This window comes from Humulus lupulus, chromosome 1 (assembly GCF_963169125.1).
Source record: "Humulus lupulus chromosome 1, drHumLupu1.1, whole genome shotgun sequence".
Classification (NCBI taxonomy): domain Eukaryota; kingdom Viridiplantae; phylum Streptophyta; class Magnoliopsida; order Rosales; family Cannabaceae; genus Humulus; species Humulus lupulus.
This window is the reverse complement of record NC_084793.1, coordinates 78471505-78543593: the sequence shown is the minus strand read 5'-3', so window position 1 is coordinate 78543593 and position 72089 is coordinate 78471505. Positions and strand designations below refer to the sequence as shown.

At 39.4% G+C, this 72089-nt stretch overlaps 4 protein-coding genes and 1 long non-coding RNA gene across 5 annotated transcripts; 3 read left to right on the top strand and 2 right to left on the bottom strand.

Annotated features, from left to right (window-relative positions):
* Window positions 1-18180: 18180 nt before the first annotated feature.
* LOC133817064 (uncharacterized) lies at window positions 18181-19026 on the top strand. Its single transcript, XM_062249448.1, has 2 exons — window positions 18181-18340; window positions 18416-19026. Exons 1-2 carry the CDS (start codon window positions 18181-18183, stop codon window positions 19024-19026), a joined length of 771 nt encoding a protein of 256 aa, XP_062105432.1.
* A 2619-nt stretch (window positions 19027-21645) lies between these two features.
* Window positions 21646-22377, top strand: LOC133817047 (uncharacterized). Its single transcript, XM_062249436.1, has one exon. It carries the CDS (start codon window positions 21646-21648, stop codon window positions 22375-22377), a length of 732 nt encoding a protein of 243 aa, XP_062105420.1.
* A 1400-nt stretch (window positions 22378-23777) lies between these two features.
* LOC133811286 (uncharacterized) lies at window positions 23778-26181 on the bottom strand. The gene is made up of 3 exons (XR_009882919.1): window positions 26020-26181; window positions 25788-25822; window positions 23778-24205 (listed from the first exon to the last, which is right to left on the bottom strand). It is a non-coding gene; the product is annotated as an uncharacterized LOC133811286 (long non-coding RNA).
* A 24063-nt stretch (window positions 26182-50244) lies between these two features.
* On the top strand, window positions 50245-57614 carry LOC133811136 (glutathione S-transferase-like). Its single transcript, XM_062246152.1, has 4 exons — window positions 50245-50349; window positions 55401-55449; window positions 55562-55696; window positions 57267-57614. Exons 1-4 carry the CDS (start codon window positions 50245-50247, stop codon window positions 57476-57478), a joined length of 501 nt encoding a protein of 166 aa, XP_062102136.1. The 3' UTR covers window positions 57479-57614.
* Window positions 57615-60498: 2884 nt separating this feature from the next.
* LOC133817038 (uncharacterized) lies at window positions 60499-62146 on the bottom strand. The gene is made up of 3 exons (XM_062249425.1): window positions 62080-62146; window positions 60832-61926; window positions 60499-60533 (listed from the first exon to the last, which is right to left on the bottom strand). The coding sequence occupies exons 1-3, from the start codon at window positions 62144-62146 to the stop codon at window positions 60499-60501; spliced, it is 1197 nt and encodes a 398-aa protein (XP_062105409.1).
* Window positions 62147-72089: the final 9943 nt, after the last annotated feature.

The window sequence follows — 72089 nt, the reverse complement described above, 5'->3', positions numbered from 1 at the left end:
ACGGTTCAGTTTCTTGATAATACTCTGCGACAGAAAGGATACAAGAGTTAGAGAAACTGATGGAAGGACTCTTTTATTCTGCTGCGTATACTGTAAGTATTCTTATCTATGTTTCTCTTTGAATTCAATTTTAGAAATATGTTCTAGGCTATCTCATATGAAATTTTTTAATATTAGATATACATGAAAATAAATAAAGATCATGTATAAGTTTTCCCAACAGAAAGATCATTTGAAATTTTGTCGATTCCACAATGACATCGGTCACAACACTGATGATTCCAGGGACTTGAAAGATGAGATCGAGACACTCATCAGAGCAGGACCTTTGGCTCAGTATGCCCGGAATCGAATAACTCTCGGTTAGCTTGCTAGGCAAAACATTCCATCAGCTCTGGAGGCCCCAGTGAATCAAACAGGAGCTCAGGTAAATCAAGATATCTCTCCTCTGATAACAGGTGGAGAGATAACAACCATCTCTGGAGGCCCTCATTTGGCAGGCATGAGCAGAGGTACCCAGAAGAGGTATATCAATGAGCTGAGATCTCACAACGAAGTTGAGTTTGTCTCGGAGCAGCATTTATCTAAGCAACAACGATTGGAGAAACAACCAATCAGATTTACTGAAGAAGATGCTAGCCATGTCCAATTCCCGCATAACGATCCTCTAGTCATAATCGTCTAGCTCGCCAACCGGAGAGTTAGGACACTAGTGGATAATGGAAGTTCCATGAACTTACTATTCAGGTCCACACTAGAAAAAATGGTATTATTTGTAACCGAGCTGAAGGCAACCTTCATGATGTTGTATGGGGTTTCCGGTTAGGAATCGGCAGCTATCGGAACAATCAAGTTAGTGATAACCTTGGGTGAAGGACTACGAATTTTTTCCAAGCTTCTCGAGTTTGTGGTCGTCAATTGTCTGACCGCGTACAATGCAATTTTGGGCCGACCTACGTTGATGGCAGTCGAAGTCATAACATCTGTCTGCCACCTTGTGATCAAGTTCCCTTCATCTGCGGGAATATGCATTGTCTGAGGCGATCAGCTTGCTACCAGGGAGTGCTACAACATTTCCATGAAGGGAAAATCACTACCTGGGCAGAAAACGATGGCCATACAGGACGAAGGCGAGGACTCCCAGGAAGTAAGGGCTGCTCCTAGAACGGAAGAACCTCAGCAAGCCAATGGCAGGGGTATTACCCCAAGCGATGATATTGATGCGTAAGTAGGCAAAGATAGATCTGAGCTTTGAACTATTGAAGAGCTCGAAGAAGTAAACATCGATCCCAGAGATGCTTCGAGAGTCGTTAAGCTCGAGAGAAATCTTGATGATGAGAGGAAGGCGGAGCTGATAAATTTTTTACAAGGAAATCTAGATGTTTTCGCCTGGTCTCATGAAGACATGGTAGGGATAAGCCCAAGTGTGAACATGCATACCATGAACTTGGATAAAAGCGTGCCTGCAAAATCCCAAAAATAGAGGCGTCTGGGTACAACCAGAGCTGAGGCCCTGGAAGAAGAAGTGTTCGGCTATTAAAATGCGAGTTTATTCGCGAGGCTAAATATCTGATCTGGGTCGCAAATCCTGTCCTGGTCCCAAAGGCGATTGGAAAGTGGCAGACATGCATCGATTTCTCCGACCTAAACAAAGCTTGTCCCAAGGATTGCTTCCCATTGCCAAGGATTGATCAGTTGATGGATGCCACTGCAAGGCACGAGCTCATGTCCTTCATGGATGCATATTTTGGATATAACCAGATCACGATGAACCCCGCGGACCAAGAGCATACTAGCTTTATGACTCCAACGAATGTTTACTATTATAAAGTTATGCCCTTCGGGCTGAAGAACGTTGGGGCTACCTACCAGCGATTGGTCAACAAAATGTTCGTTGATCAGATCGGGAAAAACATGGAAGTGTATTTCGATGATATGCTGGTCAAATCTAAGACTGTCGATAACCATGTTCCCGATCTGAAGGAATGTTTTGAGATCTTAAGGAGATATAATATGAGGTTGAATCCCCAAAAGTTTACTTTCGGAGTGGCATCAGGAAAGTTTCTTGGATTCATAGTCAACAAAAGGGGGATAAAGGCGAACCCAGACAAAATCAGATCGTTATTAGAAATGCCTTTGCCCAGGTCACGAAAAGATGTCCAGAGTCTGTCTGGAAGAGTGGCAACCCTTAAATGGTTCATTTCTAAGTCCACCGACAAGTGCCTGCCATTCTATAACCTGCTCTGAGGAAATAAGAAGTTTGAATGGACTAATGAGTGCGAACAAGTATTTCTCGATCTAAACACATTTCCACCAGTATTGTCTAAACCAGCGGCGGGGGAGCCTCTTTTCCTTTATTTGGCTGTTACAGAAAATGCAGCCAGCGACATGTTGGTTCGGGAAGAAGAACGGGTTCAAAACTAGTATATTATATAAGCAAAAGACTTCTCAGAGCTGAATCACAGTATCCCTTAATGGAAAAGATGGAGTTCTGGCTTATTCTACCCTTCGGGGAGCTTAGACTGTACTTCCAATCCCATTCAATCCACGTCATGACCGACCAACCTTTAAGGCAGGTATTGCAGAAACTTGAAGCTTTCGGCCATCTCTTAAAATGGGCAATCGACCTCAGGCAGTTCGAAATACTGTATGTACCACAGACTACGATCAAAAGCCAAGCCATGGCTGATCTCATGGTTGAATGCACCGGGTTTTAGGAAGAGCTTTTGAGAGAACTAGTACAAGTGTTGTGGAGAATATTCGTGGGCAGTTCATCTAACGAGAATGGATCCAGAGCTGGGATCATATTGATCTCTCTAGAAGGGCATCAATTCCACTCCGCGCTACGGTTCAGGTTCGAGGAATCCAACAACAAAGCCGAATACGAAGCTTTGTTGGCCGGACTTAGAGTGGCAAAGGAGTTGAAGGCCAGGGTCGTCCAGTGCTATAGCGTTTCCCAGCTCGTGGTAAATTAAGTGTCAGGAGAATACCAAGCGCAGGGGAGAAAGATGGTGGCTTACCTAGCCAAGGTGAAGCAAGAGCTATCAGAATTTGAATATGGCCTCGTCGAGCAGATCCCTTGCGAGTAGAACGCCAACGCTGATGCTTTGACGAGACTCGCTACCTCCAAAGAAGTTGAGACTTTGAGCATAGCACCGATGGAATTCTTGGAGAGCCCAAGCGTGGCAGGAAGCACGATGGAGGTCGAGATGATCGACACCAGGGCGACATGGATGACCCCCATAATAGATTTTCTTACAACAGGGAATTTGCCTAATGAACGAAAAGACACGAGAAGGATACTCTATCAAGCTCCAAGGTATGTAATCATGGATGGAGCATTGTACCGATGTGGCCATTCCTTGACTCTTCTACGATGTGTTCTGCCAGAGGAGGTCAAAATTATTTTACAGGAGGTGCATGATGGCTTCTATGGGGATCATGCTGGGGGCAAAACCTGGCCTTAAAAATATTAAGGCAGGGATATTATTGGCCCACTTTAGCAAAGGATTCCATCTCCTATGTCTGAAAGTGCGACAAATGCCAGTGATTCACCACGGTGTCCCGAGCTCCACCTGTCGAGCTAAAAATTATCTCATCCCCATGACCATTCACGGTATGGGGAATTGATTTAATAAGAGCTTTACCTACAGAAAAAGGAGGAGTTAACTATGCGGTGGTGGCCATTGATTATTTCAGAAAGTGGGCGGAGGCTGAGCCCATGGCAACAATCACCTCAAAAAGAGTCCTCCACTTTGTAGTCAAGAGTATTGTGTGCCGATTAGGACTGCCATAGAAGATTGTATCAGATAATGGAACTCAGTTTGATAGTGATCTCTTCACCGAGTTTTGTGAGGGGCACGACATAATTAAAAGTTTATCTTCGATTGCCTACCCACAAGCCAATGGGCAGGTCGAGGTCGTGAATAAGACCCTCAAAGCAAGCCTTAAGAAAAGGTTAGATGAGGCCAAGGGAGTCTAGCCTGAGCAGCTCCTGCAGGTACTATGGGCATACCAAACCTCCCACCTAACCTCCATGGGACACACCCCTTTTTTCCTGACCTTTGGGAGTAAGGTCGTCCTTCCTGTCGAGACCAAAGTAACCACGCACAAACTCCAAACATTCAACCAGGAGAAACAGGAGGATTCGCAGTTACAGCTCGCGCATTACCAGCAAAAAATCACTCGGTATTTTAATTCCAAGGTCAAAAGACGTAGTTTTAGTTTGGGAGACCTAGTCCTCCGAAGGGTCTTCTTAGCAAACAAGGACCCCAAAGACGGTGCCCTAGGTCCGAGTTGGGAAGGGCCCAATCAAATAGTGGAGATCATGTGTGAAGGAACTTTCAAATTAGCTCGACTTAGTGAAGAAACAGTCCCACGGACCTGGAACTCTATGCACTTGAAGAAATATTATCAATGATGATACCATCCATCTATGTAAGGCTTATTTATAAAAGCCATTTGATTAGGAAATAAAGGGATCATTATGTATTTCTTGTCTTTTATATGGTTCATTCAGATATTAGTTCGTGTGATAGTATTTATCCGAGCACCTAAGAAAGTTCACTTTCTGGTTACTTGGGGGGCATATAATCTGAGGTGGATCAGAGCATCTAGATCATTAAAAGTCTTGGACTTAACCAGGTACAAAAAAAATCCTGGATACAACCAGGTCAAAATCTTAGAAGTTTGGAAAATTGATATTTGACGGTTTTTTTAAGAGCTCGAGATGTCAATAGACCTAGCACGAACTAAGTTTAAATTACTTAAAATCTTGGGTACAACCAGGTCCAAAACTTAGAAGTTAACAAAATTGAAAATTCGATAGCTTCCCTAGAAGCTCGAGATATCAATAAATCTAAACATGGACTAATTTTTTAAAATTTTAAAACCCCGGACACAACCGGGCCGAAGGCCTGATTCCTAACATGTATGATACAAATCAAGCAAAATAAGTTTGGACATAACCGAGCTTAAAATGTCTATCCCGAGCTAAAAATCGATTCCTAAAATCTCAAATGTATGAGTCTGAGAAGACATAAACATAAACACAGTTAAGGAAAAGATAAATATATGAAGGAGATAGGCATAAAAACTTAATACAAGTTTGTCTCGAAGAAAAATAACCTCGCACCAAGCCAAATGGCAAATGTTTACAAAAAAATAATATATATATATATAAAAAAGGGAAAAAGAAAATCAAGACCCTCTAGGACTCTCTGAGGATGTAACCTCCTCGTTCTCCTGCTCGCCAACGGTGGAAGCATCCCCGGTCTCGTACTACTTTTGTAGAATCTAAGCTTTGAACTTCTCAAGGTAGGGATCCCACACTTCAGAGGCTAGGAAGGAGAAGTTGCCATCCTAGTTGAAGGCCCAGCAGTGGTACAACATGCTTTTCTTGGAGGATAGCGAGGTCGCCTTCTCCTCCTTAGTAGCAGTCTCGACCTCCAATTGCTTGGCTTTGGCCTCCACGAGCTCGACTTGAAGACCAGCCTGCTCGCACTCTTAAGACGCTGCAAGGGCAGCCTTGGCATCTAGCTCACCTTGTTGAGCAGTTGCGAGGGCCGCTTGGGCAGTAGTCAGGGCGGTCTGAGTAGCCTGGAGCTCGGCCCGAAGGTTTTCATTCCTGGCCTTGGCCCGAGCTATGCTGCAGTGCTGAGCCAAGATCGCCTACAAAAAGTATGGAAACAAGTTAGGCGCATATTGGGATAAAATCAAAAGAGTGTATGTTTAACTAAGGAAAGTTGGCTTACTATAAGATTCATCCCCAGTGTGGATTCCAGGACGTTCTTCGGGCTCCTCTCCTCGATTACCCTCAGGTCCTTCGGATTGGCCTTGTAAAAATGCTCCACCTTATGGTTCGCTACCTCGTAGAGAGTCCCCCGAAAGGTGTCCGGGATCTTCTCCAGTTCCTGGGCATTGACTGGGATGCGTACGGTGGGGGCGGGGACAATAGGCGATGGGGGATCAGCTTGTGTTGCCTGATCTCGAGCAGAGGCGGATGGAAACTGAGGAGGAGGCAGAGGCGGGCCCTTTTTTTTCCTGAGCAGCAGCAGCTCGAGCTGTCAAGGTCTGGCATTTCCCCTTAGCCGAGGATTTGGAGGTCGTCCGTGCCGTAGGAGGAACCTTCTTTGCTATATACCGGGGCTTCTTTACGACTGGCCTCGAGCTGGATTTTCCCTCCTGGAAAGAATGAGAAGGACATTAATATACATATAAGGTCATCAGTTTACATAAAACATGTATATGATATAACAAAAAGTCCTACCCTCCGAGCTAGAGGAGGAGTCTATTGCCACGACCTCTGGCCTTGGAACCGCTAGAGGAGAGGGGGAGCCTAAGTCTACAACTTCTTGAATTAGGGGAGGTTCAGGCTCAGGTTCTATTTTGGGGATGGACTCCTCTACGTATTGCATTAAGTCCAGGGGCAAGGATACCCTGGAGCAGAGAGGGCCACAACCTGAGATTGGTTCCATACTCTTCAAAAAAGACTGACCTAAAGGATAGGGTGTTATCTAAAACTACTGTTCCTTTAGGATGTCCCATGTCATGGCGTAACACTAAGTGATCCACGCAATTGGTGCAGGGTTATGTTATGGTCAGGATCATTGGGGTGGCGATGGACGAGCTGGTTTGGATTAAACCTAACTAAGCTAAGGTCGGCGATAGCCCTATCTAAGTCCCTATAGGGGTATGGGTTACCTTGGCCGGAGGGCCCGGCTACTGCTCCCGATGAAGCTCGCTCTACATCAGGGTCCTGAGCAGCCTCGGGAGCTCGCCTCTTTCGCATGAGAGGTACCTCATCTTCTTCTTGCTCCTCACCTTCATCAGCCTCAGCATCCCCTTCAGGGATAGGCAGGAGCTTGCGGACTATCGGGAAGTTAGCTCATGTTCTTCTCAAGGCCCGAGTCTGGCCTTCAGTAATTAACTTACATGCCAACATCGTGTCATCGGAGACGAGCTGGCGGTAATCCTTCTCGCTAGGCGAAAGCCTCGATAGAGTATCATATTGACCCCCGAGGGTCACAAATTTGTCCGTCCTTGCAAATATGGCTGCACGAAAATACTACTTAGTTAGTATACACATGAGAAATAATTCCAAATAAAAAGAGAATAATTTCATGAGCTAAGAAAGGAAAAGAGACTTACGAGGACGATTCAAGTATCGATGTTCGCAGTTGCGGAACCCATTCGACATAAAGAATTGATCTTTATAATCATTGGGATGGCTGGGGAGCTCGATAATTGAGGGCGAGTTCAGGAATCGGGTTAAGAAATAAAATCCATCACCTCGCCCTCGTTGTTCCAGGTTGGCCTTGAGGCAGAAAAAGTAAAGAATATCCACCGGAGTGGGGACCTCCCACTCGTGCATCAAGAAAAGATACTTCATCCTCGCCAGTAGTCGATACGAGTTCGGGGGGAGCTGAAATGGCACCAACCATAATTGAGGAAGTCAGCAAAGTATTGGTCGAGGGGAAGGAAGGCCCCTGCCTTTAAGTGCTCATCGCTCCAGGCCACAAAGTCATCCTCGAGTGGCGTGCAGCTCCGTTACCCTTCATATGGAGGTCAAGCAATGAGGACGCCAGACCTGACCTCAATATTATGGGACAACATTATCTTGTTGACCTTCCCTTGGGTCGTGAACTTGGAGACATTTCTCTCTACCTCGAAGAATGCATCAGGTCCGACCACGACCTCCTCCTCCACCACAGGGCCAAACTGAGGGATAGGAGATTCGGAGGCGAGCTCCTTTCCCTTGTTGGCTTGTTGAGACGATGAGCCGACTGCACTCTTCTTGGATACGCCTTTCTTGGGTGCCATTAGGTCACCTAGCGAACAAGAACGATGAGCCACTTAATAGGCGACCTAACATTTTATAAAGATAAAGGCAAGGAATTGTACGTGCTACCTACACTACGCGCCTAGGTTTCCCAGCAGACCCCTGGTATTTAGGGATCCGTGTGTCAGAAAATCCAGCCATTACTGATCGAGGAAGGGTGGGTTACGGAAAAGCTACCAAAGAAAGAATGTTCCCTAAGCAACCCAATTTTTTGAACCCTAACCTTTCATCTTCTATGCACCTAATGGGTATTTTCTAAAAGTTTCCCAATTCTACCCAGAAAATATCTTATGTCATAAGTGTCGCAATATTTGGAGAAGTTCAAAATCTTTTGTATAACCCTAAAGTTGAAATCTATGTGCCAAAAACCAAGAAGGCACCCTAATATCGTCTACGGCGAAGCATAAAGAAATATGGCAAATAAAATGAAAAAATTTATAAAGAAAGAACCCATAAGGAATGTTGTGACTTACAGTAAGATCGTCGATGCAAGAGGTGTGCTTCGTACAAATTTGGAAAACTCACTCCGGGGCAGCTGAACGGCTGGGTCTTCGAAAGATTTTGGGTACAGGGGGTTTTTGAATGTTTTTCTTTTCTTTGAAAAAGAAGGTGTGATAATACATAAGGTAGAAGACAAAGAAGAATTTTTTTGAATGAAAGGTGGTAAGCTGTAGGATTGACCTATCGCTTTTTATACGTAAAAGGCATAAAACAACGTGGACCGTCGGATCAAACCAGTTAAAGATCCGAGGATAGTGTTTTGAAAGACAAAACGGTGGCAAAAATTTGGCCATGCCATTAATGCAGTCCTTGAAAACCGAACAGACGTCAATTGTAGCATTCCACGTGTCCAGTACTCGAGTAATGGGCAAGCCTGGATAATCACGACGGAAGTTTAAAAGTCCCCACCGTGTAAGTCAGAAGATAACGTCAAAGAACACGAGCAGGGACTTGAGGGGCAAATGTACGTCCTATAATTCAGCACGAGTCTTTTACCCAGCTCAGATACAACTGGCTAGCCAAGAACTTTAATAGATGATCCACAAGTCCATATTTCCTCTGTAAAGGCAGCACAACTCCCGAGGTCTATAGCATGAGCTGGTGAATACAAAGCAATAGGCACGAACTGAAAACTTTTATAAAGCATAGCATCCAAGACACGAGCTGACGCTGCACTCAGCTCGTGGTACGCTAGAGATCTGCCGCATCCTTGGATCTTTATAAACCTGGATACCTTATATAGACATGCATGGTCAAACATAACATGTCCGCAAATCCCTGAAATCCCAAACACGTAATATAATCATGCATGATCAGACATCGCATGTCCGAATTATCCTTGAGGACCCATGATTAGTTTTACCTAATGATTAAACCATACCTTAGGATAAAATGTAATAATTATAATTAGTGTGAGACAGGTCACACTAGGGATTTGATTCACGTGATCACCCCAATGCCTATCCTATCCATGGATTTTCTCTATAAATACTAAGACCTTGGATAGGGAAAGGTGGTGTGTTTTCTGTAATACAAAAACTTTGTCAAAATTTAGAGAGAAAAACAATAATAATACAGACTCGTGGACTAGGTGGATTTTAACCTCCGAACCACGTACAAAGACGAGTGTTCTTAATATTTCTTTTCTAGTGCTTTTAAGCATCATTTTCTTATTGCGGTTTACATTAAGCACTAATCCATCCCAGCTATTTTCATAATTCACTGTTGGCGATAAACCGCATCAACAATATGTTATATGTGCACTAATCTTTTTTTTTTTTTGTACAATTTTTCCTTCTGTTACCTTAGTTTTTTTTTTCCTAACGTTCTTTTTGTTCCAATTTTTATATTGAGTTATTAAATCATATATGGGTATATGCATATTTTTTGTTCCTTTATCATTTAAGTGGAACGTATTATATATATAAATATAATATATATGCATAGTTGTATGAAAGGTACCTATTTCTTATGGTTGATATTATATGCATGAAATATATATATATGTCACATATTTTGCATATGATGTCTTTTACTTTAATCAATTTTTTCATTAAATATATTTATGTGTAGAATATATCATTGGCTTGACAATTATATAGATCAATATTATATGTCATTTTTTCTCTCTCACGTGTTTACCATTAATATAAATATAATGCATATCTATATATGCTTTATTTGAATTACAATTTTACTAATCAATATTGATGGAAAAAAAGTAGTTTGACTTGTTTATGTATGTACTCATAGAAAAAAAAAATATGCTTGATTCATGTGTGCATACTTACATAAATTTTAAATTATCAAACATATACCGCATATGTATATATGTTCCTTATATTGATCTATATCTAACGTTTATAAAGATTTCATATACAAAATTAGTGATTCATGTATATTTATATTCATATATATATTCTACATGTGCATAACTATATATATATAGGTGCATTATTAATGGTTACTACTCATGTATGGTTACTTTAATATTAATCATTGGATTAAGAGCAATGATCCATATTTATAGTTGTTAATTAATAATTCTAAAAATAAATTTTGATTTTTTCAAATTTTTAGAAGGGTTACGTGATGAAAAACGTTTATTTATTATGAAAATATAATATTGTAAACTTTTCATTTTTCAAATACATATCAATTTCTAAATATAACTAGTGTCTCTCATTGGCTAGAAACAACATTAATTATGGCAACAAAAAAAAAACTAAATTTGAAATTAATGTAGAAAAAAAATGTTTACCTGTTGGTGACTTGCTATACCAAGTCATTATGTTGTCACATCATCATAATTGTTAGTACACATTTATGGGTAGTAACCATTGAGAAGTCTTCCATATATATATATATATATGCATAATATATATTAGTCTCATCTGATTTTTATTAAGTCGAAGTGTGTATATTTATTGATTCATATTTTACATTTAAATTGACAAACATACATATTTATTTTAATATTGCAATTTAGACACATTACATATATATGTGTATGTTATCCCGAAAATTTCGTTCAATGATGTGGCAATCGAATAGACAAGTGGCAGGGCATGGTTAATAAATGACACATTAATAGTCAATAAATATGTTATTTAAAGAGGAGAAAAAGTTGAGAATTGACCTGAGGAATTGTGATATTACTGGTCAGGTATAAGTTTAGCCGACCGGTGGTGTGCCATGCCCGACTAGCGGTGTGCCATGCCCGACCAGTTGTGTGATTTTCCATGCCCGACCGGTGGTGTGCTTTGGCCGACCGGTGAGTTGTTTTGGCTGACCACTCACTTCGGGGATGGATTTGGTCGGTGGATGGATCAGAATCTCAGAAGTTACCGTCTAGTGACTCTTTAGTAAAGCCTCAGTAAAAACTTCAACTCGAATCATTCGCAACTACCGCGGGAATTTCTCAAATATCCCGGAATAATAGCTATATTGTTGTAATTTGAGTTTATTTGTATTTTATTAATTAAAGTTGGTTGAAACAACCAATGACCCCATCAAAACGGGATATTTCTCATGTACGATCCATGAGCCTATAAATAAATGGCTCATGGCATTATTTAGGGGGATCTTTTGGAGACCGGGGAAACTCTCTAATCTTGAGACTTTGGTACTGTTACTTGGGGCATTCTTGGGGCATTTTCTTAGAGAGCTTAGAGAGAGAAAGTTTGTCTTCTCTAGAGAGAAAAACTCTGTATTTTTCTACTTACACTTAAGAAACTCAGTTAACTCGGGTTCATCTGATCTTAAGTGTAGAATACATATATCACAACTCTAAGTGGATTAGGCTATTACCAATGAATTGGGGCTAAACCACTATATAATTACTTGTGTCATTTATCTTCTATTCAAGGTTTATCGTAGGTTTTTGCGTCTACTCGCAGTTGGCCAAAATCGTGGTCAACATTTTTGGTGCTTTTATTGAGAGCTTGAATAGAAGAAATACACTGCTACCCTACCAAGATGGCTCCCAAGAATACAATTATGGCCTCCAAAAAGCCAAGCATGTCAAAAGAACCTGCTAGAGCATAAGGTCCTGGACCTCAGAACCCTGAGACTGAGTCCAGGGTCTTTCTCGAGGAGACCACTCCAGAAGTTGAAAAAATCCAGGAAGCAATAGGCGCTTTCCAAGAAGAGATGATGCAATTCAATGCTCGGCAGGAGTCTTTCGCTAAAGAGATGGCCAAGCAGAGAGCTGCATTAGAACAGCAAAGGAACGATATGGAGGCCAGAAGCGAAGAGATCAGACAACGACAAGAGGAAGTTGACCGCAGACATGATGAAGCAGCACTTGCTCTAGAAGCGGCTACCCAATTGGCCCAAGCCAATGTTCAAGCCACAACACGAGCAGCCGCCCAAGGAGCACGAAAGGACAACGCTAGTCGAAAGTCCCTTGCTAGAAGGACGGACTCTCGGGGACCTGATCGGAGTCGAAGCAATTAGACTGGTCGGGCAGATGATGGAGTCCGCTCTAGAATTGCATCAACACAAAGGGAGAACTCTAAAACCCCTTCTAGAAGTCACCGGTCGAAAACCTCCCGATTAGAGAGTCACCAGTCGGATAGTAAGCACACTCCACTTGGAAACAACTAAACCAAAGCTCCTCGAGATAAAAGAAATCCTAGCTACAAAGATGGACATGGTCGAGACAAGGGGGACAATCATCAGACCAACCGGTCAAGAGAAAAAGAAAAGGAAGGCACTAACTAGCAAGGAGGAAAAGACTGCCCGGGACGTACTGAGAAGCCTCCACTACATCCCGGCCAACAGCGTAGTGGGAGAGAGAAGGTCCCGCGTAGTAAGCCCTCTGAAAAATCGAAGAGTACGGTGTTCGATCAACTAGGAGAACATGCTTCCTGGAAGGACCTAAGGGACGTTGTCACCAACAAGAGGAGGACTGTCCTGGTCGAAGGCAAGATCTGAACCGCCTTGCCAGTCAAATAGAAATACTTGACGACAGTGCTCCAGATGGAAATGCCCAACTAGGAGGTCAAAACCTTGGAGCCTTGTCGGTTGCTCCAGCCATCCAAGTCCATCTTGACGTGCTAACAGCTGCGGTGCAGGGTTTATCAAAATGACCTTTCAGAATGGATGTTGTAGACCACAAGAGTGGTAGTCCATTTAGTGCTCGGACTAGAGTAGCCCAGCCGCCGGCAAAATATAAAGAACTGGTGCTACCGGTATATACAGAAAAGGTGGATCCCATCAGACATGTTGGGAAATTTGAGGACCAGATGGAACTGCTCGGGGTAAGTGACGATTATCGGTGTAGAGTTTTCCCAACTACATTGTCAGATACTACCCAGGAGTGGTATTGGATGTTTAAATCGAATTCCATTACCTCTTGGGAAACATTCAGGAAGGAGTTTTGTAGACAATTCAGTGCTGCTCGGACTCCACCAGTTTATGCCAACCACTTGGCAGATATCAAACAAGGAAAGGATGAATCTCTAAAGAATTATATATAGAGATTCATGAGAGAGGCCAACAGAGCAACTGTCATAGGAGACGAGGGGAAGATGGTTGCCATATCCTCTGGAATCACTTACCGGAGCCCTTTGTAGGATAGTATACATAGAAATCCAATTTTAACACTTCAACAATTTCTTGACTGAGCAGACAAGTGTATGAAATTGGATGATGCAATCAAGAAAGAAGAGAATGGCATAAACAATCCAAGCAGATCGACTGACCCACCTAAGAATGGTGGAAAGAAACGTGGGAATAACGGGTATGACCGCCATGAAGAAAAGAAGGCTAAGTTGAGTTCAAACAAAAAGCCAACCAAGTATGAGCCTCAGTTCACTAATTACACCACTTTCTCAGCCAGTCGAGCGGAAATATATCTTGCTATTCATGAAGAGGTTCCCTACAAGAATCCTCCACCCATCAGGAAAGAGATGAGTAAGAAAGACATGAATAAGTTTTGTCGTTTCCATGGAGATTATGGTCACGACACGAATGAATGCAATCACCTCAACGATGAGATAGAATTTCTTCTCCGGTCAGGCTAGTTGAAAAAGTACCGGGTAGAGACACCCCAAGGAGAAGGAGGTGATAGCAATCCTGGGTTCAAACGATAGATCTCCACCCTGGCAACCCGGGCCTGTGGACTTTACCTTAGACGCTATATGTGGAGGTCCACGTACAAAGGGAGAGGTATGCCCGAACACTTTAACATGAGCTGGAGTGCTAGGATCAGATTGGGTGAGCAAAGCGCGATCAGAAACCACTGGAATGGCGAGCATCTAAGGATATATTATCACTAAATACCGCTTTTAGAGTGGTAGCTTAATTTAAAGTTGTTTAACTTGTCATTTAAGTTTGGTTTATGAGCTGGTTATTTGCTAACCAATCATCTATTTTTGAACAATTTTTGTTGTTTACGACTCGTTATTAGACACGTTTTGTCCTTTTTTCAATTTACGAGTAATAAAATAGACTAGCGCAGCGTGGTTGATTCTTGCTACAAATGTGCATGTGTGTTAATTATCCGAACAGTGTTCAACTGGTCGTTAAAATTGGACAATGTTCAAATGGTCGATACATTCAAGTAGTGTTCAACTGCTCGAATATTTTCCATATATTCTATGTGTTTCACGAGTAATTAATTGCTCGAACAGATTTGGTCAAGTAGCAAGTGACCAAGGATCTTTCAACCCTCGATCACTTGGGGGGCACATGGGGTATACTGGTATATAATTTAACACAGGCAATAAGAGCACGAGTTAAGATATTTGATTTTAGGGTGACTTGTAAAATTTTGATGTCGAAAAAGGCCATTAAGCTAACTTGTTTGACAAAGCTTAAGTAACTTGGAATTTTTCAAAATTTTAAGTTAGAAGCAGATATTCGTGTGACAATAAACATTATGCTCATAAAATGTTAGAGCAATAAGAGTGTGAGAAAGTATACTTAGTATGGACTTATGAAATGTCTAGAATTTCTAAGTTAGAAAACTAAGTACTCATGCGAAAATATAAGACATACATCAGAGTGACTTTACTATTCACAAAAAACTTATAATGTTTTAAGTCTAAAAAGACTTAGAATGTTTCAAGTTAGTAAAGAAAAGTAAAGTACAAATGCCAACAGCTCGGTCTTACAAGAAAAGCATCAAAGCTGCTAAGCAGCATTTGTCTTCACAAAAGTATAAGAAAAAAGAGTACAATACTAGCCAGATACAAAGTTTAGCTGGTCAGGTGTAAAGTTTTGCTGGTTAGGAGAGCAAATATAACTTCCCTGGTCGGCTGAGCATGTCTCGCTGGTTTAGTAGGAAACTTTGTTGATGGATAGGAAGCTCTCAGATCGACTAAGAGTGTCTACTAGTCAGGTAAACTAGTCCCTGACTGGTTAACACCATCGTCAACATCCAGGACCTCCTCTGGTCGGTCCTTCTTGAGTCTTCTCCTTCATCTGGTCGGTCAATGTCTTATTGTCCTGGACATTCTTGTTGTTCTCATCAACAAACTCCTTCAACGGTCTGTCTCAGTCAGCAATTGTTTTCTCAGCCTGCTCTGCCTTTTCTTGGAGATCTTTTTTAGACTTAGTCAGACTCTTAATCTTTTCCTGGGCTTCCATCAATTGATCATTCAAGACCTTGACCAGCTCCTTATAGTCTACTGCTCGCCGTTGAGCATGACTAATAGTCATGAGTCCTTGGAGTAAACCAAACATAAATTGAATGAAAAACAAAAAATATATACACTACTCTGCAAAAATAATTTCTTTGAGAAGAAAAATCAATTTTCCCCAAAGAAAGACATTTACAGGAGTAATAATACTTTAGAGAGATTCAAAGAAGTTATTTTAAGTGTCGAATGGTGTTCGAGGGATAAGGCTTAGGCATGTGTCTATGGGGTTGTGCAATGACCTCAAGTGGTTGTGTCGCATGCCCGAGGGGCTAGAAGAGCCGCGTGTCCGAGCGGCTCGGGGGGCACGCCGAGAGGGGTGCACATCCGAGGGGATGCCTGTCCGAGGAGCTTTCGCATTTGAAGAGTTGTGCACCTGCTAGGTTGGGTTTCCGAATAGCTGGCCATCCGAGGAGCTCCGTGTCTAAGCGGCTGGAGGAGGACATCGCGAGGTTGTTGTCCAAGGATTCGTGTGTCGAGGAGCTGAGCATGCCGAGGGGCTGCTGTCCGAAGAGCTTGCATGTCCCGAGCATATGGGAGCAATCACTAGGAGCTGGGGCATGTCCAAGAAAGAGTGGTGTCCGAGGAGATGGAAGTGTATCTGAGGAGTTGCTGGCTGGGCATCCGAGGAGCAGTGTAGCTGTGCATCCGAGGAGTTGCTGGCTGGGCATCCAAGGAGCAGCATAGCCATGCATATGAGGAGTTGTTGGGCTGGGTATCCGAGGAGCTGGTGCGTTCGAGGAGCAGTGTGTTCAAATAGTCGTGCATCCGAGGAGTTGTTGGGCTAGGCGTCCGAGGAGCTGGTGCGTCCAAGGAGCAGCGTGTTCGAATAGCCGTGCACCCGAGGAGCTGCTGGGCTGGGCGTTCAAGGAGTTGTTATGTCTAAGAGGATAGCATGCCCGAGGAGTGGTGTCCTAGGAGCAAGGGGATGCATCCAGGTTGTCCGATCGGCTAGGAATGGCCAAGGCCACGGATTTGATGGGCTAAAGGGTAAGGATCATGACGCATAAACATATTTCCTTGATCTTGGACTGTGCAAATAAGATCAAGAAGGGAACTTTAAGGGTTTCAAAAAGTTTCAAAAAAACTACAAAGTTACAAACCCATGAACCCGAAAGTGCGATGGAAGATGGGAAACTGATAACTACCGTTTTCATGGACTGATAAGTTCAATAGTTGGTTTACTTGAAAAGTCGGGAGAATATAGAAGGTTATTTTTGGAATTTTAAGACACAATAATTATTAAATTTACTGCGGATCCTTGCAAGGAGTTAGAAGAAAAGTTTATCATATGAGAAAATCATATAATAAACTTGGGGGGCAAATGTTATCCCCAAAATTCCGTTCAATGACGTGGCAATCGGTTAATAAATGACACATTAATAGTCAATAAATGTGTTATTTAAAGAGGAGAAAAGGTTGAGAATTGACCTGAGGAGTTGTAATATTACTGGTTAGGAATAAGTTTAGTCGACCGGTGGTGTGCCATGCTCGACCGGTGGTGTGCCATGCCTGACCAGTGGTGTGATTTTCCATGCCCGACCGGTGGTGTGCCATGCCCGACCAATGGTGTAATTTTCCATGCCCGACAGGTGGTGTGCCATGCCCGACTAGTTGTGTGATTTGCCATGCCCGACCGGTGGTGTGCTTTGGCCAACCGGTGAGTTGTTTTGGCCAACCAGTCACTTCGAGGATGGATTTCTTCGGTCAACGGATCAGAGTCTCAGAAGTTACCGTCTAGTGACTCTTTAGTAAAGCCTCAGTAACAACTTCAACCCGAATCATTCGCAACTACCACGAGAATTTCTAAAATATCTCGGAATAATAGCTATATTGTTGTAATTTGAATTTATTTGTATTTTATTAATTAAAGTTGGTTGAAACAACCAATGACCCCGTCAAAATGGGATATTTCTCATGTACGATCCATGAGCCTATAAATAAATGGCTCATGGCATTATTTAGGGGGGATCATTTGGAGACTGGGGAAACTCTCTAATCTTGAGACTTTGGGACTGTTACTTGGGGTATTCTTGGGGCATTTTCTTAGAGAGCTTAGAGAGAGAAAGTTTGTATTCTCTAGAGAGAGAAACTCTGTATTTTTCTACTTATACTTAAGAAACTCAGTTGACTCGGGTTCATCTGATCTTAAGTGTAGAATACATATATCACAACTCTAAGTGGATTAAGCTATTACCAACAAATTGGGGCTGAACCACTATAAAATTACTTGTGTCATTTATCTTCTATTCAAGGTTTATTGTAGGTTTTTGCGTCTACTCGTAGTTGGCCAAAATCGTGGTCAACAGTGTATATATTTTATTAACTTCTATACATAGTGCACTAATTCTATACTATATATGTCCAATATATTATGGTTTCTTTTTAGTGACTTTTATATTTGTACTTTTATATATATATATATTAAAGTTTCACATTTAATTTTATGTTCCTTTTTAAATAGCGATATAAATATTTATATTTATGGATAAGATTAATATGACAATAAAATATATATTTATATTTATTTACATGCATGAAAATTAATATATATATTTTTATATACCTCATGTATAAATTGTTGTTTTGCTTTCCACATGTGAGTACTCACCATTCAAGTATGATATGATTGCTAGTTTTAAATTTTGATCTTAAAACATAATTGTTAAAAGTGCAATTTTTCTCCATTCAGATATGGCTGAAAACATGGATGTTATTCCTACTGAAAGCACTAGTGGATCTCCCCGAGCTTTGGCTTCAGCCACAAAGAACCAGTACTCAAGGGACCAGCCTGTGCAAGTTTCGGTTCCAATGGTTCCTGTGAGTCATAATGAGAAACCAGAAAAAATCACTGGTGTGAATTTTAAGACCTGGCAGTAGAAAATGCTATTGTACTTAACAACATTGAGTCTTGTGAGATTCTTGAAAGAGGATCCTCCTACTATTGGAGAGGACGAAGTAGATGTGCAAACTCAACATGCAATTGAGGCATGGAAGCACACTGAATTCCCTTATCAGAATTATATTATGAATGGCTTGTCTGATCCGTTGTATAGTGTGTATAGTGTGAAGAAAACGGCTAAAGAATTGTGGGATATTTTGGACCACAAGTACAAAGCCAAAGATGTTGGAGCCAAGAAATTCTTAATTGGCCAATTCTTGAACTTCAAGATGGTGGATTCCAAAAATGTGATAAGCCAAGTGCAAGATCTTCAGTTGATTATCCATGGATTACATGCTAAATGGATTGTCTTGAGTGAGTCTTTCCAAGTAGTAGCTATTATAGAGAAGCTACCCCCTGCATGGCTAGACTTCAAAAATTATCTGAAGCACAAGCGAAAGGAAATGAGTGTTGAAGATCTCATTCGCAGAATTCGCATTGAAGAAGATAACAAAAGTGCTGAGAAGCAATCCTCAAATCCCAATGTTGCCAATGCTAATATGGTGGAGCATGAGAAAGGCTCCAAGGTAGGGTCCAAACTAGGACCAAAAGGTGGAGTTTCAAAGAAGCCAAAATTCCAAGGGAAGTGCTTTAACTAGAAAAAGATGGGACATAAATCGTCAGACTGTAGACTGTTGAAAAAGAAAGGTAGTGAGGCCAATGTTGTGGAAGCCATGTCCCAAGAGGTTGTTGACCTAGACCTATGTGTTGTGGTCTCTTAAATAAACCTGGTGGATGCAATCCAAAGGAATGGTGGCTCGATACTGGAGCTACTTGTCATGTCTGTGCGAATAAGTTTGCCTTCTCCGACCTTACTTCGGTGGAAAATGTGGATAAGATCTACATGGGCAACTCGGCAACCTCTGATATAAAGGGACAAGGTATTGTGTACTTGAAGATGATGTCTGGAAAGAGTGTAGAGTTGCGGAATGTGTTGTATGCACCATACATTCGCAGGAATCTGATCTCTGGAATGCTGCTGAGCGTACATTGGTTCAAGATGGTTTTTGAGTCCCAAAAAATTGTACTAACTAAAGTTGGTGTTCCTATTGGGAAGGGTTGTGTAAAAGAGGGAATGTGGAAGATGAATGTAATGGCTATTAAGCCAAAGACTGCTAATAATAATAATGCTACTACTTCTTCCGTTTACTTGCTTGAGTCTTCAAATTTATGGCATAGTAGACTAGGTCATGTTAATTATGATACTTTGCGTAGACTGATTAGCTTGAATCACATACCCATGTTTAATATTGATTCCAAACATCAGTGTGAAACTTGTGAAGAGACAAAACTAACTAGGTCATCGTTCCAAATGGTTGAAAGAAACACCGAACCCCTTGATTTAATTCACATTGACATTTGTGATTTAAAGTTTCCTAAAACAAGAGAAGGTAACAAGTACTTTATTACTTTCATTGATGATAGTATGAACTATTGTTATGTATACTTGCTAAAAAGCAAGGATGAAGCTATAGAGAAATTTACTCTCTATAAGCAAGAGGTTGAAAATCAACTTAATAAGAAAATTAAGATGATAAGAAGTGATCACGGTGGTGAATACGTACAACCTTTTGGCGAATTATGTGCACAACACGGAATTATTCACGATGTCACAACACCTTATTTTCCTCAATCCAATGTCATATGTCAGCACACATACATTTTTGACAAAGAATGCTCAAATAAGACCGGATTGGGCTATCTGACTATCCTAATGGTACAATCACAAGACCAAGCTCAATAGGCCCAAAACAATATGGTCAAGTCATACATTAACATTACCCAAGAACCGATATTGAACTCATTGATCCGACCCACACCCGAGACTAAGTCTCGTCACTCATCCAACGGACTGAGAAGTGGGTGGTCATACTGACCACGTGGATAACGATCTCCCTCATAAAGTGGGAGAAGAGTGCTTCCAAAGGAGAAGGAGGGGTCATGAATAACATTCTTCCACAGCTGCCTATAAGAGCCGCTCTCAGTCACTGGGAGGGGCAGATCAATCTGAATCATCACAACTCTTCTCACTTACAACTCACTCACCCTTTCTCTCTGAAATTACATACTTATTTTCACAATCAAGATAGGTGGTAACTTAGTTCAATCACTCATTTCTTTTTCATTATTGCACTGTTAACAAGCTTACTGACTTGACCATTGGAGTCCCTTCGGTCGGCACCATCCCGGTGTCCCAAGGTTTCCCAGTTACTCTCTTATTTGTTCTACAGGTTATCGGTGCCCGCATACGATCATCTTTAATTGATTGTGGATTTTAGCATCTACAATTTGGCGCCCACCATGGGGCCCTGACAAGTTGCAATTGTGCAAAGTGTTTCGACTCTTACCGTTCAGTCAACCAATGCTAGAGCAATGTTAGAGCAGATGGAGGAAGGAGAGATCAATGTGGAGCAGCCCAACGTCCGTGACCAACTCGTCGCTCTTACAGCTCAAATGTAAAAGAACATGGAGCGCACTCAAGCAATGGAACGAGAAAATGCATCGTTCAAGGAGGAGAATGCTGCGCTGAAGGCCCAACTTGAGTCATTGACTTCTTCAATGACAACACCAGATGCTAGTCGAGGAAGATTCCAAGTTCCAATAGTTCCAATGCAATCACTTGACACAACCCCAATAGGAGGATCAAGCCAAAAATCCCTTGCTTGACCAAATAATATGACTATTAATTTAACACCCTTTACTGTGAATGCAGGAAAGAATGTTGCACCTACTCAAGAAGAGTTGATTGAAAAAATAATTGCACGAAAACTAGAAAGCATGGAGGCCATGATCCAATGAATTCCAGGGGTGCCAACTCCCATTAAAAAGAGCCTACCTAGCAGCTTTGCAGATTCACCCTTTGTAGATGCAATTGCCTTAGTTGAAATGCCAAAGAATTTTGTGTTCCCACTAATGAAAATGTATGATGGAACGATTGATCCTAATGACCACATAGCTAGCTACAAGCGAGGATGTTTACTGCCGCTATACCTCGCGAGTTATGTGAGGCATGTATGTGTAAGGGGTTTAGGTCTAGTCTGGTTGGCCCAGCCCTTCAATGGTATACAAACTTGCTTAATAATTTTATTGCTTCTTTTGCTCAATTGACTGATGTTTTTGTAGAGCAGTTTGCTAGTAGCAGGAAACTGGAGAAAAAATCAAATGACCTCTACAGAATTAGATAGAGAAAGGATGAATCTTTGAGAGATTATGTAGCAATGTTCAATGCTGAGAAGGTTTCAATTAAGACCTGCAATGTGGACACAGCCGTCATAGCCTTCCTAAAAGGCCTTCTGGTAGAATCTGACCTTTATAAAGAGCTAACTAAATATCCTTGCAGGAAAATGGAGGATGTTCTTGCCAAAGCATGGGCTCAAATCAAATGGGAGGAAGACGAGTCTAACAGACAATCGATCTCTAACTACTCAAATTCTTGTGAGAGTCGGGGTCCGAAACAAGTAGAGCGCAAGTCATCTTATCATGTTGAACCTTATCCAACCAACAAATCCAGACCATTTCAAGGTGGTGGAAGAGCTCCACCCCAACGATCTCGTGATTATCAAGAGAGAGGACAATCATCCCAAAGGTTTAGAAGTTACCAAGACAAAGCACCAATTCCGAAGTATACTCTGACTATAGACCATGTTGAAGTGGTTGCTGTGATGAAAGGCATGGGAAATAAAGCCAAGTGGCCTGGAACGATTCAAAAGCCAGAAGCTCTGAAGGATATGACCAAATGGTGTGAATTTCATAGCGATCACGGACACACCACATCTGAATGTATAGCACTCAAATTTGAAGTTGCAGGACTCCTTCGCCAAGGACAACTACGTGATTTTCTTTCTGATAAAGGCAAAGCAACCATAGCAGAAGGAGACAAAAGACAAGAAAATCCACCTGAACCCCCTCAAAATGCAAGGATTGTAAATGTGATTTCAGGAGGATCATAAGTTAGTGGTATTACGTCTTCACCAGCTAAACGTCATGCACGTGAACCAGTCAACAACCAAGGAAAGCCTAGAAAGCCAGAGACAGTCACTGAACAAACCATCAGCTTTGTCAACGATGAAGCCACAGATTTGCTTCACCCTCATCCTGATGCTTTAGTCATTTCATTATATATTGCAAATTGTTTCATTAAACGTGTATTGATCGATAATGGAAGTTCTGCTAACATTTTATTTATCAATGCTCTCAGGGACATGAAAGTTGATGAGTCAACAATCATCTGAAAATCTACAATCCTAATCAGGTTCAGTGGCGAGCAGAAGCACTCAATTGAAGAGATCAACCTCAATGTTTGGGCAGAAGGAGTAAACCTCCAGACCAAGTTCATTGTTGTTGACTACCCTTCTTCATATAATGCCATCCTTGGCCGACCATGGATCCATGAGATGAAAGTTGTGCCATCCACATACCACCAAGTGGTCAAATTTCCAACATCATGGGAAGCAAAGCAGATATCGGGGGCACAAAAAACAGCGCGAGACTGTTATCAGAGCACTCTGAAAGAAAAACAATCCACCTTATAGCAACTGCAACAGTCAAATACAATGATTGCCCCAGATGAGCCTAACATGGAGGAGCTTGATGAAGTGAGCATTAGCAAGGAATTCTCAGAGCACAAAGTTCAAATCGGAGGCAAGCTCACACCAGAACTACAAGCCAGATTAATTGAATTTCTTATTAAACACCACGACTGCTTCGATTGGTCTCACAAATATATGACATGTATAGACCCTAACATTGTTATGCATAAGTTGCACGTAGACCCCGACTTCCCTCCAGTCAAGCAGAAAAGCAGGAAGTTTGCTCCGGAACATAACAAAGTGATCAATGAAGAAATTCAAAAGCTCGTCGACATTAGATCAGTTAGAGAGGTCAATTATCAAGACTGGTTGGCCAATGTAATTGTCGTTCAAAAAAAGAATTGGAAATGGAGGATTTGCAATATAAACGTGCATATACCAGACATCACGTGTCTGTTCTATTCCTGAATTCTCATATACGTAGTATAAACATGCGTGTTCAGACGTCCCACACCTGATTTGGGCCATGCGACCCATTACCCATCTTTACCTATTGATTTGACCACACTTCACTGTAAGGTTTAGGAATTAATCATCAGTGTCACATAAATGACATGATGGATGATTTGATCACGGGATGATCCCAATACCTACTCAGAGATCAATCTCCTATAAATACCAAAACCCTGGGTAGTGCAAGGGGTTGGCTTCTTCTTGTAAATAAAACACTTTGTAAGAAATAGTAAGGAGAGATCAATAATATCGACTGGTAGACTAGGGGGATTTTAACCTCCGAACCACCTAAAAAAGAAGTGACAATCTTTTCTTTGCAATTAGTTTCCACATTCTCAATTAATATCATTGTCATATTACGGTTTATCAATCAGTACTAATCCATCCTATTTATTCGTATAATTATCTGTTGGCAAAAAACCACGTCAACATGGTATTTTTATCACTCTTTTTTTAGACATCTTGTCTGCAAACATACGTTGCTCTTCGATCAAGTGAGTCAAAACAGTAAAATTAATTCCAACCTTCTCAAGTTCTCGAGTTAGAACAAGGATGTGAATGTGTTCAAGGGATTGAAGTTCAGAGACACCTTCGTCTTTACTTTCTTGTGATTTTTGCCGACAATCTTTGGGAAGAAACTTTTTGAAATTACAATGCTCCTCTTTTATAGATTCAATATCCTCAATAATTTGATCAACGAGCTCGTCTGTGTAAGGTTGAGCAACAAGATCTGTATCTGCACTAGAAAATATACATCAACATTAATAAAACATACATAGTCGTCCCAATAAAAGCACTCAATTCAACACTCACTCAAGATACGCCAAAAGAATGGAAAACTCATTTCAACCCCCGGCTCAAACAAACCACTACCTCTAAAGAAGCAATATGCTTCCTTCCAGGCTGAATCATCAGCCTTAGTCAAACTGGTTACAAATGGTTTTTTCCTAGAGCGACAAACGAATTGTACTCGACCCTTCTCTTTATCGTGCTCTTTAGCATAGTAAGGTTTCCTAAAAATTATGGGATCTACTATAATACTAAACCTTTCAATGAGGCGTTCAAGGCTTAGGAGCAGTCTCCAACTATTTGGCATAAGTTGCCCAGGAGATATTTCATAGAGACAATGTATCTCAGTCACCAAAGGAGTGAAAGGGAATCGAAATCCACAATCAAAAGCTGCCTTATAAAGACACTCCCAACCTCCCATATCCCAGTCAGTCATCTCATAAGATTTAGGCAATCTCATTTCCACATTTGAAGGTATATCTTAGGCAAATCTCCAGTTTTGCAAATCTCTACTTGTCAAGGTACATTAAGGGTTTATGTTAAGGAACCCAGTAGGATAACCGGAGCACTAAACCTGACATTCATAATGTTCACCACCTGATGGACCAATCATGAAACCTATTGTCTCTGGCTCCTCTCCATTCCCAACAACAAGTGTTGCGCCCATATCTATTTTTTCACAATCCGGATTTTTGACAAGAGTAACTCGGTCAAATGGAACCCCCATTGGGATCCCATCACTCTCAACACCCTCAATCAGACAATTTGACAAAGACTTCTTATTGTTCTCCACTGTATTGCCCATATATCTCATAGCATGAGAACTCCGCTCTATAGCAAAGTCTAGAATCATCAATTCAAAACTCTACATTCACCATTAGTGACAGTTCAATACTTGGACTTGGGCATATTTTGCTTCAGTCAACCTAAGCAAATTAATATAAGTTAAAGAGCAGTCAACCTCCGTGGTCAACCATCACAGATAGAAGAACTCAATTCAAAACTAATTATTAAACACCCTCAGTCAATTTTTACAAGTGAAAGTGGGAGAGCACCCACAGTCAATTTTTACAAGCGAAAGTGAGAGAGCACCCACAGTCAATTTTTACAAGTGAAAATGAGAAAGCACACACAGTCAATTTTAAGCAAAAATAAGAAAACATCAACAATCAATTTTCACAAGTGAAAGTAACATCATTCAATTGTTACAAATGAAAGATAGCATCAGCAATCAATAAAATGGCACCTGCAGTCAATTTTTACAAATAAAAGTAGGGTAGCACCAGTAGTCAATTTCTTCAAGATAGTACTTATAATCAAATGAAAAATAAACACTAGCACTCAAAGCTACCAATTAATCAAAATCAAATATATTCAAGAGCTAGGCCCACAAACAGGATCAAAAAGCTAAGCCTTGTCCAAGCTTAAAGAACAAATTTTGGGATAAACCCTAAACCCTCAAGCATTCTAGAAATCAACGCAATGATTCAAACAATCAACAACAATAAAAAATTGCAGAGAGAACTAACCTCAATACAATGAAAATGAGCTCAAGCTTCAAATCCTTCAAATTAGAAAGAGAGACCCAAATATAAGAAAAATAAAATAGCTCCTGGAAATGCCTAGTGAACTGAAATAATATTCTCCAATATGTGTATATATACATATCTATATACATAAATACACACAAGTTTTTCAAAACAACAAAGTTCAACAGAAATGGGCATACAAAATCAAAGTCAACCCCATCTCATGACTTACAGAAAATTGCCAAAGAGAGAAACAAATTCAGAAGCCATGTTTAGATTAGTGCATGCAACGACTGAAGAAGGAGCCCAATCGCCAAAAATTTTGAGGTAAGCCTCATTGATCCTTTGGGTATCTGTCTGAAATAATATGAGTATATTATATTATCGTACGGTCCTTTGGGGTTTTTCTCTATTGGAGTACAAAGTATTGATGTAATGATATAAATGCTACTTTTAGACCTTTTGAAAATATTAATAATAATAATAATAATCATAAATATTATTATATATATGTTGATAGTGGGTCATGGCCCATAGAAAAAAAATAATTGTGTGAAATATTATAATCATCTACAGAAAAGCTATTTCTTGAGTGATATTGATTGAATAGATATCTCATATTGAGTGGACACCTAATTTTACAAATTGACTACTTTTTGTACAAATATTAATTATAAATTGACTGCTACATCCTTCTAGAATTTCCATATAAAATGAATGCTACTTATTATATTGATCGAGAACTACAATATGTTCACAAATTGACTGCTATTTATTTCATTGCCTGGCACTCCACTAATGATATTTTTCTAAATTGAGTGATACTTATTTCATCTGCTTTTTTAAAATAATTGCTAGAAGTTATTTGATTGATACCTACGCCATGAGTCATAAGTTGACTGCTCCAATTTATCAACTCGCTTGAACGCAACACCAAGAGACAAAAAATGACTGCTATGAATCCTGCATATTGACTGTTGCAACTTATATTCTCACTCAAGAGAATGCTATACCACAAGTCATCAAATGAATGCTTGTTTCATTAATTGACTGTTACTATCTCTAAAACATTTTTTGAGTACTACTTCCTTCTAGAACTATATAAACTGAGTGCTACTTATTATATTTATTGAGCACTAATACAATATGTTCACAAATTGACTGCTATTTATTTCATCGGTTTTGGTAAATTGATTTGCACTCCATCAATGACATTTTTGAAAATTTACTATTTATTAATTTAACTATTACTCATTTCATTAAATTTCAAGATCGACTCCAGCTTTCAAACATGGATTTGAGTGCTCTATATTATCAAGGACCAAAGAATGAAATACAGGATGACACCATTCACGCTTCAATGCTCAAATCTAAGAATTCATGATCAAATTTAATTATGACTTGAGCTCTCAACATGACTGTTACTATGAAAGCAAGGGACACCATTCCCTTGGACCAAGTTTCTCATCTCAACCGCTCCTTAAAAAGCTTGACTGGTCATAATCAAAGCTTGCCTACACAAACTTAAATGACACAGAATATCGTCCGCACTTTTAACACATGCTAACATGCCCCGCAAAATGGGACATGCACCACATAATACAACAATCATGTTTTAGAGTGCCAGAGCATTTAACTGTGCCAGTCGAACGTCCATTGACTTAACATAGAAAACAACCGGCCGATCAATTTATTTCAATATGGGACTTCAAAATTTGGGCTTTTCACAAATCGAAATTATAGAGATTATTTGAGCACTAAAATTTATACTCTTTAACTCGAGATAAACTCAACTCAAAGAGTAGGGACAAAATTGTAGAGGCAATAATTAGGCTCAGGCCCAAAGTCTTATGTCAACACACATGCGTTATTGACAAAGAATGCTCAAATAAGACCGAATTGGGCTATCTGACTATCCTAATGGTACAATCACAAGACCAAGCTCAATAGGCCCAAAACAATATGGTCAAGTCATACATTAACATTTACCATGACCCGACATTGAACTCAATGATCCGACCCACACCCAAGACTAAGTCTCGTCACTCATCAAATGGACTGAGAAGTGGGTAGTCAAACTGACCACGTGGATAACGATCTCCCTCATAAAGTGGGAGAAGAGTGCTTCCAAAGGAGAAGGAGGGGTCATGAGTAACGTTCTTCCACAGCTGCCTATAAGAGCCACTCTCAGTCACTGGGAGGGGCAGATCAATCTGAATCATCACAACTCTTCTCACTTACAACATTCTCTCTTTCTCTCTGAAATTACATAATTATTTTCGCAATCAAGATAGGGGGTAACTTAGTTCAGCCATTCATTTTCCATTTTCATTATTGCATTGTTAACAAGCTTACTGACATGACCGTCGAGTCCCTTCGGTCGGCACCATCCCGGTGTCCCAAGGTTTCCCAGTTACTCTCTTCTTTGTTCTACAAGTTGTCGGTGCCCGCAAAAGATCATCTTCAATTGATTGTGGATTTCAGCATCTACACCATTGCCAAAGAAGATGAAAATAGGTCCTAAAATAGTTGATTATATTTTCATTGGCTATGCGCAAAATAGCAACGCATATCGATTTCTTGTACACGAGTCTAAAAATATTGACATCCACAAGAATACAATAATGGAATCCAAAAATGCATCGTTCTTTGAACATGCATTTCCTTGTAAACCTAATGGGGATGGACCAAGCTTTTCTAAACGAACATTTGAGGCTATGTATGAGAATATCCATGATCAAGAAATAGAAGAAGAGAGTGAATAAGTCCAAGTAGAGCCAAGACGAAGCAAAATGGTAAGGATAGAAAATTCTTTTGGACTAGATTTTCTAACTTATATGGTAAAGGCAGAACCTCGAACATATAAAGAAGTTGTGAGCTCTACTGAGGGTCCTTTATGGAAGGAATCCATAAGAAGCAAAATTGATTCCATCATGCAAAATCACACTTGGGAACTAGTTGACCTCCCTCCCGAATGTAAACCTTTAGGGTGTAAGTGAATTTTCAAACGAAAAATGAAAATAGATAGAACAATTGATAAGTATAAGGCTAGAATTGTAATAAAAGGTTACAAACAAAAAGAAGGTCGTGACTACTTTGACACGTATTCTCCTGTGACGAGAATAAATTCCATAAGGATGATTTTGGAAATTGCCGCATTGCGAAACCTTAAAGTCCACCAAATGGACGTAAAAAGTGCATTTCTAAATGGGGATCTTGAGGAATAAATCTACATGGACCAACCCGAGGGTTTTGTAGCTTCAGGAAAAGAAAGGAAAGTGTGCAAATTGGTAAAGTCCTTATATGGACTTAAGCGAGCTCCAAAACAATGGCATGAAAAATTTGACAGTGTCATGATGACCAGTGGCTTCAAAATCAATGAGTGTGACAAATGTGTTTATATCAAAAATACAAAGGATGGATATATTATTCCTTGTTTGTATGTAGATGATATACTCATTGTCAGAAGCAACCAACGAATGGTAAAATCTACCAAAGATATGTTGAACTCAAGGTTTGACATAAAGGACATGGGATTGGCTGATGTAATTCTAGGAATAAAGATTACAAGGACACCAATTGGACTTAGTTTGAGTCAGTCACACTATGTGGACAAGATTCTTGACAAATTTGGTAAAAATGATTCTGGTGTGTCCAGAACACCAATTAACATAAGTCATCATTTGTCCAAGAATAAAAGCGACAGTTTCTCTCAAGCAAAGTATGCTAGAGTGATAGGTAGTCTAATGTACTTGATGAGCTGTACAAGACCAGATATTGCCTACACTGTAAGTACTTTAAGTCGATTCACGAGTAATCAAGATGTTGAACACTGGAAGGCAACTACAAGAGTACTTAGGTACCTACGGTATACTTGTAACTATGGATTGAAACATACTAGAGAACCAACTATTCTTGAAGGATACACTGACACAAGCTGGATATCTGACATCCAAGGTTCGAAAGGTACTAGTGGATATGTGTTCACTCTAGGTGGCGCAGCTGTTTCATGGAAATCCTCGAAACAAATTGTAATCACTAGATCCACGATGAAATCCGATTTTATAGCTCTGGATAAATGTCGTGAAGAAGTAGAATGGTTGTGTAATTTCTTGGAGGATATTCCAGAACGGCCTAAACTTGTGCCTGTAATATGCATATATTGTGATAACCAAGCAACAATTGGTCGGACACAAATTTTTTTGTATAACAGTATGTCTAGACACATACATCGACACCATAATATCGTTAGACAACTGATCTCAATGGGAGATATCTCAATTGAATATGTGAAGTCAAAAGATAACATTGCGGATTCGCTAACCAAAGGGTTAAACAGAGATCAAGTTGAAAAAACATCAGAAGGAATGAGACTTAAGCCCAAAGGAAATTAAGGTCGATATAAAGGAAACCCAACCTAGTTGACTAGAGAACCCAAGATCGAGGTTCATTAGGACAACCTAGTTATTGAGACCGAGTAGGATCATTGTGGGGGATTACCCCTACCCGTTCCAATGGTGAAACAATGATGCCCGTTGTAAAAATGGTTAAGTGATGGACCCAAAACGGGTATGTTTTAAAAATTTATCCTTGCAAGCGCACGAATCGTATATGAAATATAGTGTTCGTGTAAGCACGAGATCGAACCCAAAGGTGTTGTCTAAAATCGAAAAGAAAACTATTTTAAACCAAAATTAATAAATTCTAACCTAGCTCCAAAGATTAATGAGACTTTGTAACAATAAAAATAAAATAAAAGATAATAATTAAGAAATTAAAGTCAATATATAAACATAAATTAATAATAGAAATCAAGATAGCAAAAGAAAGATTATTAAGATAATAGAATCCACAAAATATAAGTTCAATAATATTTAAAAGTACATTGATTCCCAAATTTTAGTGATAGTTAAAATAAATCAACTATCATTTTCTAAATAGATTTGTAATTTTAAGCACAAATTACTTCTAAAAAGATGTTGACCCAGATTTTGGTCAACTGACACGGAGTCAGAATATGCTTGATGTGAATGAATGTGTTGACAAGAATCGAATGACAAAAAGTAATAAGAACACGATATTTTATAGTGGTTCGGCCCCAGGATCTGGTAATGACCTACGTCCACTTAGACTGTTATTGATATAAGAATCAAATGAGTTATCAAAGAACAAGGGTTCAATGAGTTTTACTAACCTCTGAAGAACAATACAATATTCCTAGGAGAATTATTCTAGTCTCAAATAATTCAAAACCAAAAGTCCCTCCCTTGAGCTATCGTTTTCTATTTATAGGCTCAAGGGGGATCACATGATTTTGTTGCCGATATTCTCTCCTAAATAATTGGATACTCAGGAGATTGTGTGAGTTAAATTCGGGATCTACAAAGATCTTTATAGTAATATTACATTGTATGCGGAACCATCGACCAGACTGGTCGCAGGTAAGACTGGGCTGCTTACTGCTTCTAATACGTCTTCTGGTCGATACACTAGCAGAGCTCTTCCAAGTGTCAGCCACGTGTCCAGGGATCAGTTGCCACGTCATCAATGCCAATTTTTTGGATAACATTTGCCCCCCAAGTTTATTTATTATGAGCAATAAATAAACTTTTGAGCGAACGACCCTTCGGTAACCTCACCATGCATGTCAGAACCCTTCGTGTGTCCTTGGAAAAAGCAACCTACTCCTGTCTAATCATGACCTTTCGGTTCCCCAGTAATAATTCGACGGCTATTCCGCTTCCCCATACTTCGAAAAAGGGAAACTGATGATTACACCTTTTTTATGCCACAGACAAACTTATATAACATCTCCAAACTTCCCTTTTTCTTTTTACGCACGCCATTGCCTTCTCAAGAAACCCTAAAAATCTTTAATCTTCTCCGGAGACCGTTCTTCTGCATTTTCAAGACTCAGTCCGAGAGTTCCTTGATTTCCGAAGACTCTTTTCCAATCTCCACGACCATTTTCTTGGTAAGTTTTTGAATCCTTATGCTTCAAATTTTCATAATGCATGCTTCTGTATGTTGACTGTTTGAGTTCATCTGCTTCTGGTTTGAGATGCTTGTGAGTAGAATGTCTTGTAGGCAAAAAAGGTTACGAGTTAGTTTAATAGTCGGGATCATGCTTTTAGGACGTAAAATCGAAGTAAAAATTCGATCTTTAGGCTAGTTGGAAAATAGGTTTTTCCCGCCATAAGGGGAGTTGAAAAAGCTTTTTTGAAAAACTTTTTACTTTCATCCTTTGATCCGTTTCTCAAACTGTTCGTGTAGAAGGATTTAGCTTTTTGTTAGAATGTTGTTGTATAAAAGCTTGACTTTTATACTCGACCAGCGCCATTCTAAAAAGCCTTTAAAAATTCTCTATCCTCACCTCCCCATTCTTCTGTTTGCAGACCTTGATGCCAGATTTGTGGGGAGGTGAACAGCCCATCGACGATGACCTTCTCGCCGAGCTGCTCGAAGGCGAAGAACAACCGACTGACCGAATCCACGAGATTCCTTTTTCTCGATCCTCCTCCAGACCTCGTCCTTCTCCTCCTCAAATGGCTCGTTCCAAATCCGTAGGCAAGAAAAGACCTAAATCCGACGATAGTCCAAACCATCCTGCCCAGCCTGATTCACAGGCTAGGGTTCCTTCGACCAGTGGCCGAAACAATCCTGATCCTGACCCTAACATCCAAACTAGAGCCCGCCCTCGCCATCAGAATCTGCCTGATGTCGAGTGGTATATCTCCCCGACCAGCCTTGTGACTCCCAGGATGCTTGCCAACTATCTCAGGAACTATCCTCTCACAGGGGTCAACCTCAAAATTCCTTCTGCAGACCAAAGGGCTAACCTCCCTGGAGGTGTATACAGTGCTTGGTCTCGGTATCACATAGAGGCGGGGGCTAGCCTCCCTCTACATCCTTTTTAACAAGGGGTGGCCGATTATTTCAATGTCGCCCCTTTCCAGATTACTCCAAATGGATATAGAATGCTGGCCGCACTCTATATCCTGTACAAACTTAAAAATTGGCCAGAGCCTACCCCCCATGAGGTCAATTATCTCTTTGACCTTAAGTCCAACCCGCAACAGTATGGGACAGGCTTCTTCCATCTTTGTCACCAGGAGACAAACCGAAAGTTCCTGAGTGCCACCACGCACATATCCAACGTGGGGCAGTACAGCAAGGAGTACTTCCTTACGCCGGACCTGACCAGCAACAACCTGGCCTTCGCTCGAGGAGGTAAGTGCTGTTTTACTGGTCGATACTTTTCAATCATCGAAATTTCCTTCATCTTTCTTAAAGTATACTTTGTTTTTCAGGCCCATGGTTACGTCCGACCCCAACACCAGACATGGTGTTGAGGTCCAATGCATTGGCCAGGATGACAGATGCAGAAAAAAGCGTCAAGTCCCTAGTTAGTGATAAAAACCTGAGGCTGTTTGACCTCCTGGCTCCTCGCCATGAAACAAGAGGACCCGTGGTAGCCGATGCCACTGCCGAGGGGGTTCCTGAGCAGCAACCTCCTGCGTCTCCTCCACGAAGGAGGCCGACAGGGGTTACAATCAGGGAACCCACGGGCAATCCTTCTGTAGAAGGGCCTTCTGCTCCCCAAGGCAAGGGGAAACAAAAGGCCAAAGAGCCAATTGTGGACTTGGGGGAATCCTCCGATGAAAATGGTACAGTAAATTTGCTTTTAAATAGCTTGCCAATTCCCTGTCACTTGTTTGACGGGGAGGGCAACTTTACATATACTCCAAATCTAGGGCCAGACTTCTTCATGCCAGATAGTGAGTGTGTGACTAATAGAGTCAATAGTATAGCAACCAGTAGTTGTAGCTCGGGTATTAACTTTGTGACCTTATTTTCTGTTGGATAAAGAGTCTTCATCTGCCTTTATCTTTACCCTTTGTTTGTGTCTACCTGTATGCAGATATGGCCACTCCCAACGTCTTCGACCTATACCAGGCTGAGGAGGAAGAGGAAGTTCCTCAGCTCCGGCGAAAGTCGTCAAGGAGACACAACGGCGAAACAAGCAAGGGACCTGCCAAAAAGAGTCGAACAGAAGACCCTCCCAAGGACGTGCCAACTGGGAAAACTTCTGCTCATCCTCCGGCTCCTGCTGAGAAGCAGACTCCTCCTGCCCCGTCAAACCCTCCGGCTGTGCCCACCAAGGAACAAAACAAGCGGGAAGAAACTCTTGGGGCCAAACTCTTGAGCCATGCCTTACGAGCAGCCAAAGACCGTCTTGCGCACATCTTGAAGAACGACCGCATCAAAAATTCAATGGTTGAGGCAGAGAGTATGGGGGTCGACCAAATTCTGAACAGGACCCTGAACGAAATAGCCAGCGTAAGTGCTTCTTTATCTTTTTGGCCTTAGTCTTTTATTCTTTGCAACAGGTTCTAACTTTTTCCTTTGTTCACAGGCTTTTCTATCTGCAACTGCTACTCGTACCCGTGCCCAAGCCTCTATCGAACAGGCTCGGGCAAAGGCTATCGAGAGGCACCAGGTGAAAGCGGCCGAGGAACTTTCGGCTGCAGAGGCCAGGCATGCAAAGGAGTTGGAGGCGATGGTTCAGCAGAGGGATGTCGCGGTGACAAAGCTATCGGAGGCTAAAGCTTCGAAGGCAGCTATAAGGAAGCAGAGGGAGGAGTACCAGGAGTCCAGCCGAGTCCAATTTCGAGAATGCAAGAGACTGGGCGAGGAGCTCAAGTCCAAAAACGAGGCCATCACCACTCTTGAGAGCCAAGTGGAGCAGTTGAAGCTTGACAACTCCAAGAATCTGGAAAGGTATAAGAAGATGACGCTCCAGTGTTTTTACAACTTCTGGAAACACAATCAGGGCGCCGACTTCAGCTATCTTTCAGAAGATGTTAGGACTGCTGAGCTGGCTCGCTGCACTGCTCAACTGGCTGAAGAGGAGGCCGGAGCAAGGATCCTTGCTTCCCCAAGCATTGCTGGTGCAGAGGAAGAAGGAGTCATTGAGGACGCGACCAATCAGAATGCTAATAAAGACCCTCCTGCTCCCAATGCCTCTTGAGCTTTATTATTTTTTCTTTCTTTTGATTACACGACCCACGGGTCGTGATGTAAAGACAATAACATTTTTGAGTTTGCTGCATGGGCAGCAAACTTTTCCTTTTATTTAAACAGTTGCATCCAAGCAATGATGCTTGCGATGTAAAAGATTGCATCATGATGCTATAATATTTTCATTTATTATAACATTTGTCCGTATGACCGAACTTAGCATAGTACTTTGGCTTGATTTAACAAAATATAAAATTTGAAAAATACTCTAAGTACCTTAGCATGCTTTCACTCATTTTGTTCATGTGTTTACATACCTCATGGTACGCTTTGCTATCGATATGCCTTATATGCCCCCCAAGTGATCGAGGAGCTTTAGGTCCTTGGTCACTTGCCTTGACCATGGCCTGTTCGAACATTTCTGCTCGGGTGAAAAAGTAATACTTGTAATACAGCAAAACAACACACGTAATGAACAAATACTTGTAAATATAAATTTACAAAGGTTGGCAAGAATGACTGGTTGCGCACAGTCCCTTATAATCTCGTATTAAAAATGGATTAAACATGTCTTTACGAGTGATTCTAAAATAGAATCTTACATATACGAGCGATTAGCCATACAACGTGGCTAACCCTCTTTGCAAAACTTGTAAAAAGTAAAATTTAATACAAGCGAGTCCTTTAAAAAGGACTGTTCACTGATAATACTTGCGCAGGAGTTCTCCATTCCAATAACGTGGAACGAGATCTCCGTTTAGGCGTGCAAGTTTGTAGGTGCCCGGATGAAGGACTTCTTCGATCTGGTAAGGTCCTTCCCAATTAGGTCCGAGTACTCCAGCAGTGGGGTCGCGGGTATTTAAGAAAACTCATCGTAGCACCAAGTCACCGACGTTGAATTTTCTTTCTTTAACTTTGGAGTTAAAGTACCGGGCGACTTTTTGCTGGTAAGCAGCAACTCGGAGTTGGGCCTTCTCCCGTATCTCGTCAATTGAGTCTAGGGACTCCATCATTAGTTGGCTGTTCTGGTCCTGGTCGTATGTTAGGCGTCGATGTGAGGGGGGATCTAACTCGACAGGTAACATAGCTTCATATCCGTAGGCCAAGGAAAATGGGGTATGACCTGTCGCTGTTCGGTGAGATGTTCTATACGACCAAAGGACTTTAGGTAGCTGCTCTGGCCATGCCCCTTTAGCATCTTCAAGCCTCTTTTTCAGGGTATCTTTAAGAGTTTTATTCACGGCTTCGACCTGCCCATTTTCTTGGGGATGCGCAACTGAAGAAAAGCTTTTAATAATTCCATGCCTTTCGCAGAAGTCAGTGAATAAGTCACTGTCAAATTGGGTTCTGTTGTCTGAAACTATCTTTCGGGGCAAACCATAGCGGCAAACAATGTTCTTGATGACAAAGTCAAGAACTTTCTTGGTCGTTATGGTGGCGAGTGGTTCAGCTTCGGTCCATTTAGTGAAGTAATCGACTGCCACGACTGCGTACTTTACTCCTCCTTTCCCCGTAGGTAGGGATCCAATCAAATCTATTCCCCACACCGCAAAAGGCCACGGGCTTTGCATCTATTTCAATTCGTTTGGAGCTGCTCGTGGAATCTTGGAAAATCTTTGACATTTATCGCATCTTCTTACAAACTCCATCGAATCCTCGTTCATAGTTGGCCAGAAGTAGCCTTGCCTCAGAATCTTCTTTGCCAAACTCTGCCCCCCAGCGTGATCCCCGCAGAAGCCTTCATGCACCTCTTTCATGAGTTCCTTAGATTTTTCTGGAGTAACGCATCTGAGTAGTGGCATTGAATATCCTCTTCGGTACCTAATACCATCGACCAGTATGTATCTAGCGGCTCGCCTTTGTAGATTTCTGGCTTTGTTTCTATCGGCTGGTAGCACACCGTTCGTCAGATACTCCAAGTAAGGTGCCATCCACGTATCCTCCATTCGAATCTCCATATTGGTCTCAACCGCTTGTATGCTTGGCTCACTCAGTCTTTCTACTGGCGCAATGTTCAAGGTGTCAGCATCTTTTGCACTCGCAAGTTTTGCTAAGGCGTCTGCGTTTGAATTTTGATCCCGCGGAATTTGCTGAAGGGTGTATTCCGTGAACTGGGCTAGCAGATCTTTTGTTTTATTCAAGTAGGCCACCATTTTTAAGCCTCGCGCTTGATATTCTCCTAGAACTTGATTCACCACCAACTGTGAATCACTGTAAATATCAAGCGACTTTATGCTCATGTCTTTCGCCATTCTCAATCCAGCGAGGAGTGCTTCGTATTCGGCTTCATTATTTGATGCGGTGAAGTCGAACCTGATGGAGCAGTGAAATCGATGCCCTTCCGGCGTTACCAATAACACTCCCGCTCCAGCGTGGGATTGGTTGGACGACCCATCCGGGAATAACTTCCATGAAGGAGCTTTGTCTTGAGGCTCAGGCGCTTTAGGCTGTTCGCACTGTTCGCTGTCTGGGAGTTCGGTGAATTCTGCAATAAGATCGGCCAAGACTTGTCCCTTTACTGTTGCTCGCGGTGAATAGGTTATATCAAACTGCCCTAGTTCGACTGCCCATTTTAATAATCGCCCAACTGCCTCTGGTTTTTGGAGGACTTGCCGCAAGGGCTGGTCAGTTAAAACTGTGATAGGATGGGCTTGCAAGTAAGGGCGTAGCTTCCTAGAGGCCAGGATTAAGCAATATGCTAACCTTTCAATTGGTGGATATCTCAATTCTGCCCCGATCAGTCTCTTACTAACATAGTAGACTGCTTTCTGCACGCCTTCGTCTTTTCGCACCAGCACCGCGCTAGCAGCAACTTCAGTAATTGCCAGGTAAATAAACAAAGTTTCTCCTTCGATTGGCTTTGATAAGATGGGAGGTTGTGCCATATGGGCTTTCAAGGGCTGGAATGCTTGCTCACAGTCTCCTGTCCATTCAAACTTCTTATTTCCCCTAAGTAGATTGAAGAAAGGGATGCACTTGTCTGTTGACTTCGAAATAAATCTACTTAGGGCTGCGATTCTCCCGGTTAAACTTTGTACATCTTTGATCCTTTCTGGCGATTTCATGTCGATCAGGGCCTTTATCTTGTCGGGGTTGGCCTCGATTCCTCTTGAATTTACAATGAACCCCAAAAACTTCCCTGATCCAACTCCGAAGGAACATTTCAGGGGATTTAACTTCATTTGGTATTTGTTCAATACATCAAAGCACTCTTGTAAATCCCTTACATGCCCTTCTGCCTTTTTAGACTTTACCAGCATGTCGTCCACGTATACCTCCATGTTTACTCCGATCAGCTCCTTAAACATGTGGTTGACTAGCTGTTGGTAAGTCGCACCTGCGTTTTTCAGTCCGAAGGGCATTACTTTGTAACAGTATAAGCCCGTATCGGTCCGAAAGCTGGTGTGATCCTCATCGGGGGGATGCATGCTAATCTGGTTGTAGCCCGAATATGCATCCATGAATGAGAGGATCTCGTGCCCTGCAGTTGCATCGACCAGCTGGTCGATTCTTGGGAGTGGGAAGCAATCCTTTGGGCAGGCTTTATTGAGGTCTATAAAATCCATGCAGGTTCGCCATTTGCCGTTAGGCTTGGGAACCAGCACTGGATTGGAGACCCACGATGGATAAAATGCCACCCTGATGAACCCATTCTCCTTTAATCTTTCAACTTCTTCTTTTAAGGCTCGCGATCTATCCTTATCGAGCAACCTTCTCTTTTGTTGCACGGGTGGAAAAGTCTTGTTTATATTCTGGACATGGCTGATAACTGCAGGATCTATCCCAGCCATGTCTTTGTGCGACCAGGCAAAAACCTCCTGGTTCTTCCGCAAAAATTCCACCAGTGCGTGCTTCGTGGTGGGCTCTAGGTTCTTCCCGACCTTTACGACTCTGGTCGGGTCTTTTTCCTCGAGTTGGACCTCTTCCAGGTCCTCGACGGGTCCAACGTTTTCTTCAAAATCCCCAAAGCGAGGATCTAAGTCTCTATCCTCCTTTGGGCAACACCCTATTTGGTGACTTCATCACCGGATTGGGTTTGTGTATCAACCGCCATCTGCAACCTATCTGAGGCAATGCTCTTTGATGTTCCTTTTTTCGCCTTCGTTATTGAGGCGTTGTAGCACTCCCTGGCTTCTCTCTGGTTTCCCAGCACGCGTCCTACTCCTGCATCCGTTGGGAACTTCATGGCTAAGTGCCACATAAAGATGACGGCCCGTAGATCAACCAGTATAGGCCTTCCAATGATGGCATTGTACGCCGAAGGACAATCGACCACTACAAAAGTGGCGAGTAATGTCCTTGTTACAGGCGCTGTACCTGTCGTCACTGGTAGTCTGATTAATCCTGCGGGGGCGAGTCCTTCCCCAGAGAAGCCGTATATCGTTTGGTTGCAAGGCTCCAAGTCCTTAACGGACAGTTTCATGCGTTCCAGTGTAGACTCATACAGGATATTCACTGAAATTCCTGTATCGACCAGCACTCTCTTCACCATCATGTTGGCCATTTGGATATCCACGACCAATGGATCGGAATGTGGGAACCGGACGTGTTGGGCATCGCCATCAGAGAAGGTTATTTCGCCCTCGTCTGACCGAGCCTTTTTTGGTGCGCGGTCCTCCACAATCATCATCTCGATGTCCTGGTCGTGGCGCAAGGTCCGAGCATATCGTTCCCTGGCCTTTCTGCTATTTCCCGCGAGGTGCGGGCCTCCACAGATGGTTAAGAGTGTGCCAGTCACAGGGGCAGGCTGTAAGGGTGGCGAGCGTTGGCACGTGGGAGCCTGCTCGTTGCTACCCGGAGCTTCTCGTTGGGAATTTCCCGAGGCCCGTACGTATCTCCTCAAGTGTCCTTGTCTAATAAGGAACTCGATTTCGTCTTTCAGCTGGTTGCATTCGTTGGTGTCATGTCCGTAGTCGTTATGGTAATGACAGAACTTGGTAGTGTCCCTCTTCGAAATATCCTTTCGAATGGGGCCAGGTTTTTTATAAGGCACACTAGAGCTTGTGGCCTGATAAACCTCTCCCCGAGACTCAACGAGGGCAGTGTAGTTAGTGAACCGAGGTTCATAACAGTTACCCTTCACTCGTTTATTGTCGGAGGTGGAAGGCTCGTTATACGGTCGTTTTCCACCATTCTTGTCATTGTCGTTGCCGTTGCCTTTGCCGTTAGGTTTGGACCCATTGGCGGCTTAGGCGGGCTCGGATGCTTTCTTATCCTTGCCAGAAGGCTTTCCATCGTCGGCAATGGCATCTTCGAGCTTGATGTAACGATCAGCTCGGTCTAGGAATTCCTGGGTAGTTCTTACTCCTTCCTTTCGAAGGCTTTTCCAGAGAGGGGAGCGACGCCTAACCCCTGCGGTTATGGCCATCATTTTGCCTTCGTCTCCCACCGTTTTTTCTCCAGCTGCTGCTTGCATAAAGCGCTGAATGTAGTCCTTCACTGATTCTCCATCCTGCTGGCGAATTTCAACCAGCTGGTTTGCTTCGGTCGGATGCACACGACCTGCATAGAACTGTCCGTAAAACTCCCTTACGAACATTTCCCAGGAAACTATGCTTGCGGGCGGAAACTTAAAAAACCATTCCTGCGCGGCTTCAGAAAGTGTTGCAGGGAAGATCCTGCACCGAGCGTCTTCAGACACTTTCTGAATGTCCATTTGTATTTCAAACTTATTGACATGAGACACTGGGTCTCCGTACCCGTCAAAGTTTGGAAGTGTAGGCATTTTGAACTTGCTTGGAGTTTTTGCATTAGCTATCCTCTGTACGAAAGGAGTGTCTTTCCTCCTATCGTGGTCGATATAAGATGTCCTTCCCCTGACCAGCTGTTGCACGGCTTGATTGAGGGCATCTATCTGGGCGTGTACAGCGGTAGGAATTGCTGTGGCCTCTGTTGCTGGGGGGACGTTCTTGCCATGCCGCTCGCGGCGATCGTTGAGTACGTCTCGCAAATCCTCGTCTCTTCTCCGCTGCTCGCTACCCCCAAGCCGGTTGAAGACATTATTTTTCTTGGGCTGCCCCCCAGCATCCCGTCTATTGGGTTGGTCATCTTGAGGTACCTGGCTCCCGCCTTTACCTTTTTCCTCATTCCTTCGGCCAGCGTTTCCCTTGCCTGAGTCGGCCTCATTATATCCATGGCCATCTCTGAACCTTGATTGGCTATGGTGGGATCGACTGTTCCCTCGATTTCCATCCCTGGCCGAAACGTCCCGAACGTTAGAGGGCGGCCTGCGCTGGTCGTTGTGTCCCTGGGCATTATCATGCTGCGGGGGACCCCAGACCGCAGAGCCTAACTCTGAGTTCCTCCTGTTACCAGGGGGATACTGATCTATGTTCGGTAGGTATGGATCATCGCCCCTACGGCATCTAGGACTACGAGGCTGATGCTCGGCCCTATTCTGCCTCTGTTGCGGGGGATTACTGCGACCAGCCTAGGATGGAGGCTGTGCCTCAGGGTCCATCGGGACATCGTCATGGGGCACCTGAGGCTGCTCGGGCCTTTGTGAACTCAAGGGTTGGATTGGTGGGCTAGGATTTGGACCCCTCTGGGGTGGCCCATTGACAGGTTGGTCAGGCTGCGAAACAAGTGCGGCCTGATTCCTAGCCAGTTGCAAGGCTGCCTCGAGGGCTGCCATGGCTTCGATCTGGCGGCGGTCCATCTCCACCTGCCTTTCGCTTAACTCCGCGCGCTGCCGTTCAATCTCCTGCTGCTGTCGTGCCATAACTTCGGCAGCTGTCTCTTGACTGGCTTTCAGATTAGCCAGCTCTTCCTGCAGCGCTCCCAGAGTACTCTTCAGCGTCGCATCATCCATTTATTCCTCCTCAAAATCTAAATGTGGCTCATCCTCAGCCACGCTTGCAGGAGGAGGAGGAGGTGGCGGGTTTGACGGTGCCGCGGCGGCCGCCTGTCCAGTTTTCCTTGCAGTTTTCGCCATTGATTTTCTCAACAATGATAAATCAAGCTCTCAATGAAAGCACCAGAATGTTGACCCAGATTTTGGTCAACTGACACGGAGTCAGAATATGCTTGATGTGAATGAATGTGTTGACAAGAATCAAATGACAAAAAGTAATAAGAACACGATATTTTATAGTGGTTCGGCCCCAGAATCTGGTAATGACCTACGTCCACTTAGACTGCTATTGATATAAGAATCAAAGGAGTGATCAAAGAACAAGGGTTCAATGAGTTTCACTAACCTCTGAAGAACAATACAATATTCCAAGGAGAATTATTCTAGTCTCAAATAATTCAAAAGCCAAAAGTCTCTCCCTTGAGCTATCTTTTTCTATTTATAGGCTCAAGGGGGATTACATGATTTTGTTGCCGATATTCTCTCCTAAATAATCGGATACTCAGGAGATTGTGTGAGTTAAATTCGGGATCTACAAAGATCATTATAGTAATATTACATTGTATGCGGAACCATCGACCAGACTGGTCGCAGGTAAGACTGGGATGCTTATTACTTCTAATACGTCTTCTGGTCGATACACTAGCAGAGCTCTTCCAGGTGTCAGCCACGTGTCCAGGATCAGTTGCCACGTCATCAATGCCAATTTTTTGGATAACAAAAGATAAGATTTTTCTTCACTATTCTAAATTATAATTTCAAAGCATTTAATGTAAATCAATCTAATGAAATAACAAATAAATCAATGAAAATTATTTATAAGGAAAAACATAATATTTTTGTTCTAAACATGAATGTGTACAATTTAATGACACATCTTACACAAAGAATATTATGTTTTGTTGCACTAATGAAGAAAAAAGTGTAAATATGTGCTAACAATCCGAAATACATGATATTTAAGATGAAAGAAGATATTTGAAGAAGAAAATTCCATAAACTTTGTTGCACAAAATGAGAAATCAACATACAAAATAAATACTATCTAGTTACATATTGTTTCATTATTACTTTAATAATCTTAAAAAGATTAGAAACACATAACTAGAATAGCAAATACAAACTAAAAATTACAAACATAAATAGGAAAATTTGGAGGATGAACCCCCAAATTTTTCCTCTAAAAATACATAGAAAATAACCAAAAAGAAGAAGAAGATGAAGAGAATAGAGATGTTTTGAAATGTGTAGAATTTTCGGTATGGTAACTCTCCCTAAAATTGACACCCCTAAATGGTCTTCAAAACTCCCTATTTATAGCCAAAATGAGTATATTAAAATAATCATTTTAAATTAATTAAATTGATTAAATTAATAATAATATGGAAAATATGGGTAAATTATAGGATGTAATGATGATGTTTTGGGGTAAAATGTGTAGAAAAGTTTGGGTAAAAAATTGGTATTTTTGGCAAAGGGGACAAGGGTACAAAAGTGTATTTGTTGGGCTCCATGAGAGAAAAAGCAGCTAGGTGGCAGGCCTAGGCTGGAAGAGAAGGGCTGGCATTGTGCCTGGGGTGTTGGGCCTTGGGAGCTGGTGCTTCGGTGGGATGTTTCTGACGCCAGGGAGTTTGAACGTGGCTGATGGAGTATATAAGCAAATTTCCCTCAAATGAATGAATTGGCTGGAGGAGGTAGTGTGATGGCCGAATGGGCTGGAGTGGGCCTTGGGTGAATTTGGTCTTGCTTCTCAAAAATGCCACATTTTCCTTCTCTTTTTTAGCTTCTTTTCAAGAGAAAAAGTGCCTTAAATTCCCTACAAAATAAATATAAAATAAATCATAATAAAATATTCTTAACTATAAAATAAATCAATTTAATTCTTTGAAAAAATTAATTATAACTTAATTTATATTTAACATTTAATTTCAATAATACAATATTTTTTTACCTCAAACTAAACAACAATAATTCAAATAATTAAATATAACATTTTACAACAAAATAACTATAAAAACACACAAAAATATATAAAATCAAAATAAACCCAATAAATTCAAAATTACTTTAAAACTTAATAAATCAATTAAAAACTCAAGAATTAAGCAACAATTAGCACATAAAAGTGGTAAAATAACTCTATTTTGTAGAGTTATCACACCCCCAAACTTAATATTTTGCTAGTCTTCGAGCAAAAGAAAAATTGAAAACATACACACTTTTTTTTAATTGGTGATGTCAAATGTTTAACTCAAAAAATACATAATGGAAATAGTTAAAAGAAAATCACAAATAAAAGTAAAGCTTATGTAATTAATTTGAAAAGTTCAAATTATTTTCAAAATAGATATTTAACATGCAAAAACAAATCTATCATCAAATCTTCATGTGAAAATTTAGACAAGCCTATGCAAACAAAAATAAATTAAACCTCAAGAGATAATCAAGCAAATTCTAGGATTTTTCAAATTTTTTTTTTAGAGATTTAAAGAACTTAATGTTTAAATAAACTATATCCAAATATCACAAATTCGAATTGAATAGAAAAGTGACATATTATGACAAATATATATTTAAACAAAACTAACTTAAAAATTAAAAGTAAAGCTTAATAATTATTTATATTTTTTTAAGAACTAAGAACAATTTCAATCATAATTCTTATCATTAGAAAATGAAAATCACCAATTTTTTTTTTCAAACAAAACAAAGAAAATAATTTTTTTAACATTATATAATAAATGAAAATCACATAAAAACAAATAAAGATTTTTTTTTTTTTTTAATTTTACAACAAATGAAAAACATGCATAAACAAAAAGAAAAACACATAAACACTACGAAAAACACATACACACTACCCCCAAACTTAAATGAAACATTGTCCTCAATGTTTAATAAAATTGAAAAAATTAAGAAATACTCCCTTTGATGAATACTCCTTGATTTTGCTCTTTCGTTTTCTTCTCTTCTTTTCTTTTTGGGCAAGAAGTTTCCTTCAAGCTTTTGGAAAAACATGAAACAAAACACACACACACACAACAAGTGAAATATAAAATGAAACATTAAAGTATGGGTTGCCTCCCACAAAGCGCTTTAGTTTATAGTCTTTAGCTCGACTATAATTTTTTTTCAACCTACACCCAATCGATGGTATAAAATTTCATTAGTAGGGTGAGTTATGATTTTGATGCAAATGCCATAAATAATAATTGATAACATCACACCTACAAGAAAATTAGAAATATGCAATTTTAATGGAATATCAATAAAATAAGAAAATTGCATATCTATATTAGACTCATTTTCATTTTGAGTAAATATACAAATTTGTTCATTTATGGGCTCTTGAGATATAATTATATATTTTTCATTTTCCTCATGAGCCTCGAAAATTATTTCATCCAACTCTTTGGTTTTATTAGGGGGTTGGGTGCATATTACAAGTTTTTCAACAACTTCATTCTCCTTTTCATTTTCAATTTGACTATTTGGATTGGGAATGGGTTGGTTGGGGTAAACTTATTTTTCCGACTCTATAACAGTTGCAAGTTGTCCTACTATTGTTTCAATTTTTGAGATCGATTGAGTTTGGACTAGTAAGATTTGGTAGGTTGATTGCATGAACTGTTGTAGGGTATCCTCTAAAGATGGGCTCGTTTCTTGTTGAATGAGATATGATAGGTCGGATTGGGCATGACTTGGATTAGGCATGTTGAATTCATGCCCTTGAATCATTTGAGATTGGGTATGACTCCATGAAAAATTTGGATTATAGGTGGGGGCAAATGAGATATCAAATGATTCATGCATATCATACATATTATTAGTTTCTCCATAATTAAAATTTGATTGCTCATAATAGTTGTACTCAGAATTCCAACTATAATTAAAATAATCTATTTCAAGAGATATATATATATTTTAAAAAAAATCAATTAAAACATAAATTAAAAAGAGTACTAAACACAAAAATAAAATAAATAAAATTAAGATAACATAAACAATATTAAAAAATGAAAACAAGAGCTAGGACAAGATTTAAGTTTTTTTTTTCTTTTTTTTCAAGTTTTCTTTTCAAGTATATTTTTTTTCACAATAATATGATAGAGGATAAAGAAAAATAAGGCAAAATTAAATAAGACTATCCAAATTTAGGCAAGAGTAGGGAGGCATAGCATACCTTCAACCATAACTAAAATAAGGTAAAAATTAGGAGGCACAAGTACCATCAACTAAAATATAAGATAGTAGACTAGGAGGCAAAATTGCCATAAACTAGTAACTTGTAAAAATTAAAAAAAAAAAATAACAACAAGATAAATTACATCAAAATTAGGAGGCACAAGTGCCATCACCTAAAAAAAACAATAAATATAGAAATATAAGTATATATTTTTTATGGGTGGTAGAACCGTCCAAAATTTTCTTTTTATCTTTTTTTTTTTTAGTTTTTATATAAATATAAATATATATTTTTTTATATTTTTGTATATATAGTTTTTTTTTCTTTTTCTTTTAAGTGCAAAAATTAAAATAACTAGTAGAAGAATTTACTAACCTTGAGATAAATTTTATTTCTTCTTTCTTGCAACTCCCCGGCAACGGCGTCAAAAACTTGATGGACCCAAAGCAGGTATGTTTTAAAGATTTATACTCGCAAGCACACGAATCGTATATAAAATATAGTGTTCGTGTTAGCACGAGATCGAACCCAAATGAGTTGTCTAAAATCGAAAAGAAAACTATTTTAAACCAAAATTAATAAATTCTAAACTATTTTCCTTCTCTTTTTTAGCTTCTTTTCAAGAGCAAAAGTGCCATAAATTCCCTACAAAATAAATATAAAATAAACCATAATAAAATATTTTCAACTATAAAATAAATTAATTTAATTCTTTGAAAATATTAATTATAACTTAATTTATATTTAACATTTAATTTCAATAATACAACATTTTTTTACCTCAAACTAAACAACAATAATTCAAATAATTAACTATAACATTTTACAACAAAATAACTATAAAAACACACAAAAATATATAAAATCAAAATAAACCCAATAAATTCAAAATCACTTTAAAACTTAATAAATCAATTAAAAACTCAAGAATTAAGCGACAATTAGCACATAAAAAATGGTAAAATACCTCTATTTTGTAGAGTTATCATTAAGCTCAAGCTTTTAATGACCCTTACGCATCGGAAGTCGAAGTAGAGTAATGCGGGATTGCTCTTAGATAAGAGGTCACCTATGTGAGAAAGAAGTGGAGCCTCTTAGAAGGAGAATTGTGGGGGCTCAATTCTCTAAAACCTGTCACAGAACTAAGCAGATGTTCACAGCCAAAATGAACACAACCAAGAGAACTGAAACTATGCCAGAAAGATATCTATGTGAGATATATCATCGTTTACACAAACGACAGAACAGTTCAAAGACATCACGTCCACTGATCAGTTAGTAAAGTCAATATATTCTCATAAGGGAAGGTTAAAAGGCTAACACACCTATCCTGCGCAGGTATCAATCAGAGAACTCTATCACCTTGTGGCATCGAGTCGTGTCGAGTCATTGTTTCTTAATGTTAATCAATTTCATTCATGTGGGGGATTGTTGGAAAAAAATTGAGTGAATGAGAAATTGATGCATAAAATGATAATGATTCAGTAAATCAAATTGATTAAAGATGAGATTATCTGAATATTTTGTGATTTATTCTGATTGATTTTGGCATATCACTTTGGTCAAAATTGAGATATCAGAATATTATGTGATTAACTCTGATTGATTGTAAGAAAATCACTTTGAGTAACAACTCATATCACCAGAATAAGTGTGATTAATTATTATTGATTTTCAGAAAATCACTTTGGGTAACTGCAAATATTACCATAATAACTTTGATTGATTTTCATAAATTAAGATTCCAGATTTGTTGGATATTTGGGCATTAATGCACTTGATTCTCACACATTTTCAACTCTCCATGAAGCTTATAAAAGGAGGCTTCTCCTCTAATTCTAGGAGGCATAGATACAGAGTATCAGACACTTAGTCTTTTTCTCTCTTCAGTCTCTGTAGTATTTTCTGGTGATAGATGAAATGTTTGTTTCGAGTTCGCCTAAGTAGACACTATGGTGCTTTCGTCCTGCTTGATGGTTGTTGTATCCTAGGAAGTGGTTGCTCACGAATCCTCTAGCACCATTCAGGTAGAGGGACAAAATCAGCTTTAAGGAAAACACGTTTTGTGTGCCTCAGCTTTGGTTTATTCTTTATACTGTATTTTTTGTATTTTTATTTTTTAATTAAATATATTAATATATATATATTTTGTTCTTCTCCATTATATTATTTCTAACAATATCAAGATTTACAAATCTATTTTCACTGTGAGACAAGACAAGTGATGTGTTGCTCCCTACTATCATCAAGGAAAATAATGAAATTAAAATTAATTATAGCTCTTCGCGAATCATATATATTGATAAGTGCTCCACGATTATATGACAAAAAATCAATTGTATAGCTAAAGCTTTTTCTCCTTACTTCCTCATACTATCACAGGCACCACCATATAAATTTAATTGGGAAATTTCATGTTATATGGATGATAACTTAGTGAATTTTTATAATATGCTAACATAAGTTACTATCCCAAATATATGACAATTTTAATTTTTTAGAAAAAAATACCCCTAAATTTAAATACTCATTTTCTCTCTCAATTCAAACTCTCTCTCTCTCTAACATCTCTCATTCTCTCACTCTCTATTTCATTCTAGTTTTGTAGATCTAAAAAAAATAGCAAAATTAAAAAAAATAATCATCTGAAACAGACATTTGAGTGAAAAAATATGAACCTTCAAAGTTTTCGTCAAATTTCAATGCAAATCATCGAAACAACATCGTTTTGGCCAAAAAAAATCAAGTTTTCATGATTGCATTGCAATAATATCGAAACACCATTGATTTTGCATAAAAACATCATCATTTTGCCCAAAAAAAACAAGTTTTCATGATTGCATCGCAAGAACATCGAAATACTATTGATTTTGCATCGAAATTACATCGAAACACCATCGAAAAAGCATCGTTTTGGCCAAAAATCAAATTTTCATGATTGCATCGCAACAACATCGAAACACCATCGATTTTGCATCAAAAAAGCATCATTTTGGCCAAACAACAAGTTTTCATGATTGCATCACAAGAGCATCGAAACACCATCAATTTTTCATCAAAATTGCATCGAAAAAACATCGTTTAGGCCAAAAATTAAATTTTCATAATTGCATCGCAACAGCATTGAAACACCATCGATTCTGCATCAAAATTGCCTCGACATTGTATCGAAAAAAATATTGTTTTTGCCAAAAATCAAGTTTCATGATTGCATCGCAAGAGCATCAAAATTGCATCGATTTTGCACCAAAAAGGCATCGTTTTGATGCAATTTAAATAATTTTTTAAGGTGGTTCGATGGAATTTCGATGCAAAATCGATGATGTTTCGATGCACTTGTGATACAATCATGAAAACTTTTTTTTTACCAAAACGATATTTTTTCAATGCAAAATGGATGGTGTTTTGATATTGTTGCGATACAATCATGAAAATTTGATTTTTGAACAAAATGATGCTTTTTCGATGCAATTTCGATGTTCTACACTGAAACTAAACGAAAATTTTGGTGGTTCATTATTTTGTCACTCAAATGTCAGTTTCAGATGACTTTTTTTTTTTAATTTTTGTATTTTTTTCAAGATCTACAATATTAGAATGATAGAGAGAGTGAGAGAATGAAAGATGTTAGAGATAGAGAGAGTTCAGATTGAGAGAGAAAATGAGTGTTTGAATGTTAGGGGTATTTTTGTCAAAAAATTTGAAATTGTCATATATTTGAGATAATAACATATGTTGGCATATTAATAAATTTTACTAAGTTATCATGCATATAACATGAAATTTCCTATTTAATTTCACTTTTTTTTAAAATATATATATTCTTTTACAAAATAATTACAATTTTCATGTTTTACAATGTAGAAATTTGGAGTATTTTTAAAAATGTAAGACTTCTACTATTTTTTACATCCTTCCCAGAATTAACTTGCTTCTTTAGAAAAAAAAAAACGTAACAAAATTTAAAGATTTTGGTATACAATTGTTCGACTCTAATCCTAGTCCACATTCACCAAACCAATGCATAAAAAGTTAAGGATGTTAGTTCTATTTCACTTATATATTGTAGTTGGAGAGAGTATTCATCAACAGAAATATGGCTGATTAAGTCATAAAATACTCTTATAATATTCATATTCAGTTATATACTACATTTTCTTCAACTCTTCCAGTTTTGACTGATGAAGTTTTTTATCGGAAAAAAAATAAAATCTTCACTCATCAAATACGTAATCCCCCCGTTGAACATTATAATAAACACACCCATTTGGAAGATCCATCAAACCAAACACAACAGTTTTAATTAATTTTTTCTCCTTTTATAATTAAAACTAATACAACTAATAACCATAGTGGTCGGCGTTAAAGTCATCGGAACAGCCTACTCAATAGCCACGATGCGAGTCATGGCTTGTCTTTATGAAAAGGATCTTGATTTCGAACTTGTTCCCTTTAACTTTAGTACTGGCGAACATAAAAGGGAACCCTTCGTTTCTCTCAATGTTAGTATGAACACTTTGGCACCAATTCTACTATTATTTTTTTTTTTTATCAAGAAGAAAATTGAATTTTATTAAACAAAACAGTCAATACAACTTGAGAACCATACACTCAAGAACAAACACTCAGAACAGCCAGCTAAAAAACCAGCACAGCCACTCTCTTAATTACATTGAAGTTTCCTTATATACATTTGCTCTTGTACAGAAATCTTCCTATTATTAACTAAGTATAGTCTGTATTTAACTATGTTCATTACTTCCTTAGCTAGGCTAGCAGCTGTCAAAGAATAATCATCAAAATCTATTTCTGTTCCGCCATATGCTGTAAATAACAGCAGCCACTACCATGTTCATGATTGAAGCCATTGCTCCATGCCGATCTCTAGCCAGCCAGACACCCCAGCCTCTGAAGTCATTGGGCCAAGCTTTGAATCCTAACCAGTCAAAGATAAGATTAAGAATCTGCTTAGAGAGGCAGCATTCAAAGAAGAGGTGAGGGTGACTCTCAAGGTGACTCCCACAGACAGGGCAAAACAGGTTTGTCACCTGAATATGTAACCGGGTTAAGTTATCCCTGGTTGGAAGCTGAGCATTAACCACCTGCCAAAGTAAAAACCTGTGCTTAGGAAGGGTAAGCTTACACCAGACTGCATGATAATAGTCCACCCGTTGCTGATGTAAAGAGCTATTGTAAAGCTTTGAAGGCTGAAATCTCCCAAGATAACCAGCAGCAAGAATCGCAGCATGACTATATTTTTCCTTTAAATGGCATAGCTTCCTTCAATACCACCTACAATCAGACTTCAGGGTGTAATTCCAAAAGTTAAAACCTTTCAGATAAGTTGCGTTGATCCATTTTACCCATACAACTTTAGGCTTTTCAGAGATAGCCCAAATATACTTAGCTAATATAGTTCTATTCCAGCTGGCTCCATCTCTAAAACCGAGACCTCCATAGGCTTTAGGAAGGCAAACCTTCTGCCAAGAAGCAAGATGCAGCTTACTTCTATGCCCAGAATTACCCCAAAGAAAGCTACGACACAGTTTCTCAATCTCCTTAACGATACTCTGAGGTAAATCAAAGATACTCATCTAGTAATTACGAAGCCCGAAAAGAACTGAGTGAATGAGTTGCATTCGGCCAGCAAAGGAAAGATGCCTGCTAGTCCAAGACTGAAGTCTCAATCTGATTTTCTGAAGAATAATTTCACAGTCTTCATGTCTCCATTTAGTTGGTCTCATAGGCACCCCAAGGTACTTAAGTGGAAAGGAACCTTCAGGGAGTTGAATCTCTTAAGCAATATGTATTCTCTCTGTGGCAGTGACACCTCCAAAAAATATATGAGATTTTGTAGAATTTATAGAGAGCCCAGTAGCAGCACTAAATTCCACAAGAACCTCCTTAAGAATGCTAACAGCTGAATGAGTACCTTTACAAAATAAGATCAAATCATCCGTAAAGCAAAGGTTTAGGAGCTTTAGGCTTTTGCACATAGGGTGATATCTGAAGGTAGAGTTAAGAGCAGCTAATTGAAGGCTCCTTGTCAAATACTCCATTATAAGCACAAACAAAAGAGGAGACATAGGATCTCCTTGCCGTAGCCCCTTCTTGCCTTTAAATTTGCCTTGAACTCTACCATTCATGAGCAAAGAGTAGGAAGTATTCCGCAAACAGACCATAATCCATCCTATAAATTTCATAGGAAAACAAAGAGCCCTTAATAGTTCCTCTAGAAACTGCCAATCTATTGTGTCATAAGCCTTACTTAGATCAATCTTGATTGCACATCTAGGTGAAGTAGAGGTCATCCCATAGTTTTTGATAAGGTCCTGAAAAATCATGATATTATGAGCTATAGAACGACCCCTAATAAAGGCTCCCTGGTTCAGCTGAATGAGCACAGGAAGAACTAAAGCCAATCTCGAACATAAAAGCTTGGCAATACATTTGTACAATGTAGAGCAACAAGCTATAGGTCTGTAGTCTATAGCTCGGGATGGATTAGCCACCTTGGGGACCAACGACAAGGTAGTTTCATGAAGCTCAGAAGGGAAGCTCCCTGTGTCAAAGCATTGACTGATGGCTGAGCAAACTTCATCCCCTATATCCTCCCAGATAGCCTTGAAAAAGCTCGTACCAAAACCATCAGGTCCCAGGGATTTTGTTATAGGAATACCAAATAATGCATCACGGATTTCCTTACAAGAAAAAGGTTTTAAAAGCAGCAGTTGTTGATCAACTGAGAGCTTGGATCCCATCTCTATACACTGCAAATTTATCCTGCCAGTAGCAGAACTTGGGCTCCCCAAATAGCCTCTGAAATGCTCAACAAAGTGAGAAACAACTTCAGGAAAATTATCTACTAAATTACCTTGATCCGTGATATAGGAAACAATACCATTTCAGCTCTACGTTTCGTCAAATAAGCATGAAAAAAAGAAGTGTTCATATCTCCCTGCCTCAGCCAAGTTATTATACTTCTTTGAGTTAAGAAACTGTGATACATTTTCTCCTGAACCGAAAAAGCTGCAGTAGCTACCTTCACATCTTCCTGAAAACTATATTCATGAGGGTGAGATTGAGCTTGAAGTTGAGCTTCTTGGTAATTCTCCTTAGCCTTGTGATAGTTCAACCCAATGTCACCAATATTTTCTCTGTTAAACCTTTTTAATCGATGCTTCAGCCTCAAAGTTTTTAAGTAGATTGCCCTTAAACCAGTAGCCTTTATAGGAATCCTCCACCTGTGCATAACCACCTCATTGAAGTCAATATGCTCTGTCCAACAATTGTACAATCGGAACAGTTTCAAATCCAACTTCTCCATAGGCAGGATGTTAACAACACAAGAGCAATGATCTGAAACAATTTCCCATCTAAAAACAGCAGGGGAATGAGGAAAGAAATCAAGCCAATTCTCATTCATGAAAACATGGTCAATTTTAGAATAGATTCTAGCTGATCCATCTTGGTTATTAGTCCAAGTGAAATAGGGACCTAAACTCTTAAGAGACTCAACATGGTATCCTCAATCCAATGAAGAGAATCAACCAACTCCAAAGCTGAAATAAGTTTCCCTCCAGATCTGTCCATACCAGAGAAAGGAGCATTGAAGTCCCCTAAGATGATCCACGCTTTATCCAAGAAAGATAACCTTTGTAACCCTTCCCATAAACTCCTCCTACCATCTATCGAATTAAGACCATAGACAAAAGTAACATAAAAATCTTGCTTCTGACCAGCCATCTTGACCATGCAATGAACAAATTGATTAGACTCCTCAAGAATCGAAACCCTTACAAAAATCTTCCTCCAAACTATCAAAATTCTGCCTTCAGTGATCGAACTAGTATAAAACTCCTAGTTTGGAAGTTTATGCTCCATGAATTCTATAATTTTATTCCCCTTCATTTTAGTCTCTAAGAAACCACCAACTCCTATTTTATTCCTACTACAAAGATCCTATTTTATTCCTACTACAAAGATCTATAACTGAGTTATACTTGTTAGAATTGTTTAGACCTCTCAAGTTCCAGCTCAATATATTGCAATTATCTATTAGAGGAGATAGAGACGGAATTACCTACTTTGTTACCATTCACTTGCTCTTGAAGCACCTCGAATTTATTCAACTTCTTTTTCCTTGGCCCTGAAAGCTTAGCATTAACATCTGCAACCTGACCTTGTTTAGAATGAGTAGCTACTTGTTTGGGAGTGAGCCAACGTTGGCTATCCTGAGAACCCTTATCTTCAACAGCTTTAGCCAAAGTTTTAGTCTGAGAACCCTCAGTTGTGATGACCTGAACCCCTCCCTCTTCTGTACTAATCAAGACCGTAGGCTCTATAGATTCTGGTTCTGTATTTTCTTTACTCCTCCTGTCCTTCACCTCTTCTTTTGCCATAGTATCCTTTTTGACCCATTGAGTTTTCAGTTCTTTACGACAATCCATCATTGAATGACCAAAACCAGAGCAACTCTTGCACTTAATAGGCAGCCATTCATATTCCACCCCCTGTTCCATGATTTGACCATGCTCATTAAGAAATTGAATGCTTCTAGGGGTATTATCAATAACTTCCATTTCCACAAGAACTCTAGCAAATTGAACTCTTGAGCGCTCCCTAGTAAATTTGTCAACCATTATCGGTTTACCAATCATACTCACAAGAGCACTACGACATTTACTTCCCCAATACTGAAGCCCTAAATCATGTAAACGAATCCATAGAGGAACTGAACGAACAAGGTGAACAGCACTAAGATCCGCAGTCCATGGGCGAATGATAACATGTTTCCTATCAAATTGGAGTATACCATTTTCTAGAACATGATCCCTCGTCGCATCATCATTAAATTTGACGATGGTGAGTCCCATTGTCATTCTAGCTATCTGAGCAATCCCTAGATGACCCCAAACCCTTTTAATGAACCCTTCAAAAACATCAATTGGGGGATTAGCACCAAGAACCATACAGATTACTGCCGAACTCCAATTTGCTGATTGAATTTTGACCTCTTCAGCATCTACCCTTGCATATTTCCGTCCATCCCTACATAATGGTTCTGTGAATTCGAGTTTCTAGTCAGAAAAGGAGATCTTACTTGCCGTAAACTGCTGCCATTGACGGTGAGCTGAAGCCTGAAAATCCCCTTCCTCCACCTTATCCGCCTAGGAAGCCGAATTGGAAATCGAAGTAGGTCTCCCAGCTCCCGTAATATCAATTCCTTGAGATCCATTATCCCCTTCCAATCGGTTCTCTTCGAAATTGAGATTCAAACCCTCATCTCGAACCTCATCCTCTTCATTCAATGCAACAGACGCAGGGCCTTCAATCACCAAACCCTTGGTAACGGAACAACAAGGAGTCTTCTCGTCCTAAATCAGCAGAGTATCTTGCGCTTCTACTCGAATCTCAGGCTTACGTATCAGCTTCTTCTTCGCCATGGAAGAGAACAAACCGAGACTCAGCGTTTTTCCCAAAATACTATTATTATTATTATTATTATTATTATCTAGCTAATTTCTCCTAGTAATCAATTTATGTTATACAGCCTTTTGGTCAAGTTCCTGCTTTTGAGGACGGAGATCTAAAGCTATACGGTTATGTTTTTAAATTTCACTCTCGATTTCTCCTCTTTTTTTACAAAGTTTGATTCACAATCAGAGCTCTCAAAGAAATATATATATATTTGACATGAAATTTTTTATGCAGAATCGAGAGCAATAACAAGATACATTGCTCAAGAGTACATCAACAGGGGAACGGATTTAGTATTCAAGGAACCAAAGATGCAGGCCGTCGAGTCTGTTTGGGCTGAGGTTGAGGGTAATTGTTTTGACCCAGCAGGCATTATTCTAAGGGAATTTTTTAAAAATATGACTTTTATACCATCAATGTGCAAAAATATGGGAGTTATACTTTTCTTAATTTGTATGGGAAATTTATTAAAGAAAAAATTAAAGTATGAGAAACACAATTAGTAGCTAACTAAAATATGGAAATGTCACATTTTTTTATCATAGTTATGTTTTCTTTGATTTTGAAGATAATTTTTTTTTCCATCATTTTTTTATTATTTTTTATTTTTTTTCCTTACTTGTTTTTTCTTCCATTTTTTTCTTTTTCTTTTTTTTTTCTATCAACTTTTTCCTTCATCTTTTTTTCTTTCCATTCTTCTTCTTCTTTTTTTTTTATTCATTTATCTATTTTTTTTTCATATTTTTTCAGTTTTTTCTTCATTTTTGTATTTATTATTTTCTCCTTCCATTTTTTTTTTGTTTTTCACACATATGAGCTTTTTTTTTCTTTTTTTTTCTTCTTCCAATTTTTTCTACCAATTTTTTCATTCATATATTTTTTTCTTTTCATTTTTCCATTATTTTTCCTCTTCTTCTTTTTATTCTTATTTATTCATCTATTTTTTTTTCATTCATCATTTCTTTTATTTTTTTTTTCATTTTTTTACTTATTCTTTTCTCATTCTATTTCTTTTTTTCACACATATATTTTAACATTACATAATTATTCTACTATTTTTTTATTTATTATCTTTTATTATTGTAATTTTTTTTTATAGTTTTTTCCACTATATATAAAAAAAAATTCAAATCAATTTTTTCAGCATTTTCTTTTTACTATAACACTTATAGGAATACCAAAATTTGGAAAGAAAACTAATAAAAATATGAAAACGTGAATGGGTAACTGGTTACCTTCACATTCTTTGTGTGTATATTTCTGATGGTAACTGGTTACTTTCACGTTCTGGTGTGTGTATATTTATGGTTTCTTTATGGTAACTAGTTATTTATGTTACTAAAATCATAGTTACTTCTTCCTTTTTTTAATGAAGTTTTCTTCCATTTTTTCCTTCAAATTTGATGTTTCTTTCCCTATTTAATATGAGTAACTCGTCACCCCTCTTAGGTAACTAGTTACCCCTCTTATGGCAGAAAGTTACTCATCTCAGGATAATTGGTTACCCCTCCTGGTGCATGTTATTTAACCTACCTCTAGAATTTTTTTTTAAGATCAATCAAGTAACTGGTTACCCTACCCAGAATTTGAAAAAAAAAAATGTACAATCTTAAAAAAACATGTTTATAATAAATAAATAATAATTTTAAAAACAATTAATATTACAAAAAAAGAATTTGCAAAACAACCAAAGAAAAATTTAATATAAAATTAATAATATAAAAAAAATAACCTAAAAAAATAATAATTAAATTACAAACATACTCTTCCAAATTTGATTAAAAGTAAAACTATGGTATAAACCAACTTTTATACAAAAATATGGGAAAATAAACCCATAAAAGTGAAAATTCTTAAAAAAAAACCATAAATTAACTTTTTTTAAAAAAAGCCATATTTTTGCACACTTTATTAAAAATCTCATATAAAATGTAATTTCCTCTTATTCTAAGCTGGGAGATGTCGGTGAAGCCCAGATTACTGGGACAAGAAATGGACCAGGCTGCGGTCGACGAAAACGAGGGTAAGCTGGTCCAAGTCCTTGATGTGTACGAGAAGAGGTTGACCAAGTCCAAATACTTGGGCGGCGATCTGTATACGTTGGCTGATCTTCACCACCTACCTACGGCGGAGTATGGACACGAGTGTTAAGATGCTGTTCGAGTCTAGGCCACGTGTCAGTGCATGGTTGGCTAATATCACTGCCAGGCCTGCTTGCGGGAAGGTCGTGGCTTTGAGAAACCAAGCCTTGAAGAAACGTGTTGAATCTGCACAGGAGGGATCACAAAACAAACAGGGAATGATATCTATTTAGTTTGTTTATTTTTTTTTAAGAGAAAAAGAAAAAGTAGTTGTCATTTATGTGGTTGTTATTTTATCTTTTGTCGTTTGCATGACTTACTTGCATTTAGTCGTAGTAGCTTTTCTTTTAATCGTTGTTGTTATTTGTTTGAGACAAATTCTTGTTCTGTTAGAAGTTTCTTGCTGCTGGATCATACATACTCATAATATGTCTTACTTAAAATGATGGTTAGAACTTCTTTTTTTCACATTTTCTTTAGTATGTATGATACGTGATATATGAGTAGAACCAATATCAGAGAAAAATGTTTGTTATTGAATAATCGAAAACATCAGTACACCTGAAATACAATACAAAGCAATATATATATGAAGCAGAAGTTAGTTAGGACTCTAACTAATTAACCATTTGGTCTAACTAATCAACTTAAGCTAACAGAATATACAACTAATTCTAAGAGCCCCCTCAAGATGGAGTGTACAAGTTAAAAACGCCCATCTTGGATACAATTGTAGAAAAAGGGGTAGGGAATAAAGCTTTAGTAAATATATCAACTAAATTGTGTTTGAGACGAAACATGGATGAGTTTTAAGGATCCTTGTTGAACCTTCTCTCGGATGAAGCGGCAGTCTATTTCAACGTGTTCGGTGCGTTCATGATAGACAAGATTCTCACTAATGTGGATTGTTGCTGTGTTGTCACAATAAAGGTAAGCTGGATGATTGTGAGAGATGCCAAAATCCTTTAAGAGAGCAAGGACCCAAGTGACTTCAGATGTTGCATTTGCCATGGCTCGGTATTCAGCCTTTGCTGATGAACGGGAAACTATTTGTTGTTTTTTTTATTTCCACGAGACAAGAGAAGAGCCTAGGAAGATACAATACTCGGAAATTGAGCGTCTAGTGTCTTGACAACTTCCCCAATCAGCATCTGCAAAAAAAGATACTTGAACATTGGTCGTAGATAGACTTGTTTCAGCATATGCTGAAAGGTTGGGAGACGTATCTGATGGGAAAAAAAGGCCCTGACCAGGAGTACTTTTAAGATATTGTAGAATACGCTGTGTAGCTTGTAGGTTAGGTACTCGAGGACAAGTCAAAAATTTGCTTAGGTGATTAACAGCATATGATATATCTGGTCTTGTTATTGTAAGGTAAATGAGTTTCCCAATCAAGCTTCTGTAAATAGTATGGTCTTGAATTGGATCTCCTTTATCTTTGCTAAGTTTTAGATTGGGTTCCATGGGAGTTGAAGCTAGTTTTGCTCCTAGGTACCCTGTTTCTTTTAGTAGCTGAAGTATAAAGGGTCGTTGGGAAATTGAAATTCCTTTCTTGGTTCTGCCGATTTCAAGGCCTAGAAAAAAAACAAAGGGAACCAATGTCTTTTAGTTTGAATTTGGAGTTTAAGGCTTGTTTGAATAGAGTAATGGTAGAGTTATTGTTGCTAGCAACAATGAAGTCGTCTACATATACGAGTACAGCCAAAAAAAGGAAGTTTGTTCTCTTTATGAAAAGAGAATGGTATGATGCGGATTGATGAAAACCATCATGAATAAGTGTGGAACGTAATTTGTCATACCATTGTCTAGAGGCCTGTTTGAGGCCATAGATGCTCTTGGTTAGTTTGCAAACTGAGTTGGGTGGAGCATTGTAACCAGGGGGTATTTTCATGTATACTTCCTCATGTTGCAGCTGGTTTGGAAATTGATATTGCAGCTGGTTTGCTAACTAATATTGCAGCTGGTTTGTTAACTGATGTTGCAGCTGGTTTGGAAACTGATATTGCAGCTGGTTTGGAAACTGATGTTGCAGCTGGTTTGGAGTTGTTAACAGGTATAGCAGCTGGTGTGACAGCTTGTATGTTTATGTTAATTGGTAGGATGGAAGGATTGAAACAATGATCAATTTCTTCCTGAGATGATTGAGACAAAAAGGGAAAAATGGTCTCATGAAAAATTACATCTCTTGAATGATAAATTTGATTAGTTTGAAGGTCAAGTATAGTGTATGCCTTCATACCAGGGGGGTATCCAATAAAAATAGAGGCATGAATTCTTGGTGAAAATTTATGTCTATGAGAATCTAGAGTAGAGCCATAAGCTAAGCACCCAAAACATCTTAAATGATCATAGACAGGAGGTTTGCTATAAAGTATTTCGTATGAAGTTAAGCCTTTTAACAGGGTTGATGGAATTCGGTTGATTAAGTATGTACTGGTCTGAATGATATATGACCAATAAGCTAGGGGTATATGAGATTGGAAACAGAGAGCCCTGGAAACATTTAGAATGTGCTGGTGTTTCCTTTCTACCACTGAATTCTGTTGTGGTCTTTCCACACAAGAGTGATAATGAATGATGCCTTTTGAGGCAAAAAAAGATTGCATGTTCAGCTCCTTAGCATTGTCTGAATGGACAAATTTTATTGGAGTTGAAAATTGAGTGCAAATCATATTGAAAAAAGAAGGTAGGACAGTTTGTGCTTCAGATTTTGTTTTGAGCATATATGTCCAAGTAAACCTTGATTTGTCATCAACTATTGTGAGGAAATATTTATACCCTTCTATGCTAGTTATGTGAAAAGGTCCCCATATATCTATGTGGATCAAATCGAAAATTGCTTCAGTGAAATTGTTGTTAGAAACAAAAAGTAGTTTCTTTTGTTTTGTTAAGTGACATACAGAACAATGGTGATTAGGTTGATAAGAAGAATCAATCTTTTTATTGAATGTATTAGAAATGTACATAGATGGGTGACCAAGACGTTTATGCCAATGGTCTACATTGTTATGATGAAAATGAAAATGAGATTGACTGGAATTAACAAGGGGAGGAATCTCTTGATGCAAAACATAAAGTTTCCCTTGTTTTTTAGCTATCCCAATCACCACATTCTTCGAAGGATCCTGAATAAGACATGTTGCAGATTGAAACAAGATCAAGTTAGAGGTGTTATTGAGATATTCATTGATAGAGAATAGGTTGATCTTGAAATCGGGGACATAAAGTACATTGTGTAAAATGATAGATGAATTGATTTTGACAGAACCAATTTTATGAACTGGCATTTTGGTGCCATTAGGTAAAATAACTTGCTTTGGAAATGAAATGTTAGAAAAAAAAAAGAAAAACAAGATTCACTGTAACAGATGTGGTGAGTGGCACCACTGTCAATTATCCATGAAAGAGAAAAGAACTTATTACCAGCCATGTTTGTAGCAGCGGGTGGAACAACAGGTTCAGGCTTAGGGGCTGCTTGAGTTAGTTGTTGGCTGAGTAGAGAAATGAGCTGTTGGCACTGAGTGGAAAGGTCAGTACGAACTAGTGTGCCTGGAGTTTCATCAGGAAAGGTGCTAGTGGAAGCTTGATTAGTAGCAGCTTTTCCTTTGTCTTGTTTCTTCTTGTCTCCATAACGAGGAGGAAAGCCGTGAATGAAGAAGCATTGGTCCACCAAATGACCTGGTTTGCCACAGTTGGAGCAAGAGGGTCGAGGCTTCTTTGCTCGGGATGAATTGTTCGAAGAAGGAGGACGAATGGAAGAGGCCATTGAAGAAAGATTAGAAGAACCAAGAGTTCTTTGGCATTCTTCTTGAACAATCATGGAAAACACTCTGGATAGGGTCAGAATTGGTTCATTGAGAAGAATTTGAGCTCGTACAGATGAATATGATTCATTCAGACCTGTCAAGAACTGGAGGACCTGGTTTTGATTGTAGTAATCAAGAAGAGCTTTCATTGCACCACAGGTGCAAGTAGTGTTGGGTTGGAAATCTTTGAGTTCATCCCATAAAGATTTTAGTCTGGTAAAATAGGAGGTGACAGATTGATCACCTTGTTGCAGACTTGTGATTTGATTTTGTAATTGGAAAATTCTGGGTCCATTCCCCTCATTGAATCTTTCAGCAAGATCATGCCACATATCAGAGGCAAAACCAAAGAACATTATGCTCTGAGATATTTCAGGGGAAACAGAGTGTAATAACCAAGACATCACCATGTTATTGCAACGAATCCAAGAATTGAGAAGAGGATTACCAGGATTTGGGTGAGGTATTGAACCATCGATACAACCAGATTTGTTTTTCGCAGCTAGGGCCATAGTGATTGCTCGCTTCCATGATTGATAGTTTGCTCCAGTCAGAACAGAAGAAACCAAAATCAACCCAGGGTGATCTCCGGCGCTGAGGAAGAAGGGACTGGATAAGTCTTCATGTGCAGGTCGATCAACTGAGGATTGTAAACGTCGAAGATGAATCGGTGGTGGAATGGAATCACCAGGAGGAAGATCGCCAGGAGAGCCTATTGGATTGGGAATTTCAAAGCCAATATTTGGGCGATTGGGCGGTCTTGTAGTGTGAGTTCTCCGTGGAGCCGTCGATGGAGGATGAGGATTTGCAGCAGAAGGATCATCGAAGATCGGCTAAGATTGGGAGTTCTCAGTGGGATGAATACCATCTTGTGAACGAGTTGTAGGTCTGGCCATGGAAGCAATGCTGGAGCGATTAACTTCTGATACCATATGAGTAGAACCAATATCAGAGAAAAATGTTTGTTATTGAATAATCGAAAACAGCAGTACAGCTGAAATACAATACAACACAATATATATATGAAGCTGAAGTTAGTTAGGACTCTAACTAATTAACCATTTGGTCTAACTAATCAACTTAAGCTAACAGAATATACAACTAATTCTAAGATGATATGCACGTGAGAAAGAGCCTCATCCTACCCATAATAGGAACTTCACAAATAAAAAAATAAAAACCTAAAAGAAAATAAAGTCTTTGTTTCCACCAAAAGCAGCTATATCACCTCTTTTATATGTACAGATAGATAATCTTTTCTCGTAAATATGAATGTCAGCAATAATAATAATAATAATAATAATTGTTATCCCAAAATTTGAAAATGATGATGTGGCAATAAAATTGACATGTGGCATGGATTAGTTGGGTGATCTGGCTTAGCAGTAGCCCAATGCATCAGTGAAGAGTTTGGACTGCTTGAGAGATGTCATAACCAAGCCAAATGCACCCGAGGGGAATACTTGGGCTGAGGTGTGCTTGGCTCGGACCCTAGTCCGAGGAGCCCAAGTGTTTGGCTCGAACCCTAGTCCGAGGAGCCCCAAGTGCTTGGCTCGGACCCTGGTCCAAGGATGGCATCCCAAGTGCTTAGCTCGGACTCTAGTCCGAGGAGATGCCCCATATGGTTGGCTCGGACCTTAATCCGAGGAGATGCCTCAAATAGTTGGCTCGGACTCTAGTCCAAGGAGAAGCCAAGTCATTGGCTCGGACCCAAGTCCGAGGAGAGGCCACAAGTCATTGGGTCGGACCATGATCCGAGGAGAAGTCTCATGCAAGTGGTTGGCTCGGACCCTAGTCCGAGGAGAAGCCAGGTGATTGGCTCGGAGCCTAGTCCGAGGAGAGGCCACAAGAAGTGTGGCTCGGACCTTAGTCCGAGGAGGGCCAAGGAAGGAGTGGCTCGGAGCCTAGTCCGAGGAGCCCCAATGCATGTGCTCGGATCTTGGTCCGAGGAGAGTAAGGGGTATGGTCCGTATGCAGGTGTCCAGCATGCATATGTTCGACCAGAAGACGATATTCATCAAACAAATGGACCAGACTACGTCAAATTCCCAGAAACGGCTTCAGCAAGAATCGGTCTGGGCACCGCGGGAATCTCTCATTCCTCACTCAAATTGAGAAATCTGTTGTATTTTGAATATTTTGTGTAATTTAAGTATAATATAAATAAAAGAATATCCCGATTCTAGAGGGATATCAGTTTAGGATCCCAAGCCTATAAATAGAAGGTTAATGGGATCAGAAAAGGACTTTTGGCAATTGGAGATTTGGTCTGAGGTCTAGAGAGAGAAAGTGTGTTTTTCTTGAGAGAGAACCCTTTTTGTATTCCTATTTACACTGAAGAAACTCAGTTGACACTGGTTCATCTGATCTTGAGTGTAGATAAAGTAATAAAATCTCTAAGTGGATTAGGCTATTACCGACTGATCGAGGCTGAACCACTATAAAATCTCTTGTGTTATTTACTTTTATTGATTAAACTGTCTGTGTCGTTTAACTTCTCTTGAAGGTTCATCGTTTTTGACGTTCTCACATTGTTGGCTAAAAACACAGCCAACAATAATAATAATATTTTTTTGTCGCAATACTATTATTGTTATTATTAAGTATGATTCGCATCTCCAATGGCCATTGCCGAAAATTCTTAAAAGTTACCAACTGTAAAACATTTTTTATTTTATTTTTGTGTTTGTTTCGTACTTATATATTTTTTAGGTCGATTTACAATAATATTGACATTTAACTTTCTGACTTTTTAATTTTGAAAGTAATTTAATTTTTTTTTTCTACTTTTCTATTTTCTTTCTTCACTTTTTTTTTCCGTACATAGCTTTTTTCTTTCCATTTATTTTTCTTTCCCTTCTTTTTTTCCTTCATCTTTTATTTTCTTTCATCATTTTTTTATTAATTTAGTTTTCTTTCCTTCTTTGTTTATTTCATTTTTTTCTTTAATCATTTGTTATATATAAATATATATATTCAATTTTCTTTCTTCCTTTTTTTTCTTTCTATTCTATTTTTATTATTTTTCCTCCTTTTTCTTCTTTTTTCTACTTACTCGTTTTTCCTTTCATTTTCTTTTTTCTTCATTTTTTCTTTTTTCACATATATTTTAATATTACATAATTAAATTACCATTTTATTATTATTGTACTTTATTTTTTAGTTTTTTTTAACTTCAAATCAAAAAAATTTCAGCATTTTCTTATTAAAGTAACACTGATATTAACATCTAAATTTAGAAGAAAAAAAATAGATATTAAAACGTAAATTGGTAGCCATTACCCAGATGAGAACATAAATGGGTAATTGGTTACCCTAGTTGGAACATCTAAATCTAGAAGAAAAAAAAAATAGATATGAAAACTTGAATGGGTAACTAGTAACCCTGATAGAAACATCCAAATTTGGAAAGAAAGAAAAATTAATATAAAAATGTGAATGGGTAACCAGTTACCTTGATAGAAGAAACATTCAAATCTAAAAAAGGAAAAAAATCTAATGAAAACGTGAGTGTGTAGCAGTTACCCTAGTACGAACATTCACATATGGAAAAAAAATTAAATATAAAAATTTGAATGGGTAACTAGTAACCGTGAAGGAAACATCCAAATTTGGAAAGGAAAAAAAATAAATATGAAAATGTGAATGGGTAACCAATTTCCTTGATGGGATCTCTTGTAACGCCCTACTAATCCAGGACTGTTACGTCGCGTGTTAAAAATAGTGCTTAACTCGTTAAGCGAGTCATTTGGACTTAAGAGTGTAATTTATGTTAAACGACAGTTTAGGTATTAAATGTTTTGGTCAAAAGTTGAACTTTTCATTAAAAATAGTTGAATAGTTACAAGGGATCCCAAAAGTTTCTAAATAAAATACAAGCTTATCAAAATTACAGACTTAGCCGACGTAAGCGGCAAATTTCAACTAATGACTCCTGCTCCTCAAAATATCTCGACCGTGGTAGCCGAGCAAGCTGAGTATGTACACGATGCCCCTACAGCTCTCCAACTTATGACTGGTCCAACTTTCCCTTGCCCTTACCTGCATCACGAAGCACCCGTGAGCCAAGGTTCAGCAAGAAAACCCAAACAAATCATACAGATATCCTGATAAATATTAACATATAATGCATACTCCATAACAACAACTGGCTCACATAGATTTTCCAAACAATATACGACTCATGCCGAGTAGATGGATATCTCATCTTCACAATGGCCCCGCCTCTATGGTGGATATCGCATCCGCATTATGGCCCCGTCACTACGACATACATAACGAATGTAATGCTGATAACGGCCTCCCGACTGAGGGATCAGTACAAACCATTATAATAGCATAGATTCACACATATTAAAATATAAACAAATTCATGACACGGTCATTCCAGTGCCCTATAATTGGGGCAAACGCCCTACACTCAGTGCAAATGTCAGTTTTCTTACCTCAAGTCCTAAGCGATAGGGTAAAGCGACAACGAGCACGATTCTTTCCTCTCAAGCCTTGCGATACCCCTAGTCACAACATATTAACGGATATCCATCAAGAACTAAACCAATTAAGAGCTTCAAGATTGAGTCCTAGCCTCTGAGACCTCGGTAGAATATTTTTCGAGCCATTAGGTGTGAGTCCACGCAACTCAAAACCTCATTTGGACACTTTCCCCAATTAGAGACGCGGCCCACCCCTGAATGGTCGCGGAGTGCCTCAAGGCAGAAAGTCCTAAACCACAAAGGCATAGAACACTCACCGCGGTGCAGCCTACCAAGCGCTACGACACCAAGGCGATTCAGAGGAACCCTAGCGCCTCTAAGTTCATGTGGGTCGGGGCGCTCCAAGAATAGCGTCGCAGCGTAACCCTACAAACCCATAAATTTCAAAGATTCTAGAAATCGCAAACCAACCCAAGACTAAAAAACGATCCCAAAACATAATCCCAACATTTTTCGACCATAACAGCACCTCTAATAACTTAAACACACCACAACACCACCCATAATTTGCTAGAAACGTCAAATGACCAGAATTGATCAAGGACATCAAAAATAACGCAAAAACTTCAAGTTTAGAATTTTTACATCTCTAAAAACGAATCCCCTAGCTGAATTCCTTAGCTTAGTAGCTTATAATCCTTGAGAAGAAGCTTAAGCCCCTCTCTAAAAGCTTCAATTTCACCACAAGCCCCTTCACTTCAAACTTGAACCTTGTGTGCCTTAGAGAATACTCTTGAATGACTAAGGAAAGATAGAAAGAGTGAGTAACGTGTAAGGCAGCCCCTTGACACTAGTTGTAACGACCCAATTTCGCTAATAAGGCTTAAGGGCCTTGATTAGTGTGCCAGGAGGGCAGGTTGGGATTTATGTGTGATTTTATGAGTTAAATGCATGGTTATGATTTAAAGCATGTTATTTGGCTATTTGTTTAACTGAGATGCATGGCTATGTTTACTAGTATGCATGTAGGCCCGGATCGTGTTAGAAGGGCGTAATTGTAATTTTGGCCATGTTGGGCATAACTGTACTGATATGTGATAATTGTATTCTGTGAATTGTACCACGTGGGTGTGGTTGTATTATTGTGATGCACATGCCGAGACGGTCCTAGAGAGCTAGTTAACTTAAGAGTCACAACGGGATTTCTATACCCGGCTCGGGAGGAGCCTAGGGGTATCTCGGGAATTTTATGGCTAAGTTGAGATTTAGCGGGTAATGGTTATTGGAGATTTAGTAACCTGGGTAACCATTAGTTACTGCTATGGGTAACAAGTTTTAAGGTAACAAGTGGTAGAAATGAAAAGACTTAAGTGTCCTTTGAGGTTTAGCTAAGGAGGATTAGTAGGAAAGGGTAAAATGGTCATTTGGCAAGGGTTATAGGCAATTCTCAGCTGGGTTTTTAGTGGGTCACGGTTTGGGCATTTGGGATATATGTTGGCTTTGCTAAAATGAAGAGGAGGAGAGTTAGGGCAAGGAAGAGAAGAAGAAGAAGAGGAAAATGGGCTGAAGTGGGAGCTTAGGAGGTGAATCAAGGGAGCTTGTTGGGTGGATTCTCCACTTGAGGTATGGATTTTATGAGCATTTAAGTTTGATTTCTGTTTTGAATTGTGAAATCTAGAGCTTGAGTTAGTGTGTTTGAGTGTTTGGTTTGAGATGCTGAAATTAGGAATCAAGGGGTGGATTCTTGAGTGTGTTGATGTTTTGGTCTTGTATCTAGTGCCTATAGGTTGTTAAGTTGTTCATATGAAGCTTGAAATTGGTTTTGGGGTTTGGGTATTGGTTTGGCATGATTTGGGAAGGTTTTAGCTCGGAGAAACGCAGGAGAAAACCCAGAATTCTGGGTCTGCGATGGCGTGCCGCGACACAGGTTTTTCGTGCCGCGGCAAGGGAGCCCCTGTCTGATGGGTGCCGCGGCACAAGGCAAATTTCAGGTTGACATTTTTTGGCAATTTTAGGCCTTTGCTCCGGGGGTTCGGAGGATGTCTCCGGGGTGTTGTTTTAAGGTTTTAGAGGTCCCGAGAGTGCGGGATTTGTCCCGGGAAGTGGTTTTGGGTTGATTAGTATTGAGGGATGTTTCTTGTGTGTTGTGACTAGGTTGTTGGTGAGGCTCATGCTAGAGGACCGTGCTCGCGGCTATAGTGCATCAGGAGGCTCGGAATTCAGGTAAGAAAACTATAACACCCGAGGTTAGGGCATGGCCCCAGATTGTATTATGTGCAAATGTTTAAACTTAAATGAATCATGATGTGTGTGAATGATTATTTCGAATGTACTATGTGTGTGATTATGATGAAATAAGCGGCCGTGGGCCGAGTACGGCGTAGGCCGGGGCGGCCTTGGGCCGAGTACGGCGTAAGCCGGGGCGGCCGTGGGCCGAAAGTAACACCTAGCACATGGGATGCTATATTCAGGGTGGGACCCAAGGGATACATGAGTTATCCTCGCGGTGAGAACCGATACCCCAGGGCTTTGGTAAGGGTCCTGGGGCGGCATGGCCGTGTTTGCTTAGTCTAATGATTGACTTGTTTATTTGTGGATTATCTGTTATGATAAACTGTATACATTGCATATGTTATGTTCTGCATGAGTTTTCTTGCTGGGCTTCGGCTCACGGGTGCTCTGTGTTGCAGGTAGGGCAATGACTGAGTCAACCAACCATGAGTACGGAGAGCGTGAAGCGACGCGTACATGTTTGGCCTGCCCGACTGCTTTGGTTGGGGGTTTATTTGAAAATGGCTGTAATAATCTATGATTTTTATGATTTATCAACTGTGAACTCATTTTTTAGATGTAAATAGTTTTCAAACCTTATTTTGGGATCCCAATGTTTAATATTAGGAGTTTTATTGAAACAACGCATTTTTCTAATATTACAGCCTTAACTTTTAATTAGTCACACTTTCATTTCAAAACCTCGGTTAGCGAGATCTTTGCACACTGATTTGCCTTAAAACTCACTTAGTAACGGCTCTAAGGAAGTAGGGCGTTACACTAACTCAGAATTGTCTAGCTACATGGCCAAAAGACCACAATAACCCTTAGTGCAATAAAATTCCATACTAAACTTCCAAGGTTATTTTGGTCATTCAACACCCATTCCAACTAAACCTCAAATTCCACTTAAAATTCCCAATTAATTCCACTAATCTTAAAATTTTTGATTTCGTCTGGACTCTTGAAGAGCTTCCTGAAAATGTTAAACCTATTGGTTGCAAATGGATATTCAAGAGAAAAAGAGGAGCAGATGGAAAAGTGTAAACTTTCAAAGCTTGGCTTGTAGTCAAGCGTTACACTCAGAGAGAAGAGGTAGATTATGAAGAAATTTTTTCTCCTATAGCCATGCTTAAATACATACGCATACTCTTGTTCATAGCTGCTTGCATGGATTATGAGATATAGAAAATGGATGTTAAGACAACTTTTCTGAATTGCTATATTGATGAAACTATTGATATGTCTCAACCAGAAGGTTTCATAGTAAAAGGCCAAGAGCAAAAAGTTTGCAAGCTTCTTAGGTCCATTTATGGACTCAAACAAGCGTCGAGATCTTTGAATCTGAGATTTGATGACACAATAAAAATGTATGCTTTTGAACAAAATGTTGATGAGTCTCGTGTCTACAAACAAATCAAAGATGACATTGTGGTATTCCTGGTTCATTACATTGATGACATCCTACTGATTGGTGATGATGTGGGAACATTGACAAAAGTAAAGAAATGGCTAGCCAAGCAATTCCAAATGAAAGATTTGGGAGATGCAAACTATGTTCTAGGCATAAAGATCCTTTGGGATTGTAAGAACAAAGTTTTGGCTCTGTCTCAAGCTACTTATATAGACAAGGTACTGGAGAGATTTGGTATGCAAAATTCAAAGAAGGGTGATATGCCAACCCTTCATGGAATTATCCTTTCTAAAGAGAAGTATCCTAAAACACCTCAAGAAGAAGAGGATATGAGAAAGTATCCCTATGCCTATGCGTTAGACAGTCTTATGCACGATATGTTGTGTACAAGACCTGACATTTATTTTGTTGTAGGGATAGTCAGTCGTTATCAATCCAATCCTAGATTGAGTCATTGAATCGCAGTAAAGAATATTCTCAAGTAGCTTCGGAAAACTAGAGAATATATGATTGTATATTCAGATGGTGACCTAAACCCCACTGGATACACTGATTATGATTTTCAATCAGACAAAGATAGTCAAAAATCGACTTCTGGGTCAGTGTTCACACTTGGTACAGGAGCTGTGGTCTGACGTAGTATTAAATGAACCAGTACGACAGATTCTACCTGTTGACGTGGTTTTACCCCAACAATAGATTTAGAAATCTAATAAGGCTATTAGTGCTTATTTGTAAGCCGTAATGAACTTATAATAACCCTTTTGTACAATTTCTGCAGAGTTTCGGTAATACTAAAAGGCTGCCCCCTTCCCTGTCCATTATCCCTGATATTTATAGTTGAATTTCCTGGACATGTTTGGGTAACCGTGTGCATAAATATGGTGTATATTTAATACAGATTATTCTCATTTACATTGGGATATGATTGCATAACAGAATATACTCATGCTATCTTGGATAATAAATGATAAATATACAATACAGCCTGGGCAACAATGAAGAGCCTTTAAGTATCTCGGGATCCTTTAGTATGCATTTTGACTAGGTTTCCACAAGCTAAATATCTTCATCGAGTTGGTGATCAAAGATTATCCGAACCTTAGTTCATATTAACTTTAGAGCGCCTAAAGGGGGATCTGGCCACTATATGTCTCGAACTAGACTGTTATCGTAAGAGGCGGCCTTATAACAACCTGAATTTCATATTTCCAAATCCCAACTCGAGCTCCTCACATCATTATTAGCTAGATGTTCTACTTTTCTGCTTCTCCATATATTCATCTGCCAACTGTACCCCTAGCTGAGTGACTAAACTCCTGCTAATTTTTAGGGTACAACATTTTCCCCCCAAGCTCCTGCTCATGCTTGATGTCATCACTTTCTTACACGCACAGTAGGAGCTTTTAGACTTCTGTTATGAGAAATCATGCCTGCCTACTACTCGAGTGTTGGACACATGGCCATCTGTCATTGGTGTCCGTTCGGGTTTCGAGGACTGTGATAACTGTCCTGTAAACTTTTTGTCGCCGCATGGCTCATTTAATCTTGGCCTTTGGATCTCAAGCTGACCCAATTTGATGGCCCAAATTAATTCTCAAAGTTTATGTGTAAATAGGGAGATCAAACTTGAACCTTACAACCTTTGCATTCAAAAACTTTCCTTTTAGAAACAAAAATTTCCTTTTTTCTCTCAAACGTTTCCCAAAAGACTTCATCGCCCTTCAGTCTCTCAGAAGCTTTCAAGCTCCTTCATGTGGACGTATTGACATTCTCTTTGAGCGAACGTATAAACTATAAGTATTTCCTCTTCTGGTTTGAATCTTTCTTTTCTTTATTTTCCAACAAGTTTTTTACTTCAAAAAACATTCTTTGTTCAATATCGTTTCATGTTCTGGTCATGTCTTAGTTTAAATAGGGTTCGGTTTAGGCTAACTACATGAGACTAGACTTGTTTAGAAATAAGGTATTCAAAAATTGGGCAAATTTTTTGGGTTGTACAAAGAAAATGTTACTGGTAAATCGATTAGGATACCTGTTTGGATGTAGAAGCCGAGAGGATTTTAGGTTTGGTTCTGGGTAGCTTAAGGGTCACGATTCCTTAAACGATTTTGCATTAAACTGCTTTAAAAAGAAAAGGAGTGGGTCTGACGAGTCTGACACATGAATCTCAAAGTATCAAGGAATTTCACGATTTCAAAGCGCGTGGCCTAGGACTACGCGTGGAACCATGCGTTGATGCTAGGACACATCTTAGATTGTGTAAATTTTAAATCACCAAAAGTAAACAACTTAACCCCTCAAATCACCGTACCCTTATCGTCATAGCTAATAATTGTCTTAGGTCACCACCAACAGGCCACTTTGTCGTCAGGTGAGCTAGATAGCCCCCCCAAAGAAAAACATCGCAAGCTCCTTTACTCAAAGTAAGAATAAAGGCAAAGAGATCATGTCCGAATCTCCAATTCCTCGCTTCGGCCGAGTGGTGGAGAGGGAACTCGTTGTCAATCCCAATGTTTTTTTCGAGGCCGAGCACATCGTGTCCCAGATAACGACACAAGGGAAAGTTAACAAAATCCTGCTGAGCCATGGGATTGATATGGGATTTGATGGCCTCCTTGCCCGACCTCCGTTGGAAGAAGAGCAGAGTTGCGCCCCTCTCCAAGATGACTATGGAGCTTGGAGTGATGAGCACCTAAAGGTAGGAGCATTCCTCCCATTGGACCAATACTTCATGGATTTCCTGATCTACATCGA

Bases quoted from the DNA above. Each gene is read 5' to 3' on its own strand.
- LOC133817064 (XM_062249448.1), top strand. From the start codon at position 18,181: ATGGCTGAAAACATGGATGTTATTCCTACTGAAAGCACTAGTGGATCT. The intron at 18,341-18,415 runs GTGTGAATTTTA...GATTCTTGAAAG, and splicing joins GAAACCAGAAAAAATCACTG to AGGATCCTCCTACTATTGGA.
- LOC133817047 (XM_062249436.1), top strand. From the start codon at position 21,646: ATGTTCAATGCTGAGAAGGTTTCAATTAAGACCTGCAATGTGGACACA.
- LOC133811136 (XM_062246152.1), top strand. From the start codon at position 50,245: ATGCGAGTCATGGCTTGTCTTTATGAAAAGGATCTTGATTTCGAACTT. The intron at 50,350-55,400 runs GTTAGTATGAAC...TATGTTATACAG, and splicing joins AACCCTTCGTTTCTCTCAAT to CCTTTTGGTCAAGTTCCTGC. The intron at 55,697-57,266 runs GCATTATTCTAA...AAATGTAATTTC, and splicing joins TAATTGTTTTGACCCAGCAG to CTCTTATTCTAAGCTGGGAG.
- LOC133817038 (XM_062249425.1), bottom strand. From the start codon at position 62,146: ATGGTATCAGAAGTTAATCGCTCCAGCATTGCTTCCATGGCCAGACCT. The intron at 61,927-62,079 runs GTATTCATCCCA...CCAATCCAATAG, and splicing joins TACAACTCGTTCACAAGATG to GCTCTCCTGGCGATCTTCCT. The intron at 60,534-60,831 runs GTAATAAGTTCT...TGTCTTATTCAG, and splicing joins CGCTGCTACAAACATGGCTG to GATCCTTCGAAGAATGTGGT.